The sequence below is a fragment of the Lepisma saccharinum genome, chromosome 28 (genome assembly GCF_977018435.1).
Source record: "Lepisma saccharinum chromosome 28, izLepSacc3.1, whole genome shotgun sequence".
Lineage (NCBI taxonomy): Eukaryota > Metazoa > Arthropoda > Insecta > Zygentoma > Lepismatidae > Lepisma > Lepisma saccharinum.
In genome coordinates this window covers 10,911,309-10,963,547 of record NC_139256.1, presented here as the reverse complement: position 1 = coordinate 10,963,547, position 52,239 = coordinate 10,911,309, and the positions used below count along the sequence as shown (strand labels likewise).

General features: G+C 37.9%; 1 protein-coding gene across 3 annotated transcripts; it reads right to left on the bottom strand.

Moving 5' to 3' along the window:
- Positions 1-15,458: 15,458 nt before the first annotated feature.
- Positions 15,459-51,964, bottom strand: LOC145980960 (zinc finger FYVE domain-containing protein 1-like). Of its 3 annotated transcripts, none has more exons than XM_083114048.1 (13): positions 51,783-51,964; positions 49,460-49,937; positions 44,658-44,936; positions 43,304-43,535; positions 41,777-41,988; positions 39,453-39,619; positions 36,715-36,852; positions 31,264-31,381; positions 29,512-29,682; positions 26,311-26,473; positions 24,725-24,850; positions 23,364-23,591; positions 15,459-19,338 (listed from the first exon to the last, which is right to left on the bottom strand). In XM_083114048.1, the coding sequence occupies exons 2-12, from the start codon at positions 49,775-49,777 to the stop codon at positions 23,368-23,370; spliced, it is 2,148 nt and encodes a 715-aa protein (XP_082970174.1). In that variant the 5' UTR covers positions 49,778-49,937; positions 51,783-51,964; the 3' UTR covers positions 15,459-19,338; positions 23,364-23,367. The 3 variants fall into 3 exon arrangements, with proteins under 3 accessions (XP_082970174.1, XP_082970176.1, XP_082970175.1); XM_083114050.1 differs by having other exon boundaries at positions 36,721-36,852; XM_083114049.1 differs by lacking the exon at positions 51,783-51,964 and adding an exon at positions 51,407-51,620.
- Between the last annotated feature and the right edge of the window lie 275 nt (positions 51,965-52,239).

Sequence of the window (52,239 nt, the reverse complement as noted above, 5' to 3'; positions counted from 1 at the left end):
TACAAAAGTTCCCAGCAACTACGGCGAGTTTATTTTCTATCTAATTGAACTATCTCACTTCGTTCCAATAAATTACTTAATATTAAGACTCGCATTTTATTCGTTAGCCCCTAGTTGTAATACACCTATGTGGTCGCAGAATAAATAGGTCGCACATTGGAAATGAATAAATTGTGTGTAGTTGTTTTGAATCTGCTATACGAAATCATCTTTATTTTATATGTAAATTAGTCTGAACCACAGAAAAGGAAAATAAAGGGGGAGGGGAAACAGAGAACTTTTGTGCCACGGAAGCTGGAATTCTTCTAATAGAGTGATTTTCGGTGGGTCCGGACGTAGAGGAGAACGGGGTTCGTTGTGACAAAATCAGAATATTTTCTTCTTTTGCTTAACATTTTCACAATCTAGCACTTCTGAATTACACAGTATAGACAAATTGTGTAACATCACTGTGCAGTAAAAATAATTTCAATGTTTAGATGCATCATTAATTACACCGTTAGGATAGAAAAGTTGCCTCGCCATCTGATTTTCTAATTACACAGGTCTGCAACCAAAAAAACTGCATAGGATATTTCAACTGTTTCTTATAGATTTTTGTATGCTGAATACGAAAAAATATTTAAAACATTCCATCACGTCAGAGTTTCTCGCAAAAGTTTTTTTTGTGGGTGTACAGCTTCGGAATCTTACACTAAACAAAAAATCGTGCAAGTTATTCTCGATTTGAAATTTCTTATATAAAAATGACTTCTAAAATAAAGATAAAGAGTAAAGAAAAGAGAAAATTGAGGACAGCGAGGGGGAGAGAGGGAAATAGTGGATTGGATATTGTGTGGGAAGGGGGATTTGGGCCAGCTCACAGAACCATCATGTCTTGACGTGATTCATTCGGTTCTTCGGAAAAGTTGTCGTTGAGGTGTGGATGACAAGAAGATTAAACAAGCCCTGACTTGTTCTATTCAGTAACTGTACGTACAGGTTATTTGTTTATCCATGATTACTAGTTCGGCATTCAAGCTTGCAGTACGATTCTTTCATCTTCTCGCAATATGGCTCCAAGAGACTGTGTTATTTCTCCGGATAGCTTTTGTTTTATTTGTGGCGAATACACTGTTAAAGAGCAACGAAGAAACATAAGTGACTTTGTGAAGAAATTTTAGTTTGCATACTTCAAACTGAAACTTGGGGATCAAGACAAGGCCTGGGCTCCCCACAAGGTGTGCAGGAGGGGCGAAGATCTCCGCTTGTGGCATAAGGATAATAAGCAATCTTTTCGTTTTGGCATCCCAATGATGTGGCGTGAACAGCAGAACCACAGTAATGACTGCTACTTTTGTTCGGTCAATGTTAAAGGTTTCAATAGACAAAGAAAAGAAATAACTTACCCAAACCTAAATTCAGCTATTCGTCCAGTCTTTCACTCCAGCGAAATACCAATACCACATCCACCCCCTAATTTGGATGATATCAGATTGGAATCAGAAGAAGATGCAATACCAGCACAGGAAGATTCTGGCACTGATTTTTCTATCGATGAGGGGCCTCTACTTTTTTTCTCAGAACGAGTTAAACGATCTTGTTAGTTAGAGATTTGGGCCTTTCAAAAGATGCTGCTGAATTGTTGGGATCAAAACTCAATAGAAACCTTCTATCATCTGGAACGTCTTTTTCGTGGTACAGGCATAGAGAGAGAATTCACATTGTTTTATTCTAAAGAGGGAAATCTCGTTTTCTGTAGTGATGTCCCTGGGCTCATGAGGAAATTTGACATAGAATACGAATCATCCCAATGGTGCTTATTTATAGACTCTTCCAAAACAAGCCTCAAAGCAGTCTTGCTGCATAATGGAAATGAATTCGCTTCAATTTCTGTTGGACACTCAGTGCATCTGGAAGAAAGTTATAAAGATTTGGCTCTAATTCTTGAGAAAATAAAGTACGAAGGCCATCGCTGGATGGTTTGTGGAGACTTCAAGGTACTAACCACGTTGTTGGGCCAACAGGCAGGATATACAAAGTATCCCCGCTTCCTGTGCTTGTGGGATAGTTGAGCCCGAGATCTTCATTGGAAAAAAACCGACTGGCCACTTCGAGATGCCCTAACTCCTGGTGTAAATAACGTCATAAGTAAAAGCCTGGTTCGACGTGAAAAAGTTATACTCCCACATCTCCACATCAAATTGGGACTTACGAAGCAGTTTGTGAAATCTCTACCAAGAGATGGGGAGTGTTTCAAATACCTGTGCTCCAAGTTCCCGAAACTGTCTAAAGCCAAGTTGAAAGAGGGAGTTTTTGTAGGACCTGACATACGTAAACTTTTGTCTGATTACTTGTTTCCAGACTCCATGAATGAAAGATAAGCATGGGATTCATTTAAAGATGTGGTGCATAAATGTTTTGGAAATAACGAAGATCCAGATTACAAAAACATTGTAGAACGAAGTCTGCATTTAAAGCTCAAGGTTGCAACATGAGCTTAAAAGGTTCATTTTTTACATTCCCACGTGGACTACTTTCCTGAAAACTTAGGAGCCGACAGTGAGGAGCAGGGGGAAAGATTCCATCAAGATGTTATGGAAATCGAGAGCTGTTACCAAGGAAAATGGGACGCGAATATGATGGCTGACTATTGCTGGATGCTTATGCAGGAAACTGGAATACAGAGAAACGAAAGTGCACCGCAGAAGTATGAAAGAGAAGAAAAAAATGTTTCACAGGTCAACACTGTGAATACTGAACATGTATCAATCAACTGTGTTTCATGGATGACAAATTTAATTGTGTTTTAGTTGATAATAAAATTATGTTGTTCTTTTTTTACCGAGAATTGTGGATTCAATTCTATTACTCTTGTTTTGCAAGAAAACGGTACGTGCTGGGAAAAAATGGAGGTCATATTCAGATTCAGCACACCAAAAAACATAAAATTCACTAAAAAGAACCCATGCGGCTGTTAATTTTTTTTTCAGATTTGTGTTATTAATCAAGTGATATCTCTACCACCCAGAGGTGTGGCGTGCATGTAGCCGGTGTTACCGCAGGTAACAGCAAAATGTAAATAATTAAAAAGTTATTTCAATAAAATGACAACATTGTTAAATACGTTAATGAACACCGTTGCCGTCAAGTAGATATTACCTAGGACATATTTTCTGCAGACGACCGAAACGAAGAGGGAGGCCGTTCCGCTCAAAGTAAGTGGTTCCGCTACCCTGAAGAGGCAGGTAACAATGGAGGAAAGAGCGGGGAAGGATTTCGGGGCATAGTGTGCTATGGGGTTATTCATATGCCTGTTAAGGGGGCCTGTTGCCGTTCAGACCTACCGGATCACCCAGTGTTGTCACATCGGATTGGCAGAAAAGAGCTAAATCCCGCCAAAAATAAGAATACCATTTCTGGTAAGCAACTAGAGGTAGACTGCAAAGCCAAGGCTGGATTGAACTACAACCGAGACCAGTTAGGTAATAGACCAAAATATAGTTCCTTGGTGTGATTCGTGATTTGGACAAATCTTGCTCCAAAATACTAAGTTGGCAACAGTAGTACGTACAATTAGGCTTCCCTTCAACAAAGGAGCTGAGTTCTGTCGTCTGCTCAGTGCTCACCACACAAACGTCAAACTGACCCGAGAAAAGTGTGGTTCTTCTTCTTCCCCTTCGAACCTCATTGCAAAGAAACGGAGACAGATGAAGAATTGACAAGGGTCTACCACAATTCATTGGATTTTCGTGGTAACTGTCTCATGAGTGGTAGTTCTTTCTAGGTGTGTTTGTGGCTAAATCACTGTGCTGATTGCAAAACAAGAACAAATATCTAGCTCGAAGATATATTTTCTTTACCGTGGGGAGGGGTGATAACGTCTAGCAGGCATAATTGTCATACTGACAGCCGGTAACACTTTTGAAAAAGTCATCCACGCCACTGCTACCACCACACCAGGAAAATTGTGTTGCAGGTCTAGTCTAATACAGGGTAAGTCAAAATGATGGACCCGATTTCAGACATTTATTCTGTGAAATATAATAAACAAATGTTATTGTGAGACATGTGCTAAGAAAGGTAAACTGTCAAAGTTTTTTTCAAACAAATCACAAGTGTTCTATGTGAGCACCTCGCGTAACACGGCACACATCAAGCCGATAGTCTATCTCCTGCCAAACCTTGTGTAGCATGTTGCAGTCAATATCAGCAATGGCTGCTGTGATGTGGGCAAACAGGTCATCCAATGTTGTTGGAAGTGGTGGTACGTAAAGATGGTCCTTGACAAAACCCCACATGAAGAAATCATATGGGGCAAGTCGAGGGAACGAGGTGGCCAATGAAGGAGAGGTCGATCCTCCGGAGATGAACGGCCTATCCAACGTTGTTCCAATGCCCCATTGAGACAGTCCCGAATGCTGGCATGGTAATGCGCAGGGGCACCTTCAATTGGAGAATGAAATCTGCGCTATCCTCTGCAAGCTGTGGAAGGAAGGAACCATAGTTCCAGCATATCAAGGAAAACAAGTCCTGTCACAGTACGTTCATGGAAGAAAAAGGGCCCACAAAATCTTTTCATGGGAAATGGCACAAAAGGCATTCACTTTGGGAGAATCGCGTTCGTGTTCCACAAATTCATGGGGGTTAGCAGTTCCCAAAATCCTCACGTTGTGTCTATTCACTTTCCCTGAAAGGTGAAAAGTTGCTTCATCACTGTAAATTAACCTCTCGGAGAACCCATCCGTTTCCATTAATGCAAGGAAATTAGCACAGAAGGACGTGCGCAAAGCATAATCAGTGTATTTTAAGGCTTGAACTAGTTGCAAGCGGTAGGGTTTCATTTGTAAATGTTTCCGCAGAACCCGCCAGACAGTTTTCTGTGGAAGTTGAAGTTCTCTCGCTGCCCGGTAGGTGGACTTCTGTGGACTCCGCACGAAACATGTGTGCACTCGTTCCACTCTCTCTTCCCCAGTCGATGGACGGCCAGTCGATTTTCGTATACAGATGCAGCCCGAATCTCGGAAATGTTCAAAGCCCTTACGAATGGCCTTCCCCATAGGAGGTTCTCTCCGATATTTGGTACGGAAATGCCATTACACACTAATCACAGACTTGTTCACATGATAATCAAGCACATAGAAAGATCTCTGCTCTGTTCTCCAGTCAACGCCATTTTCCTGCTCGCTGCTGACTCCTAGCGGTAGAAAGTGTAAACACTGCATGGAAACTAAACTTTGAAAGTTAACCTTTCGAAGCGCATGTCTCATAATAACATATGTTTATTAGATTTCACAGAATAAATTTCTGTAATCGGGTCCATCATTTTGACTTACCCTGTATAAAAATGTAATAATCGTTCACAACATAACAATAAATTACATAATGAATTGTGAAATTCAAGATGCTTTATGTATCATCATCAGAGTCACAATTACATAATGAATTATGAAATTCAAGATGCTTTATGTATCATCATCAGAGTCACAATTTTGAGGAATATCAACAGATTTTTCCCTCAGTACAAACAAGCATCACGTACCCACTGTTTACACTCAATTTACTGGGACCACTTCTCTCGAGACTAAGAATTGGAACTTTTCCCCTTTTCACATAAATATCTGTAATTTGGCAGCTGTCACAACCTACCCCTTACTTTTGACACAACTTGCTCCATATGTACTTTTTCACTTCTAACCCTTCAATCTCAACTTCAAGTTTCAATTTACTTCAATCAAAACCCCTCCCATACTGACTATAAATAATAGAAGTATCAGGATATATTACTCCTGTTTGAAGCTATATTGGAAACTGTAAAGAAATAATATTTACCACAGAAATTAGGTAAAAACACCACAAAAACAAAACATCAACCTAACTCTTCTCTGGGGAGAAGCACACAACTGGCAAATAATGGCACGTGCCAATGAACCACCAGTGTAAACAAACGAATATCACTAATAGTTTCCATAGAACAGTGCTTGTCACAACCAATCTCCGTTCTCCTTTACGCTATATAGTCCGTTTAGTATCTATCAATACCAGTGGCGTAGCGTTATAGTACGCCCATACGCCCGGCGTTCCCTGATTTAAAATTTCAAAAATACCTAAATGCTGTAAATATAAAGTAAATCTTGACTAATTTCATATATGTTTGACCTTCATGGCATTATAATAGCTATTTTTCGCGATCGCTTGCAACGCTCCACTGACAACTCTCGTTCCAGCCTTTTTTTTTCCAATGCTTTTCCTGCCTGTACGCCGGGCAGGTTCGGCGTAAAGAACTCTATATTCCTTGCTGCCTTTCTGGATGGAAAGCTTGGATCTCTACAGCACGTGCGTAAATGCTCTCTCGTACGCCAGCGTACGGAGCAGAGGTCTACCGTGATTGGTTCATGTGACCCTTCCTGCCTTCTGAAGCATACGACAGCGGTAGAATTCCTACCGGGTTCTTCGGACTCGTGCTATGTGATGCTACAATACGCAATATTGACTGACGTAACTTTAGCAAACTCAAATATACCATTTCTTAATGACCATTGCATTGTATAATATATCGCACGAACAACGATGTGTATTAAAAACTAAAAGATCAACACAGTTTTTGTCAAATAAGTTGTTGAAGTCCTCGTGGTAGAAGTTCAGACTGTGGCTGCTCTACCACTTAACCCGCAAAACTATTCATTTTTTATTATTATTATTTTTTCGTTGGGCATCTAACTGCTTAATATTGTGTTAATGGAAATGTTTAGCATTCATTTGAAAACTCTTAACATCGAATGGTCTGTGGACAAAATTATTTTTAAATGTTTATCACCATTCCAAGATGCAATAAACAGTGGTCTGAATTACTAATCGGCACTGTTACGTCAGTTGAGTGTACGATAGTTGGATCATCCACCCACCTCCGTGTCAGTGTTTTGCACAGCGCGCCACGACGACAGAGGTCCCTGGTTCGAATCCTGGCGTTAGCACGGGTGTTTTTTATGAGTGTCCCTTCATCAACTTCATAAATATCATCACTCATATTCATATTCGCGATTAACCAAAAGTGGTAGAAAAGCGAAGTAAAATAAACCAAACCAATCAGTAGTTGGATAGCCCACAACAATGACGTCTACTGTTGTGCAGAGGCACTTGTGATTCAGGTAAGTTTTCTAATGACTTGCGTCATACTGAAAAGCATAAAACACCAGAGTTCAAAACATTTGTGGCATAGTGAGGCACCTCATTTTCTAGCAAAAACATGCACGAATGATGTTTTATTGAAAACCTAGCTGACTTCAGGCAAATAAACAATACCTGTGGTGACTAATTCCATAAGTAAATTATTAAGCAAAAAAGGGCCGACCCTTCCTTCGGACTTGGCGTTCCCACCCTAGATGTCCATGCTACGCCACTGATCAATACAATAAAACGGAGATGGAATGTTTTTTTTTTTTTTTTTTCTCAGACTGAACTTTCATCACGGCTTTTGCTAGGCACGAATCCACGGGAAGGGTGATCACCCCTCCCAACTGCCAGGTTTTTCAGATATATTATTATGTCTAATATTTTTGAAGACTCAAATGTTTTATCTTTTATCACAAAGTTTAACACACTCGAGAATACTTTTAAAACTTTGATTTAAACCCACCCACTTAATGCTCATGGTAGACAAAATTCGAACTGGACTTGTAGTTTAAATTTGGATCTGAGCCACTGTGCAATATGCCTCTAAAGGGATCAAATCCTTTGAGAGAATAGGTTTTTTGTTTCTTTGTTTACTCCAGTCACAGGAGGAATTATAATATACAAAATAACCATCCATTCTAGCCATGTACCCCTATTTGGGAAAAACAATACTGTAATCTGTAGAACGTGTAAGTCACCTTGGTACATAAACAGCACAAGTGCAGATTAACCTACCCGATGGCATAGTGGTAATATTGTTGCCTTTTAATCAAGGGCTCCTGGGTTCATTACCCAGTGGAGGGATGGAGGTTTGGATCCCACAGTTAATGTATAAAATGGACTTAAAACCAAAACTCAAGCAAGTTTAGGTTAGAATTAATTATTGGTGATGCAAGCTATCAGACAGATTCGCCCCTCCCAACTGTAACTTCTGGATCCGCCACTGGCTTTTGCCCCCTCTTAATCAGAGGGTCTATGGTCCTGCTCAATTTTCATGGCTCCACACAGCACACAAAACAAACAAGGACGTATATAGAGGGAGTAAAGGGGGTCCGGATCTTCCTTTCCAAAAGGTTTACCAAGTCCAAAAAAGCAAGGAATTTTGTTTCATTTGAGATTGCCTACTCTCCCTCCCCAAAACAGTGTGACACTGTTCGCTATAATAATCACTAATCGCATAGTGAAGATCAAGGGTGACCGCATGATTTTTTTCTCAGAGGGTGCAGTCATAGAAACTCTTTATTATTATTATTGTTCATCTTTGTTATTATTATTATAATTATATTACTACTACTTGTTTTGTTTTTTAAAAAAACACACACATTTGTAGTTTCCATATCCTGTGTATCTATACACATTTGCATAACTGTAACAGTTGGGCTGAAAAGTTCGTAGGCTAACATAGTAAAAAATATTTTTTTGACAAAATTCGATTTTATTATTCAATATAGTTGCCTTCGAGGGCGATACAACGATTATAGCGGTCATACAATTTTTCGATGCCATTTTTATAGTACGATTTCTCTTTATCCTCAAAATAGGCCTCAGTTTCGGCGATTACCTCTTCATCAGTGCTAAATTTCTTTCCAGCGAGCATTCTTTTAAGGTCTGCAAACAGGAAAAAGTCACTGGGGGCCAGATCTGGAGAATATGGTGGATGGGGAAGCAATTTTATTACGGTTGAATATCGCTAAACATTGCTCCGAATCATCAAAACGTTGTTGCTTTTGATCGATTGTGAGCACGTGCGGCACCCATTTTGCACACAGCTTTCGCATGTTCAAATATTCATGCACAATATGTCCAATACGTTCCTTTGATATTTTTAAAGTCTCAGCTATCTCGATCAACTTCACTTTACGATCATTTAAAATTATTTTGTGGACTTTTTTGATGTTTTCGTCGGTAACAGCCTCTTTGGGGCGTCCACTGCGTGCATCGTCTTCGATGCTCATTTCGCCTCGTTTAAATTTAGCAAACCACTTCTCAACGGTTGGCTTTCCTGGTGCACAGTCCGAATAATGTTTATCAAGCCAAGCCTTGGCTTCAACAGTATTTTTTTTCGCCAAAAAGCAATGCTTTATTAACACACGAAATTCTTTTTTATCCATTTTTTCACAATAACAAAAGCTGCTTCACTCACAATGCTATATCTCACGAACTAATTATCCGGCAGCTGTGAAATTTATACACGTATCTTTTGAAGGTTAGTACTAAGTAAAAATCACATGGATTTAATTCTAGTAACGCCATCTATGAGTCAGCCTACGAACTTTTCAGCCCAACTGTTATACTTAAATTAATTCATGTAGGACAAGAAGCTGTTTTTTATAGTTAATCAGAGTAAAATAGACTAGGCATAAATGTAAGCTTAATGGATCTAATTGCCAACTTCGAAACAAGGATAAGACCGGAGAGTAATGCTTTTCAATGTTCAGACATTTTTGAGTAAGATTCAACTGTACTGTGGGAAATGAATTGTACCCCCAAGATGATTTCAAACACTTTACCTGTTGGGAAGACAAGGTGGAAAACAGGGCTCATTACAGCCATATACTGTATTTCAAATTTGAGGGAACAGTTTCAGAATCTTTTTCCAAGGAAACTGAGCTCCTGGCAGTTCATCATATTGCCTTTTATGGACAGTCATATTGGCGAATTTTCAACTTTTGTCATGCAACATTTTCTTCTTCTTTCTCTAACCTTATGCCATTACGTCGGGATGCCTCGACCCACTTTCTCCATTATTTCTTAGAATGCCTTCTCTTTTTCTTCCACCATGTCCTCATATGTCTTCCTTGGTCTGTCCCTGGGCCTTCTTCCTTCTGCTCTTGCCTCCCAAGAACTGCTTGGGTATAGTTTCTTCCTCCATTCTGGTTGTGTGCCCAAACAATTTAATTTGTCTTTTCAAGAGTTGGTTTTCAATTGATGTTTACTCCAGCTCTTCCCTTATTCTTTCATTTCTTAGACTATCTCTTCTTGTTTTTCCTACTATCCTTCGGTAGTGCTTCATTTCTAGTTGTTATCTTGCTAAATCCCTTTCCTTTTGTTGGTCAGCTTTCACTTCCATACAGTGGTATTGGTTCCATGCAGAGGCTTCTTGTGAACGCATGTGGTGCATGCGTCAATTGTGGGAAAAAGTACAGCTTGCTCTATGACGACATTAATGAGCGTTTCTACATTCTAACTTCTTCATATAGAAGAAGTATTTATTTTACATGAGAGCGCTGAACTAAGCTTATATTACATTTCTTGGATCTGAAGTGACGCATGCATCAATTGTGGGAAAATAATTATTACTTTCTTTCACTTCAGATCCAAGAAATGTAATATAAGCTTAGTTCAGCGCTCTCGTGTAAAATAAATACTTCTCATATATGTCATCGCAGAGCAAGCTGTCCTTTTTTCCCCACAATTGACGCATGGGCAGCATGCGTTCACGAGACGCCTCTGGTTCCATGACTGATTGATACATTTGTAGTTTGGCTCTAGTTCTTATTTCTAGTTTTCAAAATAGCATCTGGTTCAATTGATAGTATGCATTGTTTTCTTTTCGAACACAATTTGAGACTGGGGTCCTCCCCCATGGTGTAGTGGTAGCGTCTTTGCCTTGTAAACAAGGGATCCCGGGATCGATACCCTGTGGAGGCACAAGTGGTTCGGATCCCACTTTAAACTGTAGGTCCAGTCCCGATTAGCTTTACTGTGTATAAAGTGGACTTAAAACAGCAACTCAAACAATTTGAGACTGCAACATTTTCAAGTGGAAATGGAGCTCATGGTTTTCCAATAAATTCTCTCGTCGCAAGTTCAAGTGCAAGGAAAGGTATCCTGTTTTGGTTTGGGTTGGGTTGCACTGTGAGGGAATGTATTCGTCAGGTCTAATTGTGTGAGGTTTCTTTTTCGAAAAATAAAGGTGATTAAATGCAGGTTCTTTAAGAAATTACATCCTCTCTGTATGCAAAGTAAAGTGCTCCCCTGTGCTTTGCACCATGCAATGAAGGCGTATAGAGGGTGTGGCGTTATTGCCCACACTTTTTTGTTCACGGCTGAAGGTGAGGGTGATGTGTTCAGCCCATGTCCCTGGCTGCCTTTGCCCCCCAGTTTTATCCAGACACAGACTTAATATGATGCTGGGTGGATGCCAGAGCCGCTTGAACAGGTGGAAACAATCCCGGTTCTCCCTGCTGGAAATAGCTCAATGGCTCGAAGAGTTTGGAGACCTCTGGACTAGATGCAACTAACCATCTCATTTCATTGCATCTATTTTTGTTCATAGCTGGGATATATATAGACAGGGCAAAAAAAAACTGTTGGTAACTTTATTGTCACTGACATACTTTACACTGTTCATTATGCATAAGTTGGTGAACAATACAAAAGTGCTTCTAAATATACATCTTTTATCACAGTCAAGTTGTATACTTTATTATGTGACACTATTGTTTACCTATTCTCATATTTATATATGTCAATATGGTTGTATTTCAAACTTGAACATAAAATTCCCAACTGCTAAAACTATATTATTTTTACAATATTTTAAAAACACACTTTTATCTCTAAAAAAAATGACAGAAATTGTTCCCAACCATCCTACATTTTTTTAAAACTGTGTACACATGATAGTAATTACAAAATATATTATTTTTACAACATTTTGGCATTTTTATACTTAATCGTCGTTACTTAAAGCTCATTTCAAATGTATGTACATACTGCTGTGATTGTTCAAATAACTAAAAAATATAAGCTTAATTTTTGGGTGTTTATTGAGAACTACGAGGGGATATCAAAAAGTTTTAATTATCCCCCAGAATGTATTGAGTGATTTCGATGAAACTTTGCTTCTGTAGTCATTAGACCTTCTATGTGTTCTGTAGTGAAAATTATTAATGTGTGTTATTTATGTTCTTTATAAGTGGCGCTAGTTGTCAGTAAAGTGCAAAATGGAGAAGATCGAAGCTCGCAGCGTTATTAAATTTCTGCATTTGAAGGGTCACAACGCCCGCCAAATTCATGAAGAAATGAAAGTTGTGTATGGTGGTGATTGCCCATCCTATGACACTATTGTGAGGTGGAAGAGACATTTCCAAACAGGTCACATGTCTGTTACAGATGAACCTAGATCTGGACGCCCATCATCCACGGATGACGCCGCCACGGTGAAGAAAATCGAGGATCTGATACTGGAAGATCAACGCATAACTATCCAAAACATCATGCGACAAAGTGGACTCAGTTATGGTAGTGTTTGGAATATTATTCATAAGGAATTGCGTATGTCTAAGGTGTCGGCCCGCTGGGTTCCGCGTTTGCTCACTCCTCTTCAGAGACAAACGCGGCGTGACATGTCGAGTCAGATGTTGAACATTTTGGAACAAAACGAGGAAGATTTTTTTGCCCGTATGATAACTATGGATGAATGTTGGATCTACCTATATGATCCTGAGACAAAAGAGATGAGCAAACAATGGAAGCACCCCTCGTCCCCTCCCCGCAAAAAAGCAAAGATGCAAAAGTCTGCTGGGAAGGTCATGCTCTCAGTGTTTTGGGATTGTCATGGGGTCATCCTTACAGACTACCTTCGGAAGGGAGAAACTATCACTGGGACATACTACTGCTCACTTCTGAGGAAGTTACGAGATGCTGTGAAGGAAAAACGTCGCGGCATGCTCTCCAAAGGGATCCGTCTCCTTGCGGACAATGCACCCGCTCATTCATCGCAAGCAGCGGTTCTTGAAGCTCACCGTTGTGGCTATGAATTATTACCGCACCCACCCTATTCTCCCGATCTAGCACCAAGTGACTTTTTCCTTTTCCCACATATGAAGAATCCACTTCGGGGTCGCCATTTTGACAACACTAACGATGTCATATTGGAGGTGGAGCGCTGGTTTGCCATGCAATCAGAGTTCTACACTGATGGTCTTTGACAGATCAAAAAACGCTGGGAGAAATGTGTAACTCTGCATGGTGACTATGTAGAGAAGTCACAATAAAAGGATATAAAACTCAACTTTCTGTCTCAATTATTTCATGTGGATAATTAAAACTTTTTGATACCCCCTCGTATTATCTGATCTGTATCAGTTAACACAAGTACTTCTTTCAAGTACATACCTGATATGCACAAAGGCATTAATCTACAAAAGAAGTAACAATATTCATACAAGGAGATCCTATTGGCTGGTGGGATCACAAGCTAAAAACAGAACTTTCAAAAATGACAAATTTTTAATGACTTTAAAACTAAATTTTTGTTACGGTAAATAAAAGTAAACTCTTGTTATGGTAAATATGCTTACTGATGGTCCAGCATCAGTAGAAACTTCCAAAATACAAACAAACAAATAAAGCAATTGTATCTTCTAGAAAAAAATTCAAATTTCTTTCTTCTTTTGAAAATTTCAGACAGTTGTATTTCTAAACAGAAGTACAGCGTGTCCACAATGATACTCCAACATTTTGAAAGTCTATAACTTTTTCATTTCAGATTGTACAGCTGTGATTCCGGAAGAAGCAGAAGCAGAACTCAAAAAGTTTTGTGGTAACATTTTAGTGCACGCAAAAGCCGTAGTGGCGCTGCAACAATCGATTGTTTGAAAATGGAGATTCCAAACGAGCGTGCACAGGTTGTGTGGTGGTATGCAGAAACAAAATCAGTTATTCAAGTGCAACGAAACTTTCGTCGTGTGTACAATAAGGATCCTCCGACATTCAAGACTATAAAGAAGTGGTGTGATCAGTTTTTGGCGACCGGCAATGTTTTGAAAGGACATGGTGCTGGTAAACCCAGAATCCAGGAACAGGTTGTAGAAAATGTGAGGAGGTCATTCGAAAGGAGTTCACAGAAGTCAGTAAGACAAGCAGCGAGAGAACTTGGTATGAAACGGTCGACAGTTCACAAAGTTCGTTGCACTTGAATAACTGATTTTGGAATCTCCATTTTCAAACAATCGATTGTTGCAGCACCACTACGGCTATTGCATGCACTAAAACGTTACCACAAACTTTTTGAGTTTCTGCTTCTGCTGGAATCACAGCTGTACAATCTGAAATGAAAAAAGTTATAGACTTTCAAAATGTTGGAGTCTCATTGTGGACACGCTGTATTATATGGAGAGCTCAGGTTTAAAACATAAGTGACATTTTGGTCATTTCTGAGTTCATTAAGGAAAAAGGTTATTAGAAGTTATCAGGGCTGAGCCGATCAGCATCGGTTTACTTTCTTTCACTGATACCATCCGATACCAAAGATTTTCAGTGGCTAGAAGTTCGTTCACCCTTCCTTGTGACAGATTGGGAGACCAGCACAGAAAGTGCCATAGATTTTCCTAGAAACACTAGATAAAATCCCACCCTCCTGGGAAGCAGATGGCAAGATCAAAGGCTTGGGTAAGTGAAAGCTGAACCCAAACGAGACCATGAAGGCATGTAACTTCTCAGTTAACGGTGTGGGAAATAAACCACTCATTGCCAATTCTTGCATGAAGCTCGTGGTCGTAAGATAGGTGGGGGTGATTTTAAACCACCCGCCGTGCTAATGCCTGGTCAGTTGCGGAGTTCTTCGAAATGAGGGATGAAGGTTACTGTGAAATTAGCTTTGTTTTATCTACGTTCAAGCAGGAAGTGAATTCAGCAATTTCTTGTTCTCTTCCCTTCTGTGTCAGTCTTTTGTGTGACTGCCAGTATCGGCCAATGAGGGTTATTTATTTCCGCCGAGATTAGATTGGGAACATACGGCTTTGAATCACAGTACTAAGCAAGATTGAGTTTTTGTTTCAAGTCCATTTTATGAACAGATAGGCTAATCAGGACTGGACCTACATTTTAAAGTGGGACCTGTACCACTATGTGCCTTCACTGATTTTCGAACCTGGGATCTATTGATTACAAGGCGACGGCATTACCACTACACCATCAGTGAGGCCCCTCTAAGATTTATGTATGTACACATGTACATAAAATATTTATCAGGAACTTTATTTTTCATCAAATGGACGTACCATCATTCTTTTTGGTATTCAATAAATATTCAATTTTTTACTTCTTTGACATTCATTTCCTTGCCATGACAGTTGTTTTTACACAAATTTTAGCGGTCTTAACTACACGTAAGCTAGATGATGAATATTTGAGGTTTTATCTGATTTTATAGCATCTTCTTACTATTTATGTAATAACAATATTTTTTAGTCAAGAAACAAAGAACAAAATAGGATTAACGTTGGCTTTCCCCCGTTTCTAAGTCTGTGGTTACATACAACAATACTCCATGTGCATTGGAGAAATTAAGTATTAATTAATTTATGTATTGTTACGAATCGACCTGTAATTATATTCACGTATTAAGTAGAAACACTTTTATTATTATATTTCTGAGACACGTGGCTCGGACTGGCTCCCCAAATATATTTCTAGATACGTGCCTAGTGATGTGATGAGTTATTACGACTCTGTAACTAGTTATTGTTATTTTATACTGGAATTATACAAGTGTCGGCAAATGGTGGTATCGGCTCAGTTCTAGAAGTTATACTGTAGATAAATTGTTTTCGTGTTGTGTTTACGAATTTCAGAAGGCTTCACTGAGTCCAATGCAGATTGTATGACATGGCAATTTCATTCGAAAATTGAAGGATGACATATTTTACTTTGTAACTCAAAAATCACCAAAATGTCACTTACCATGTTTTATACCCGAGCCCTTCATATATTAAATAAAGGTAAAGTTCGCTGTGCATATAGCACCATGCCATAAAGCCACATTTAGGGGATGTGGTGGTAGGGCCTCACACATTCTCAATCTAGTCCATTTTGGAGGTGATGTGAACAGCACCAGGCTCCAGTTGCCTTTACCGCCAGGTACCCATTGATTTGAGTCTGGGTGAGCCCCAGAGGCACTTTATGCAGGGACAAGGTCAGAAAAATTCCAACCTTGGATCACTCACCCAGGGAATCAAACCCAGGTCTCTTGCATGGCAGTTAGAGGCCCTGCTGACTAGACCACAAGGGCAAATTAATCAATACTCTATCGGTAGCAGCCATTATAGTCATATTAGGTTATCAATTTATCAGTATCAATACCAATAATTTTACCAACCGGATATTTGCAAAAAAAGAGCTTGTGCAAAATTCTGCTGTTTTGTAATCCTTTACAAGTATAAAGGTATCTCATAAAATAAATTTCTAAATATGTTTATTTCTCTTATGTAGCAACTATTGGGGGTCACTTTGTTATATTTATTAATTAAGGAATAAATGAGCCATCCCAGTTCTTAATGGAACATTTACAATTTCATACCAGATAAGTAGAATATCGGTTATCAGTTATTATTACGAGTGGGGGCAAAAATTTCATACATATTTTACCAAACAATGCTTCCAACATACGTTTAAGTCCTAACAGGCCTTGTTAAAAATCCATTGCTTTCATAACCCTGTTCAACACTTTGAGGGAAAAATATATTTATGAATTTTGTGTTGCATTTTGGTAGGTTCAGTAATAATAATAATACTTATAAAAAAATCATTATTCTATTCACAGAAATATTTCCTTGATTTCTGAAGAATGACCTGGAAAGCAGGCTTTGAAACAAATGTGATCTCTCTCTATCATGATAGAACTAGTAAAAATCAGCCTGATGTGGATAAATTAGTCACACAGTATTATTATTTTGACAATAATTTTGTAAAATATATGATTCATTATTGAAAAACTGATGAATATAATTACAAAGAAATCACCCTTGAACATATTTCTTTTCATATATTCTTGAAGAATGGATAAATAATTATGATATATGCAAGAAAAATATTAAAAGGTTCTTTTACATGTATAAATGATATGACACAGTCTTTTTTGCAAATGAGAACATTGATGTTGAAATGTAAAACAAAACACAAATATAGGTACAAATTCAGCACAATATATATATATATATATATATATATATTTTGTTTTGGTAAAGTTACATAGAACATCAGGGGAGACAAAGGTCTTTCTACTGTTCCCCAGTGGGAGTAAAAAGCATGCTAAATGAATTGTCCAATTATGTTTTGAGTTTGAGCTTTAGTTTGGAGTCCACTTTATACTAATTGGGACTGACCCACAGTTTACAGTTTTACAGTGGGATCCAGACCACCATGTGCCTCCAACGGGTATCGAACCCATGACCTTTTGATTGCAAGATGATACCAATACCACTATACCATCAGGCAGGCCCTCTACTACAAAGAATATTGTACAATAGCACAGAATAATGCCATACATATTTGGTATCCTGAAATATCTGATGCCCTATCTGGCATAGTTGTAACTTGGCAGGGGTAAGTTACACCTATGTTGTCCCACCTCCCAATATATTAAATTTAAAAGTTCAGGTTACTTTCATTAAACTTTCTGGGCCCTGAGGAGCAAAGTAATGAGGAGTATTTTTCTTTTATGATTAAGCAAATGTAAAAATTATTTAGCAAATTTGTCCTGGATTATATTTTTATGGGATGAAAAACTTGTAGACCCTCTGCCCCAAAGTTAAATCCAAAACTTGTAGACCCTCTGCCCCAAAGTTAAATCCAAAACTTGTACACCCTCTGCCCCAAAGTTAAATCCAAAATTTGTAGACCCTCTGCCCCAAAGTTAAATCCAAAACTTGTACACCCTCTGCCCCAAAGTTAAATCCAAAACTTGTACACCCTCTGCCCCAAAGTTAAATCCAAAACTTGTAAACCCTCTGCCTCAAAGTTAAATCCAAAACTTGTAGACACTCTGTCCCAAAGTTAAATCCAAAACTTGAAGACCCTCTGCCTCAAAGTTAAATCCAAAACTTGCAGACACTCTGCCCCAAAGTTAAATCCAAAAGTTGTAGACACTCTGCCCCAAAGTTAAATCCAAAACTTGTAGACCCTCTGCCCCAAAGTTAAATCCCAAGTTTGATTCTGTCTGCCCCAAAGTCATGCCACAATTTTTAATCCCCCTGCCCACAAAGTTAGACATCAAGTTATGCCCATGCTTTCTGGCCATCAATAGAGGTGGATTTTATATTGCCAGATGCTAAACTTCCCTACAGTTTCTATCCAATTATTACAGTAGAACTTCGATATTATATTTTTCAGGCGACCGATGCAAAAAATAAAATAAAATGCAGGAAATTAATTTAGGAACCTTTGGCCCTACTGGTACTAGAAAGAAACTGTATAATGTGGCGAAATGTACTTATATATGCAACCAAAAAGTTCAAGTTCATGTTTTGTGCTATGTACAGTACACTGTAGTTCAGAATGAACAATACTGTATGCAAAATATACTTTACCACCAGTGTTTATACCCATATGCCTATATCCAAGACAATCAAGAAAATAAGTGGATTAACAAAAATGCATCTTGAATACCTGAAAACTCTGCCTTATATTTCATTGTTTTAAGAAAGAGATAATAACCCTGTGTTCTGAAAGAAAAGCCAACCAATGGACTAGGGCTCAATGGACCTCAACACCTTGCTAATGCTCCATCTTCACTGTATCACTTCTGATGTTCACGGAATAATTATCGTAATTTTTGTTTTCACCTATGACACTATGGCACTTACATAAATATCTGAGATTGCATTACTACACATTCCTTCGGTGCTTTGCAACAGCAATGGAGACTAAAATATATACATATAAAGAAACCACGTGAGCAAAGCAAAAATTACATGTTAACAATCAAGGACAATTACAGCAATTACGTGAGAATAAAAAAACAAACCAAAATAATACAAATACGTCACACCAGCTAACTTTATACAGGTAATTATACTGGTTAGTTGTTGTCAATTATACTGTAGCATCCCAGTGTCCCTATTTTTACAATTGATATGTAAATATAATTCCATCAAATTTATTTATACTAATCACATAATGTACAGGATGCCTTATATATTTATATATATACGAAACCTGTATATGTGCATATTATTACAAGTGTGCACTGTTTGAAATTTTTATTACATACCTATTTATAATCATACTCAACCCATGTTATCTGTATAATATTCCACTGCTTCTTATATGAATTTAGTACCAATACAGATTAATACTAACTATATGAATACAATAAAAACCAATTGTACATTGGAGACACTCCATACTGTGCATATACTTTTCTTGTGAATTTTTATATGAAAATCCAAAATGCAGCCCCTGAAATAAAGAAAAGAGAGAAGATAGTTAATAGGAGGAAACACTGCCTGATCAAGTTTTTCTGGCAGTTTCTCATCTGGAGTCATTACAGCAGGACATTGAGTTTCACAAGTTCATTTTACACAGTAAGATTAATCACGCCTGGATCTACTATTTGCCACGGATTTCAAATGTGTAAACTCCCATTGACAAGGTCATAACACACCTGCAACTCCTGCAATGTGGGGAGGGCAGTAAGAATGATAAGAAAGATCAATAGTTCACAAAAGTTTTCCTTTCGGCATTAAAATATATTTTCAACCAAACGTATTATATTTTTATGCCCCTACAACTGCAAACAGAAAATTTTAATCCCTAGAAGAGTAGAAAGTGAATTACAAGATTAGAAGAAAACCTTTTTTAGCTGAACAGTTCAAGGTTCAAGTAATTGATTACATTGATGTCCATCAGCTGAGAGATCGTTCTCTAACCTAATATTGATCGATGAGAAGCACAATGACAAGAATGAGATTGAGTGGACAGACGCTGTTAAGCATCAGATTTGAAAGCTAGACTTGTCTGAACTACGACAAGAATTTGCTTTCATCAAAAAACACAAAGGACTGGTAATGGGCATTTAACAATATCGTAAATTTTGTAGTAACAGTACATTTTCATATATACGAGGAGAGTCAAATGAAAAACCTTAAAAGTGTCATAAAATGTTTAATATTTAAGCTATTGTGATGAGATTTGGTGGTGCTGTTGCTTGTACTTTACTTTCTCTCCAATAGGTGGTAGAAGAGTTTTGGTGAACACTCGTCGTTGTAGGAGCAGTTTCAAGATGGCCACCCCCACTAACAACATGCACCAAGGAAGAATAGCGTTCTGTGATCAGATTTTTGACGAGTGAGAGTATTAAACCTATGGATATTCATCATAGAATGAAGACGCAGTATGGTGAAGCTTGTGTGTCACAGGAACAGGTATATGAGTGGAGTAGGAAATTCAGAAGTGGTGCGACATCTGTTGCAGATGCTCCTCGGCCAGGCCAAGCACATCGAGTTGCGACGCCGGTGAATATAGCAGCTCTTGAGGCCATTCTACGGGATAATCGCAGAGTGACTATGGATGAAATAGCTGCCATTACAGGTATTAGTCATGGTTCAGCACATAACATCATTCATGACGTGCTCCTGTTTCATAAAGTGTTGGCCAGGTGGGTACCATGTCATCTGACAGATGAGCTGAAAATGCGATGTATTGATGCGTGTGAGGAACTTTTGCGGTGCTCCAAACAACAGGGTAACGACTTTTTTAAGAGATGAACTGGAGATGAAAACATGGGTCCATCATTACATTCCCGAAACAAAGAAAACAAGCATGGAATGGCACCATGCATCTTCACCTAAACCCAAAAAGTTTCGCTCACGAGCATCTGCCGGTAAGGTCATGCTGACCCTTTTCTGGGACCAAAACGGTGTTCTTCTGGAGCACTACACACCTAGGGGACACACAGTAACTAGTGCTTCATATCGTGATCTGAAACCTGCAATAAGGTCAAAGCGATGGGGACTGCTGTTGTCAGGTGTCATTTTGCAGCATGACAATGCTAAGCCACATACTGCCCAAATGACTGTTGCGACAATTAACGACTTGCATTTTGAGTGCCTACCCATCCTCCTTACTCCCCAGATTTGGTCCCAAGTGATTACCACTTGTTTGGACCACTTAAAGAGGCCCTAGGAGGACAGACGTTCCGTTCTGATGACAAGGTCAAAGACGGAACCAACCAAAAGACTATTTTTTCTGGGGCATACAAGCACTTTGTAAACAATAGGAAACTTGCATTCAACGTGGAGGGGATTATGTAGGAAAATGATACCAACTTGTTTCACTTCCACTGAATACATATATTTTTACAGCACTTTTAAGGTTTTCATTTGACTCACCCTCATAATTATAATATATGATCTTTTAGTTTGTCTGTTGTCTTAACCTTTTGTACATGTTTTTACACTGATTTAAATTACACGATGTATTTTCATATTTATATATACATAATATAAATGTAGGCGTGAATTAATATTTTAGAAAGGAAAGCTTGTTAATGAAAGAATTGAAAAATGCGGGAGCATGCAGAGCATGTTACTGCCCATTGAAAATTATTTGTAACAGTTGTTAAGTCAACAAAATGCAAGTCAGCTCATGTGGCAAGGGTTGCATGAGTGATCTCCAAGAAAGTTGGAGCTTAGTGGTGCATGGGCTGTGCCCAATTTGGATCCCAATAATGAGCCAGCACCACAATGTGACCCAGCCACAAGGATGCATGAACCAGGTACTATGATGATCAGTATTGTCAGTGTTTGGCAGTCTCATGATCCAGGTCGAGCATGCTCCACCTTTCTCTTGTACAATCACAACCTGCAGGAGAACAACCCTTGAGGGCCAAAGCTTACCTACTGACTGCTGGCTTCACTCCCACAAGCCTCAGCATATATCGGACACCATCCAACCAGTTATGTGGTGACATGTGGTCAGCAAGGTGAAACCCGAGTCATTGTTGTAAGTTTTCCCTGGATCAGGTTACGCTACTCATTTATAGCTCCCCAATTTCCTCATGATGGTGGGTGATCACTGGCCCGATATGCTGGCCAAAATCTCAGGAGAAATGTTGTTATGTTTCCTTCCCAGGAGACTCAAGCCAGCATGAATCCCATAGCCCGAGCCCAACGCCTTACACCACACGGCCACAAAGTGGGACCCCTCTCTTGTATAAATTGTGAATAACAAGTTGGCGAGTGACCTAACATGATATGGTGGTTAGTGTGCTGGTTTTATCACTAGTATAGACAAAACAGCTAACTTGATACCAGGGTACTTTTATTACATGCAAATAATAATAATGCCTACATATTACTTCTGATCATATGTAGGTATGCTAAATATGAGGTACTTTAACCACATATTTGCTTACTGATACCTAAAAGGTTGTTTTATCTTCAACTCTAAGCAGATTACTGGGGGGGGGGGGATATAATCAAAATTAAAAGCTTTTTACTTTTTCTTTGGACAAAATTATATTTTAGGCAGATTTCCATTTCTCTCTCTGTTACAAGAGTTATGTTACTTACATGCATACATAAATATCAGCATTCTCTGTGCAAATGTACTCACAAGAAGGGTTATTCCTTTTGTAGTTTATGATTGCTACAATAATTTAAACATTGTTCTCAATGTAACATTTCATGAGAATACATGCTAACTTCATCAAATAATAATAATTTGTAGTTTGAATTACCTGATGACATTTTGGATTCGTAATGAAAATTGGAAAAAAAAACTTGTTGAAAAAATTGTTAGGTTCCAACATTATTGACAAGGTTCAATACATCAATGCTTTTTCTTATCCCATTGTTATAACTGTAACATTAATCAAACTACAAATAAATGTGTGATGAAGGGAGGATGTGTTCTTCCGAAATGTTACATCAACAAACATGTTTAAACGGTTGTAACAACCGTAAACTACAAGAGGAATTCTATCAAGACACTTAAATGTCAATGTAGTACATTCTGGACTGCATTTTGCAGACTAGTGAGGCTCTGGTGCCTGGACACACAGCAACTACAATCCTCTGTGGGATTTGTGTTGTGTCATCCGTATCTGTTGGAGATTCTCTCTTCATCCATCATCTCATCTTATCACCATTCGTCCTCATCTTCATGATTAGCCAAAAGTGGCAGAAAAGTGAAGCAAAATAAAGCATTTCAACGAAGAAGAATTCTACAATGTATGCAATACATACTTACAAGAAGAATCATAAGAAGAGACTGCAGTTAAGATGCAATGTGCAACATCTTAGGGAGATTTCACACCGAAGCAACAGGTGGAACATATCGCTTGAAGATTTCACCAGTCAAATGCAGGCTCATGCAGCCTGTCATACCTCTACGGTGTGCAATGTTATTAACTCGTTCCCAAGTGACATACATGTGTTGTGTGTTGCTTCGGTCTGAATTTTCCTTAATGGTGCTTTACTTACCTCTTCAGTCCTGCTTCAAACATTCATTGCAGACCCTGACTGGTGTATCCCATCCTCGGCGTGGCACCGCTTTCCTTCCCTTTGAGCAATCTTCGCACACTCCTCGTCCACAATCACGACAGTGATGCACCAGTACACGGGATCCGAATTTCACATTGCACACACAGCAATTTATGATTTCACTGTCTGGAACCCAGTACGTTGGGCGTGCTGTATCTTTAATCAAACCTAGAAGAAAATAAGCATGCAAAATTAAAAAAAAACTACTGCATGTAGCATATGGGAAGCCACCTTTTATTAAAATTCAAACAGTGCTAACACCAAAAAAAATTAAAAAGAACAAGAATTTAAAGAAAAACTTTCTCAATGAAAATATAAAGACACTACAGACAGACTATGAGCAAATTTGCTAGCTTCTGCAGGTCAGAAAAAGCACTTTCCTCATATTATTTCTGTATATCTGGGGCCCTGTATGTTCGGTGTGTAATGTCTGGACTTGGAATGATCAAAAGTTAAAAGTTTGTTGTTTTAAAATTAAAAGATCTTTTACCTGGACCAGACTAACAGTTTCAAGTGAAATCTGATTCACTGTGCCTCCACCAGAGCTCGAACCCAGGGCACTTTGATTACAGGTGACAGCATCACCATTATGCCATGTGGGAGGTTCTGATCAGATATTTTCCCAGTCCTAACATATTAATACATTTTCTCTTAAAATAGTTGGATATAAATACTGACTAACTGATTGACTTGGTTTATTTTATGTCACTTTTGCATCATCTTTAACTAGGTGCAATCAGACGTAAGTATTGATTCCATGATCCGTTACATAGCAATAAACAAGTTCACATTGCCAGCTGAATGTTTTTTTGTCATATCTCCACTTTTCATTGGAAATGAGTTGACGATGTTATTGTGTTAATATGACATGTTCCGAAGTGACAGACCTGGATGTCAAGTGGTGTGAATTATCAATATTAATATGAAAATGTTTGCGCAAATCTTGTAGTGTATTCAAAATCCACATAAGACAAACTTCAGTCAGTTCTCCTGAAAAGTTAGTGCAGATGGACGTATGACAACATAGTATTCAGCTGACAATATCGCAAGAAAACAGGAAATTAATAATTGTTAATGAAAAGTGAACTACATCACATTACAAACTTGTACAACACTAAAATGGAGAATTAAACATGAACTTTTTTACATCAGAGCATAAATCATGCAAATATGTTGACACAGAGAATTTGAACAAAGTGCTCCGCAAGGAGGCACATTAAATAATATTAACTAGTTAATATGGCAAATAAAACAATTCCCTGAGAACGTTAGAATTTACTTCTGTATTACTCCGTACTCACCACGAGGATATTCCAAAACTGAGGCCACAGAGCTTAATGTGTTCACAACAGCTTCCCCATATTTTCTAACTCGAACTTCTGCATCATCTATTTCTGATGCATCATCAGATGATCTGTCATTAGAAACTGCAACAAATGAGAGAACAAGAGAAATTACCGCATTCGTAGGAAGAACATAATTATTTATTTCGATTCTAATACAGAAAGGTAATACTTTTTCCTGCACTAAGTGTGGGACAACAACACACGAAGCACCACAGCCTAAGAATAAATAGCTTCAAGTCAGCAGTGTTTTGGAAGTATTCCATCCCTGTCATCTTAATGAAAGGAAAGCAGAGGAACGTAAAAACAAATGAATGTTTAAAACTGCTGGGCTGGAACTACAGTGCCTTTCACGGTCGAGGTGGCCGTGGAGCGGCAGCTAGCACACCGGAAAGTAAGAGCGCATCTGTCACATTGTAACTGTCAATAGAATTGTACGAGTATTTAATTACATAGCCAGCAGTTCCAGTTACGCGGATGTTGCATCCAGTTTGCCAGCAGACGTGCTCTTGCTTCCTGGTATGTTAACCACCGCTCCACAACAAGAAAAGTTGAGACTTTACATTCTCGTTCTGAGAGGCTTTGCGCATTTTAGTCGTGGGAAGGCTATATCTGGGACACTATATTAGAGGAACTAATCAATTTCTGAATCTATGTTATGCTAGGATAGGTTCTATCCGGCTTGTCAATTCAAGCACAAGAAGTTACTGTTCAGCATGTGGAATTTTCATACATATATATCTGAAACTTGCTTAACATAATTGAACATTACACCAATTTTTTTTAACTCTTACCATAAAATCCACTCCAATGCTGTTAAAGGGTATAAAACAAAGTGAAAATATTACATCTCAAGCATGAGTATCAAACTTTAATGTTTCCAAATTGCTTTCTTCCATGATGTTGCATATTTTCAACCAATCAAAGTTTGTTTAGGTCACTTTATGCTCAGATGGGCCCTACAGTTTAAAATAAGATCTGAACCACTATGCAATGTGCTTCCACTAGGAATTGAACCCTTATCCCTTGCGAATCAGGTAACATGGAAACATTATTCTAATTAACTACAATGTTGATAAGGGGTCCCGGGTACGATACCCGGTGAAGGCACATAGTGATTCGGATCCCACTTTAAACTGTAGATCCAGTCCCAAATAACTTTACTGTGCATAAAGTGGACTTAAAACACATCTCAATCAATACAATGATGATACTGGTCTTATCAACAACAATAAAATATGACATTCACAAGAATGGGATGATAAAAAACTTTAAATTTTATGAATGTAAGACTGGTTGGTTAAGCTAGTTTGTAAGTTCACTTGATGCATAGAAAGGCCAATCGGGACTGGACCTACAATTTAAAGTGGGATTATGTGCCCCACTGGGTATGAAACCTGGGACCTCTTGATTACAAGGTGGCAACGTTACCACTACACAATCCCAGAGACCGTACCAGCCTGAAGAATGAAATACTTTCATAAAAGAAGTATTAAATAACATATATCACACATATAACACACTTAAAATCTCATTGCAATTACCTTTATTATAACAAATATCACAGACACGAACTGGGGTATCCCATCCTCTATCTGGAACAGGCATGGATTTTGAAGAGCAGTTCTCGCAGAAGCCTTCACCACAGGCACGGCAATGGTGCTTGGATTCTGTAGATGGAAACCACATCCCGCACTTGAAGCACTTCTGGAAATTGAAACCAAATTTCATTAAATCATTCATGATTCAAGGGAGAAGAGCTGTAACTAAAATTGCCTGCCAAAATTAACACTTGAAATACAACACAAATAATTTTTCGCCAACAAAATTCCACAGGTCGGCTCCTCCACATGTAGTTTACAAAATATTTTTTAAAAAATCACCTTAAACTAATAGGAATGCATGATACATTCAAACAAGAAGTATGTTTTGCTTTTTGGCAACATTTCTGTACCAGTCATATACGTCTTATGCCACACATAGCATTTAGTTGACAATAATAGGCATGTATTATCATCATCACTGTTTAAAGTATTGACATATCTAAATAAATGTATTTTCATTAATTAGGGTGATGAGGATGATTGAATGAAACTGATAAACAAACTTTCACAAAGGAATGTTGGATATATCTAATTATTTATAGTTTAGTGCAAAATTCTGTCATTTAGTTATTATTTTATTGTTTATAAATATACACTGGTGTGCAAAACCTAAGGACGAGATAGATAAAGTAACATAAAATATTTCGTAGTCGGTGCAAATGAATGAAAGCCCGGCAGCATGTTGCCAGAGGTTGACTACACATGCACAGGGACCAAGAAGTTGCATGGCATGACGCCAGCGTGACCATTGCGCCGAATGCGTCAGCTCCAACAACACGAAGCAGTTGAATGAATGGGACGAGACAGTGTGTGTCAGTCAGAGGGCTGTTAAGGTGCATTGTGGTGGTGTTACTCACAACAACATGGCCCGGAGACAACATTTGGATGCGTTCACACGGGGAAGAATCATGGGAAAACTGGAAGAAGGACGAAGTGTGACGAGTGTGGCCCAGGAGTTTGGGATTGCCCACAGCATTGTTTCACGTGCATGGAGAGCGTTCCGAACCACAGGCACTGCTGTGCAAAGAGGAGGTGGTGGTCGACCACGGTCAACTACAGCAGCGGACGACCGCTACATTGTGCAACAGGCACGCAGGCACCAACGTCAAACAGCGGGTGGAATTGCAAACACATTTAACAGGACCGCGATTCGTCCAATCTCACGATCCACAGTGACACGTCGACTGCATGGGTGTGGTCTCTTTGCCCGACGGCCATTACGTTGTGTTCCGTTGACACCTGCGCATCGGCGGCACCGTTTGCGGTGGTGCCAAGAACATCAGGACTAGACTGAGGAGGAGTGGGGTCGCGTTCTCGTCTCAGACGAGAGCAGATTCAATTCGAGTAGTGATTCTGGACGTAAACTCGTCTGGCGAGAGGTGGGAACACGCAATGAACCTAGGAACATTTTCGAGCATGATCGTTTTGGTGGTGCAGGTGTTCTTGTGTGGGGAGGCATAGTGTTGCATGCACGTACCGACCTCTAAATTTTTGAACGCGGTACAGTCACCGGTCAACGTTATTGTGACACTGTTCTCCTTCCCCACGTACGTCTTTTCAGAGGTGCAGTCGGCCCCGAATTCATCTTTATGGATGATAATGCGCGACAGCATAGAACAGCGCAAGTGGCGGAGCTCTTGGAACGAGAGGATATTCGGCGTATGGACTGGCCTGCCCGTTCCCCCAACTTGAATCCCATCGAGCACGTGTGGGATGCAATGGGGAGACGTCTTGCAGCACGTCCATATGCACCAACAACCATCCAACAGTTGACAACAGCGCTGGTGGAGGCATGGATTACTATACCACAAGAACTCGTTACCAACCTTCTGAGCAGCATGGGAGCACGTTGCAGAGCATGCATCGCTGTCCGTGGTGATCACACACCCTTCTAAGGACCATTTCATTACTTCTGTAATGTCACGGGGCCATCATGAGTCGCAGTGCCTTCCGTGTAATTTCCGGTCTATGCGTAAAAATGTCATTTTCTGTTCTGATCATCACGTGTTTTTCTCTGTTCTTTCCTGTATCATACTGTAACATTACTTTGTATGTATGGTTCAAGTTTCACCGATCTATGCCGCTTGTAACTGACACAGCATGCGAAACTTACTTTCGTCCTTAGGTTTTGCACACCAGTGTATAACTCATATGCTCTGTTTTTGTAAAGGAAATGTTCAATGTATTGGTATAATTTTCCAATCAGTTCTAAATACTAAATAACAGAACGAAGAAAATATGGTGCTTGTGGAAAATGTTATTTATTTAATTAACATATTTAAAAATTAAATACTGACAAGAAATTTCCACATTTTTTTTAATTCTAAGGAGAAATTATAGCGTTTTCCCCTCTTGAAATGGTATTAATCATGCTACTTGTATTTCCAGCCAATAAAAAGAAAAAGTAAAGCTGCTACACAAATAAATATAACAATCTAATGATCTAGCATTCACAACGTTTATCTTAAATTTTTTCAGGCTGTGTTACAGTGTATCTACTTGGAGCACACATTGGTAGTACGAGTTGAAGACTCATGAATTTAATACCCAAAATTGTATTGGAAGATAATGTTATATTGAACAGGGTGGCCCATAAGTCATGATGGGGTTTGAACAGCTAATAACTTTCTTGATTATTATTTTTTTTTTCCTCAGAAATCATAGCCTACATTCAGGAGATTTATCATGGAAATATTCACAACTGCACGGCAAATCAAAATTGTGGAGTTTTATTTGGAAAACGCCCACAATAATAAAACTCATTCCAAACAAATTACGAAATATAATTTCCTGACCTGAAGGCTCCAGACTCTTTCTTCTTGTGTGAGGTTATTGGAAAGAGAGGGTGTGCGTTAACAAGCCTCAGACCATCCACCAACTGAAGGAGAATATTCGTACAGAAATTAGAGCACTACAGCCAGCTGTCATGGAACATGCCGTAGAAAGAGAACGTCTTTGCGAGACCAACAATTTGCATCATTTAAAGGACGTGATTTGCCATGTAAACAAATTTCCCAGCTTTAAACTTTGTTGTAACTAAAAATGGATAAAAATACTTAATAAACAAAAAAGTTATTAGCTGTTCAAACCCCATCGTCACTTATGGACCACCCCTGTCCAAATAAGTAAATATTGAAATACCTTAATTTCATGATTCGGACGCCAATACTTGGGAGCAATCTGGTCCGCCATCCACGATGAGAGCATACGGGTAGGCTGGGAGCCCACGCTGGCCACCGCTTCAGACAGAAGCGTGACTCCATCCAATACTTTCTGAGCTGCATTCTGTGTACCTTGAAGAACTGTGCTTGCCTGTAATGTATTACATAAAACCAGGTTGCAATAGTTCAATTGGAAGTCAGCGAGTTTCCTACAACCATGAATTGTCCGTGACCGTACAAGGTATACATCTATATGATATTACTTGAATTCACCAGATTAGTTATTAATGTAAGCTCAAAGTAGCTAGAAAAGTATTTTTTCCATGAATTTCATCACCAGCAAGCATTATAAATCTGCCATATTTAGGGATTTCACTCTGAAGTTGGCATCTCTGAGGGAGAGTCAAATGTAATCCTTAAAAGTCCGACAAGAAGCGTACGATATAGTTCAAATTTATATAAGGCATCAACTATTATTTACAAAACAACCTCACCGATGATGTGAACTTCAAAATGACACTTTTGTCATTTTAAGCCTCCTCCACACACACTTGCACCAGTAAAGAGCAGTGGTTTCTTGCCCTCTGGAAGCCTCAAACTTCTTGAAATTCTCCCATAAATAAAAATTCATTCTCTCTATTCATGCTTACCACACAAGCAAGTTCACAAACGAAGGAGGAAGTTCGACAATATCCTCAATTCGCAGGCAGATAGATGGGTGGAAACTCCTTCGCAGTGGCTCAAAAGTGACTACACATACACCTCGAAGATTATTGTTCTTGAGGTATACATACAGGCACTAACTCAAACTTGAAATTATATGTAGATCAGCAAAATGCAGCAAACTTGTGAAACCCTACATGAGGAAATCTACTAGACAAAAAAAAAAAGACAAATTAAGGTTTTTCATCTGACTCTCCCTTGTATGTTCAGTGGAAGTGCCACACCCACCCTCTTCGAATTCCTGTTTGATGATGACAGATGTGTTGTCTGACAAGTACGATACCTTCAGTCGCAAAACAAACCTTTTTCCCGCCTCTCAACATGAACCCTTTTCAGTCTTCACTCATGATGAGGATGGACTTCGGACATCCATTATTGTCAGGGACCAACATGTATTTCTTTTGCAGCATGCTGCTAGGTGCACTGTTGTCGCCTGTTCATTTGCAGTTGACAGCTGCTCTTCAGAGCTAGCTGCTGCAATAGTTCATGTGGGAAGTGCAAAATGGCATACATTTCTTTGGTTCTGTCTTAAAAGAGTGAGCTACATGCTTGGCAAATCTAGTGGTCGCATGTTCATTTTCATCTAGGCACCTAGCAGCATGTGACAAAACAACACACACTGGAAACAAGCCAAACAATAACACAAGTTCTCAGGAGGATGGTGGCAGTGGCAACCAAAATTAACAGATGTTCGAAAAATCTGTTTCACAGATAAATACTTTACTCTGGTACATTAATTTGCCACCATTTTCTCATTCAGTAAAACGTGAAGAAACTACATACTTAGAAACATATTTAAAAGGAGATTTACATGACAATTTTGAAACATTAACAAGCTTTACAACTGGCAGAAGAGCTAATTTCCGAAGATAATTATGTAGAACTACACATTTTCAAGCCTTAGTAAAAACTGAAGTTATTCTTTAAATTTGTTGAAGCTACATTATCTGCATAAAAATCACCATACAGCAAGCTCTTAACAATCAAAATCTGAAATCTCCACACTTACCCCTGGCCACACGTGGCGGATCTCAGTTCGTACAGCTGCATCTTCGGGATCTTTGTTCCCGTACCAATACTGTCGACTCCTGTATATCACTCCGCAATGTGGACACTCCAGAACGTACCTGAAAATGCATAGTGTCAAAATGTGCAAGCTGGGCTTCTGCAGACACAATGGTAAAAGATGTTGAACAGAATAATATATTAAAATAGTATTACTACTACAATACCCTCAACTTTCTCCAAACAACCTGTATTGTATGACAAAAACACATTCCTGTAGGACTGCAATTGTTCATAATGAGATAGACCGATTATTTGTCTGCTCTTCCTCAACTAAAATATACGTAATTACTAACTTTTCTTGACAGCGTGAATTGATCATCCACTAATACAGTTTAACATGTAAAAATATTTCTACTTATAAATAACAGCTTTTGTCATGTGAAGATAATTTATGTAAGTTATGATTATTTTGCCCTAGTTTATGATGCTTCATTTTTTTTAGCTTGCAGTCCTTGTAGCAAAATTGTTTGACCGTTTAACATGTGTAACCATTGAGGCCGCAACAGCAGCTTTGTGAATAAGATGGTGAAATTAAATGATTTGTCTGCTTCTCTTGTATTTTTGTCATCATGAGAAACATACTAAAACTTCTTGAGATCAACATCACCAATATCCCTCAAATTTTGGAACAAAACTAGACACTATTATAAAAGGTATTGATATATATGTAAACAACCTATTTACAATGATGACTATAAATTCCAACACACTTTACAAATGAAGCATAAAAACACATAAATCATTATAAACACCCACTCACTCCTCCTCTCTCTTCACGTGCTCCTGGGTTTAATCACGGGAACTACAAAAGGAAACAAAAAAACTCAAGGACAGAAACAACAAGTAGAAAAAACAAAGTAATTAAGGAAAAGAAAACAGGGCAAGTCAACAAAAATTTACATTTGCAATTGTATTTAATTTGGAGAGAAAACTTTTTTTTTTTATTCGTCACAAATTGCTGCGATTCTGCTGAAATCACTAACCAAGTATTATACACTTAAAGTAATTTTAAACCGCGTTTACCGCAACCATCATGAATAACAACAACAGGTAAAACAAAAACTGCATACGGGTATCTAAAATTACATAAAAACAAAATTCCTGGACTTTTCCACTTTTGCAGTCCAAGAATCAACATTTTCCAGACCAAATATCTGGGGCAATTAGTGTACATGAACATGTTGAGAAGAAGGTCACTATATTTTAGTGAAACATCCACACTTAGAATCCTACATAAGCAAGTTTTAGATTACCTTCACATGTAAAGGCCATGTTGTGAAGAGACATGGAATAGGAATTGAATCTTGGGCAAAGAGTGTTTCTACGTAATAAATGAAATGTATTGACTAATGATTAACAACAAACTCTTTTTGTCTGTGATCCCATAGCAATTGTCGTGGAAATAAAAGAGTAAAATTGAGCAATATATTACTCAATCTAACTAACCAAACAAATCTATCCCCACCTACCCAAATGACAACAAGAAAGTAGTCATTTCCAATAGAGACTTGGGCCTCCCTGATGGGACACCATCGCTTTGTAATCAAGCGGTCCCAGGTCATATACCTAGTGGAAGCACATAAGGGTCTGGATCCCATATTATACCATAGGTCCAGTCTTCATTAGCTTATCTGTGCATGAAGTGGACTTAAAACTTCAATGTACACCAATAGCCACTTACTATAGTAGGTTTCTAAATGATGAAAGAGTTCAAGACATTACCCATTTTCCTAGAAATATTTAATACACAATTTCTGCTGTAACTAACTGCAAAATCAGTATAACTGAATATAGTTGGTCCACAACAAACTTAAATTTCTTGCTTGTCCCTTGCCTTTATTTTGCTTGTTTGTTAAAAAACCTATATTTACTGTAGTGCTACAAAAATGTTGAGCCCCCCCAAAAGTAAATTTTCATGACATTTCCATAAAAAGTAAATTCCCTGCCATTTCCAGGCTGTGAACACCCTGTATGCAGATATCCTGAAACATGCTATTACATAAAAGCAACACTGCTTTCTTTTCATCTTAAATCACAAATTTCATAATTTTTGCACATTTAGTTTTTTCACTCAAATGACTGTTTCATCCACATGAATTGTCGTAAGAAAATCAACAAAGGAATTAATATGAAAATGTGGATCACACAAGTTGGTTAATGAATAACAACATACAAAGGTAAAGTGCTCCCCTGTGCACAGCACCATGCCATAAAGGCATATAGGGGGTGTGGGGGTAACGCCCCACACTTTCTTGATCCGGTCGTGAGTGGGGGTGATGTGATCAGCATCACGCCCCTGACTGCCTTTACCCCCCAAGGGTTTCCAACATACAGGAGATTCAATTTATACGTTGTCTTATATTTGTTTTTTTTCCACATCCACAAGTCTGAAAAAAAAATATAATCACAGATTATACATATTGTTTAAAAAATGAAACGTGGCACATATTCCCTTTCACGGTCGAGTACCTACGTAGTTAACTAATAATATTACATGGTGGGCCAGTTAGGAAGAGGGAACATAAGCATTATGGAATATTGAACAGAAAACATCAAGAATGTGTTCAAGGTAAGAACTTTTCTTTCTTACAAATATGTGAAGATGTGATGTTAATTCTCCAAGTTATTATTGGTATATTTCAATTGCCAAATTGCATTTGGCAACATCCTGCATACACTACTGTATTTAAACTCTTCCTTTTTACAAGCAGTGGATACCTCCTTTATGATACAAACCTCAAATGATTCTTCCCCTGGAGTAATTCAAGAACACTAAAATGGCACTTTTAACAAAGTCAACCAATGGCTCTATGTGTTTCTCAAACGTTTTGTATCTTCAATTGTCATAATGTATGCTTCTCTATCATAAAATCAAAGAGCAGATGATGTCATATCAACAACAGGACCATCATGTAAACAGTTAATGCAAAAAGTTCCAGGACTATTGTTAATGTAGACACATTGCTAAACTTCTTAGTATGAACCTCCTATGAAAATTTCATTGTATTGGCTCATCTGGAAGTGAGCAATAATTGGTAAAACTTTCCATCTTTTCTTTTGTCAAAATTGTCAAAATGAAATAAAAGAGTTGCAATCAAATTTTGTTTAAAATGTGGGAAAGTGAAAATTCTCAATTCTGCAAATCACTTTCAGAGAAGACTGTTTAAGCCATAGCAAGTTGTTCCAAGTGGTATGCAAGTTTTAAAAATGGTCGCGAGTCATTGGAAGAGGCACTCCTCCCCTCTCCACAAGCATGACAGGAGAATGGCAAGTATGTTCGTGCTGCATTGTCAGCTGTGTATCAAAGAACTTCAGTATCAGTGTTTATAGTATTGACATTACTGTCCATTATGTGCTCGGCAAACAAAAACTGTGTGACAAGTTTGTTTCACACTCGTTAACACTGGAGAAAAAACAAATGTGTGGTGTGAAAGCATCACAAAATATTGTTGAATGGGCTGATGACAACCTGAACTTCTTTCAGAACATTGTCACAGATGATGAGTCGTCGTGTTTCTAGTACGACCCATCGAGCAAATGCCAAACAACCAAACTGAATGGCCCAGAGAAGTGCAGAATGATAAAAGTAAGGACCACAAAATCGAAAGTGAAAACAATGCTTATCACATATTTTTTTTGATTCAAGGAGAAACCCTGGACAGGCTGTGACTGGACCATTCTACGCAGAGGTGCTTGATCGACTTTCGAAAAGACTTGGCTGGTTAGGCCAAAAATATCAGGAGAATGGTTAGGAGAATTGGAGATCATCCAAAATATGGACATTTTGAACTCAATGCCAAAGGATTATTACACACGCCTTCGAGAGGTTGTACACGTCTCATACGTGTATAGAGAGGGAAGGAATGTATGTTGATTGTTAATGTTTAGCAGACAGAGCCTTGCGTGCCTGGAAAGCCTCAGAGAATGAGACTTCGGAATAACTTCTGGAATTTCGCTTCTAGTGTCGGCCCTAAGGATGCTGGATGGACCAAAGTTGGAGGGAAGCCCAATAAAAGACCACTCTTTGAGGATATGTAATGCCCTTGCCAAAGGAAATTACTGCATTCAGAAGTTTTCTATAATTACGGAAAATTTCGAGCTTTGGGCCTTTGCCCACATGCCACCTCTTTGGACACTTAATTGCAGCACGTTGCTTAAAATGTTGGCTTTTACTCATTCTTACATGTCAAATTGAAATTTTTACAAAAAGATGCAGTGGTTTAGAAGTTATAGCCCTTTATCTTCAATTTATCCCGCACTAACAAAATGGAAACAAAGGACTTTTTCAAATGGTACTTGTTAATAATAGTAACAATGGATATATTATTTTGTAATTCGAGTATGCAATATCTTTAGAGGTGTAGTAATGAAGAAATAAGACAGAACAGAAATATCGTGTATAGTTTTCTAGAAATGGCATGTTAATTCTGCCATGTGGTCCAGGCAAATTTCAAACTTAGGTACTTTGACCCCAAGTCCCCCCTGGACCCTTACTTGTCACACATTTCTTAAAGTGTTGCACTTTTGTCATTCTTATACGTAAAATTCAATTTTTTCAAAAAGATGCATTGGTTTAAGAGTTATAGCCATTTATATCAATCTATTTCATGATATTGCAGGGATAATAAATGGAAACAAAGGATGTTATCAAATGGCACTTGTTAATAATATGCAGTAAAAAAAGGTAAAGTGCTACCCTGTGCATAGCACCATGCCATGAAGGCGTATAGGGGGTGTAGGGGTAACGCCCCACACTTTCTTGATCCGGTCGTGAGTGGGGGTGATGTGATCATCATCATGCCCCTGACCGCCTTTACCCCAGGGTTTCCCCCAGGTACCCATGTTATTCGACACTGGGTGGGCGACGGGGCCGCTTCCAACGTTACAAAAGTTCCCGGATTTGAACCGACCGGGGATCGAACACGGGACCTTTAGCATGGTAGTCAGATGCGTTACCGACTGAGCCACCGCAGCCTCTCAATAATAATATGCAGTAACAATGGATATATTGTTTTGTATTGAATATGTCACACCTACTTACGTAGACAAAACAACAAAAAAAGAACTGAAATATCTTGTGTAGTTTTCAAGAAAGGTACATTAACTGCTGCTTTGCGCTGCTGGCTGATACATCGACCGTCCCTCCTCAATGGAAGTACCTGCAGTGGTCAAAATTTGAACCATCCTCCCGCTAACAGTTAAATAATAAAATTGAATTTATCTGAAAAATTGTGTTCTTAGTAACACTTGTCAAAGAACTTTCTTAATGCACTGTGTAAGTGTGGCACATTAAAATTCTCCCATTCACAATAAAACATTCAAAAAAGGTACACACACAGATTACAATTATAAATACAGATTACAATTATAAATACAAGTAACTGATAATTACCCTGACCATGCATATTTAGCCAATCCAAACCAGGTGGTGTCTGTTGATGCAGAAGTTTTGGGCACAACCACAACCTCCTGCCCGTTGCTGTGGCACAACTTACAAATGTAAACACAGTTCTCAAACTGGTGCTGATACCTGGCCAAGGGGAGAAAGGTAAAAAAAAAGTCCTGTTGGTATGTTTTTTTCTAATTAAACACACACACATTGCAAAAAAACATGAACACACAAAAAATCAAACTAGCTACATGAAATCACTAACATGCAGAGGATACATGCACGACCAAATCCTTCTTAGCTCTGCATACAAGTTGTTTAAAGTCCATTCCAGGCAAGAGAAGGTTGGGATCTAGGACCATGCACCTCCTCCTTCACTTACAAACTTGTTAGTCAAAATTTTGTGAAGAGCATTTTTTGTACATCTTTAGATTGCGAATATACAATACAATACAATACAAATCCCGATTCATAAGTTGCCAATTGCATCAGTCTGTTACGTTCAAATTTGTATGGTGCTGGCTGAAGAAATTTTGCTATACAAGAAGGAAGACTACTACTTGTAAATTTTTTGTAAAGTGATTTAACCCATCCGCTTACCATTTAAATGCCAATTTTTTTGCCATGAAATACCATTTAAATTTGGCTATCTCCCGTGAAGGTTGCACAGCAAGACAAGATGTCAAATATTGTTTAAACTATCCAAGCAATTTACGTGAAAATTTTATATATTGAAGTGGAAGTATAGTAATAAGTACGCACATATGCAGTTTACTTGAAAGGTAATTAGAAACTCACCTAATAAATTTGATCACACACATCGTTGCATTCCATTTCCATTCCTCAACCTTTTATATTTTTCCTGCCACAGCCACCTCTTCCTCACTTTCACTACATTCTTCAATTTCACTAACATAAAATGAACCCCCTTGTTCATCTCCCCTTCCTAAATCCACATTTTCCTTTTCATCGCTATTGAAAAGCAACTTTTCAATCGCAGAATCATCTACAACATTCTTATGCAACATGTTTGCAAGAAGTAACAAATGAAGGTTTGTTTACATGAGAAATTACTGAACAAAACACGCTTGAAATGGTATGAAAAACTTAGCAGCACAAACATACACGTCATAGATTTGAAAGATCATACAACCTCTGCCATCTATTGAATGAAAAAGGAACTACGTGATGAAAATCGGGAACCCGTCGATTCGACGACTAGGTACGGGAAGCGAACATCCAGTCAGGCCGTCGATTCGACCACTAGGTAAGCGGATGGGTTAACTGAATAAAAAAAACAACAACTTGTCTTTCAGTTGAAAGTTCTCTCGATGCAGAAATATCCTAATGGTGACTTTTCAATGAACTTGCACAAGACAATATCAAAGGAACTGGCAATGTTACAGTGTTCAGGTTATCAGCATACAAATTACTAGAGGCACATATTTTTGGTAAACAAAAAAGCAAAATTTCAGTACAAAAACAGGAGTCGATTTTGGGTTCAAAAGTGGTAAATAAAATAAAATTTCGGTGTTACAGCGGTGAATAATCACATCAAAAGTGCTATATAAAATGACATTTTGGTTTTAAAATTGTGAATATAATCCTAAATTTGATTTAAAACTGTACTTATTCCACAAAATAAACTTATCCCTTCTAATAGCACATTTATGTAGTTACCAGGGTATTAAGTTTAATCCTGTGTAAAGGGATCCATTTTTGCTTCTCAAATATTTACAGCAGAATTAATCAATTCTCTGTGTATTGCATAACTCACAGGATACTTCAGAAAGAGTTGTGTCGGTATATAAACGGTAAATTTCGTGTTTAAGAGTATATTTCGCATTATGTCGTGACAAAACGGGGTAGAAAAATGCACCTCTCACCTTTCAGAAACATGAAAAATGAACATTACAGCATGTTATTTCATATTTCGCGTTTTCGTCAAAAACGAAATTTGCATGCCTCTACAAATTACCCATTTGAACAAGAGCAACATTTGAAAAATAAAAGCCTTCAATAAAGCAAACGGGCACTGGACAAATTTTAGAAGTTAATAATAATAAAAAAGCTACACATTTTCTTTACAGACAACCAGCACATCTCCATCTGCTTCGTTTTTAAACTTTTTATTTTTGTAAATTAATTCATTTTATCCTACAATTTAATGAATTTCCAATTTCTTTATCCACTCATGAGGAAGAAAACAGGTTGTTTTAGAACATTGGAGAGAGAGTGTTTTAGTTATCTAGTCTATCTGGTTCATTAAATGTTATTTATCGCATTGATGGCAATTTGCAAAAATATATATATTATTTTATGGCCAACCAACATTTAAATATAGAATAATGTTGACAGGGGGAAGAGGGTGCCCCACACTATTCACCTTACCACTCACCCAACAAAGAAGTAAAATTAGATATCATCATAGCAGAACCAGAGGAACAGGAACATAACTCCGAAAATGCAGTTTTTTGTTGTTTAACATATCTCCTCTTAAAAGCTCTGTTTGGAGTGAGATCAACATACCTGCATCTCTTTTCAGCGGTACTCAATTATCTCCAATTCACTGATTTTCTTTTAGTCAGACATATTCCTAAGAATACATTATTTCCTCTCTCCTGTAAATTTGAAGTTATGTCTATCTGGTTCTCGCACGATAAAAACATGGTGTACGAAATTTGGATAATATTGCCATATCATTTTATGTTTTTCTGGCATTATTACCAAGGGGAACTCACCTGCATCGTGAAGAGCATGTATGTGGCTCATTTTCCTGCATGTGGCCCATGCTGTTGTCGCACCTGGCTTCACAGGAGAGACACTTGACAGGGCAGGTGAAATACTGATCTGGGAATAGATCTGGAGGGGTGTCCTGTATCTCCCCGGAAAATTTGTCATTTAAAACCTGGAAAACAAATTAGACCACTTCAAATGGACATGAAATGGCAAATAAATAAATATTAGGGATGGGACAGATTAATCAGTACTCTATCAGTATTGGCCGATATATCGGTGTTGATTGATTGATTTATTTTATTTTACATCGCATTTTGTGCCTCTTGGATAATTTGCGAAGATGTGGATGAGTGATGAAATGATGAAATTGATGAATGGACATTCACAAACAACCATGCCTGAGCGGGATTCGAACTCGGGATCCCTGGTGTCGCACTGCGATGTGCTAACCACTCAGCCACAGGGTCCGGCAGGTATATCGGTGTATTGGTAAAATTACCGATTATTTTACAGATATATTGATAAATATCTCATAATTTAGTGCAAAATTCTGCCATTTTGTTGTGATTTTTATGGATAATCTCCATACCCTACTATATGAAAAAGTAAATGTCTAAATATGCAATTGTTTTTTCACTGCAGTCACCTTGAAACAGACATTTATTAAGGAGGTCAATGGACCTTTCTGGTTCTTCAAGGACTATTTCTAATTTTATATCAGATCGGCAAATTTTATATCGGTACTTTATCGGTATTGGCCCATCCCTAATAAATATATATTACACAAACAATAATTATTTTAAATATTCCTGTTCCTCTTATTCATAGTTTTTTTTAAAAAATCTAATATTAAAGTTAATTTTCCTGTAGTTTATGGTTATTACAAGCATAACAAAACAGTTTTTCAATGTGATGTTTCAGGAGAACACACGCTCCCTTCGTCAGAAGAATGCGTACATACAAGAAAAACTAATATTTGAGGCTGATCGGATGTAAGGAACACACCAACGTGACAACCATGGGAAAATTCCTTGCCATCCTAACTTTGACAAAACTTCTGTAAAGATTCCAACTGGATAGAAATCTGAACTGGGATATGAACTTAGGTACAATACACGAAAACAAAGTCATAAGCTCATAACAACTAGGCTACCACAGACTGTCTGCAACTGAACCAAGTTGAATTCAATTGACTTTATTGCTGGGCGAGGTTCAGTTGTTGCTGGTCTACCATCTAACCCCAAAAGTATAAGATAAAAAATACAATCATGATTACAAAGAAATTAAATGACAGAAAAGTACAATAAAATACAATAAGAATAAAATCATAGACAATAGAACAATTTGAGCAATGCATAAGAATATAAAAGTAAAATTAAGTTGAAAGCGATTTAAAAATAATTTCTGGCAACTCACAGTATTTTTCATTATTCATGTGTTACCTTCTCATCATTGATCAGTGATTCATGGGGCAAATCACGAAAACGTTCGAGGTTTTGTTGTTTCGTGAGATTCAGTAGTGCATTCCAAACCTTGTGATAATCGAATATATACAAACTTTACGATGCCAGGGGTCCCAGGTTCAAATTCCAGCCTGAGCACATGCAATATTTTTGCAGTGATGAGAGAACACAAGATTCTTCCAAAACTTGCATCCATGGATAGTCTCTCCTTACATTTTCGTATTCAACATTCAATTTTCCTTTCTAATGATCCAACTTTTGCCAGATGTGTAAATTCTTGGTACTTTTTGTTAATTATCTCTCACAAAATTTGACGAAAATGTATATCCAACACACCATATTAAAGAACAAAGAATGATCCCAATTTTGCAAGATTTGTAACCTTTTGATATTTTTGTTACACATATTTTTTCAAGAGGGTAAGTTCAATGTATCTCTTGTAAAACTTAACAAAAATGTGATAAGTCTTGGGGAAAAAAAAACTATTTCCCTTATCCCTCTCCCCTCAACACACACACATGCTCACAAATAAATTTTACCTGGACATTGTGCATCCCTTCCCTCCCTTACAGAGAGAGAGAAACAGGAAAAAAGAGGGTTCAAAAGCAATGAAAAAGGAGGAAGGTTGGGGTGAGAAATTATAAGGGGGGGGGGTCAGATGTGAACCACTATGTGCCTCCACGAATTTCACTTTTGCTATGAATTATGGCAAGGTTAATATTATGTATATACACACTTTAGATAACTCCGGATTCACTATACTGTTCACAATATAAAAGCTTGATAGAGCAAATAGCACAAACATATGTTAACTAAGCCTTCTACACCGAAACGTATCCCTGTAAATTTTATAATAAACATACCTTTAACGTCTGATAAACAACATTTGGATTTCGAGCTGAGCGAACAGTTGTGTTCTTCAATTCATTCTGCACTGCCGCTCGTATCCCTGAGAAATCAGTTGGTAAGCACATTGTCTGTATCCCAACATATTTTAATGAGCTGAAAGCTTCCATCTTCAAATTCAGTTTGGTAAATTGGTTCCGGAGTATGTCCTCTGCACTCTCAGTCAATGCTGAAAAGATAAAAAAGCATTGGGCCATTCATGATGTACTTTTATGCATGTTTCACGGACACTTACTTTCCTGCTGACACACAGAATATAAGAAATGAAAGTAGGCAATTATAAATTATTCTTACAATGAAGTGGTTATTCCTTTTCTTATATCTAGGGACCTTGACTTATTTTATTTATTGTCATTTTTCAGCATTATTTTCCCCAAAATTTGCACTTTTACTTTAGCATGTTCTTATCAAATATTCCAAAACTTAATATTTCCATTTACACATAGTTTCATGTAGCTATCGTAATTATTCCATGTATATCACACTATAGTTTTTTGTTGGGGGGAGGGAGGGGAGTAAAATTTGAAAAACATGCATGTTATACACTTGTAAATATGGTACATTATATCTATTTTTTAAACCTAAAACACAAGAATCGTTTCGGATAATATTTCTTGCTTATGCACAAAATATGTTGAAAGTCATGAAAAAATCCACAATGTGTGTTGTTTCGCGGCGAAAAATCTGTTCAGAACATGTCACTGCACATTCATAAAATGTGTATGTCTGAAGTGAGCATCAATCACACTGATCCATTCATATTAAAAATTATTAAATACACAAAAGCAATATACAGGGTGAGCATAAAGCCTCTCCACATTGGAGTTTAGGTGTTCATTGGCATTTGACTAACATGTTTCCAAAGAGCTAGAATTGGCGAGATGGCCCAACATCATGACCTCCACGTTCTCCAGATATTACATCTCTTAAGACTTTTTCCTGTGGGGGATACACTGAGGACAAAGTGTACAATTCAGCAGTTCCAGATGTTGAAACATTGAAAGCGAGAATAACGTAAGTGTTACCAACAGTGACTGACGAGATGTCAAACACATGGGAAGAAATTGAGAATTGTTTAGACATCCTCCATGCAGCAAATGGCACACATGTTGATGTTTATGAAAAAAGCAACAAACTTGTTATTTTGGGTGAATTTCGAAAAACCTAACCTAATAGGGTGCCATTTCCAAAAAGAACCGTAAGTCTCTACCTGGTGTACTTTTTGTGTGATAAATGTTTGAAATCAGGGTAATACTTTATGCTCATCTGGTATGTTAATGTTTTTTATCTTTTTAGATAAAACATCAAAAAACATAGTTCACTTATGTGGCATTTGATTTCTTACGTGAGAATTAATGAAGCAAGTTGCAACAAAGAGTAACTGTTGCATGTCAAACAAGCATATAGACAATCTATTTAACTGCAGGAAAAAAATCGAAATTTACATATGCAGGTAAAATTAATGCAAATACAAGAAAACTTACATGATTGCAATGGTTTTGTGTGTCTTGTCTCATGGAAAATTATTACGGCAGGTCCTAGAAGAGAGAGTGGCTCGTTAACCTCTGTAACCTCTCTTTTTCTCCCAACAGTTTGCAACGCCAGTTGAAAGTGATGAGTGTACACGCGAGATGCTCCCCCGAGGAAAGTGTACATATCACTGTGCAGTCGTTCAGCTCTGGTCCTATATATTATTACGTCAGAAACTGCCAAAACCTGAAAAGCAAAATATAGTTGTTATTGAAAGAGAAATGTACTTCGGTCATGCCACAAATATCATTCAACATCCACATGCTTTTTATTTTAGGACAGGAGGAACACCTATGTCCCATTGGGAAGATGTTCTGCTGAGGTATGGAACTTATTACTATGCAACATTCACATAATATATCACCATTTAATTCGTCTTTTTGTTCGAGTTTGATTTTCTGAAGTGCACTTTATGCACAGAAAGGCTAGTCGGGACTGAACTTACAGTTTAAAGTGGGACCCGAAACACTATGTGCTTCCACAAGGTATCAAACCCGTAACCCTTTCATTATAAGGTAAAAATGCTACCACAACAACATCAGGGAGGTCCCCAGTTTGTTTGTGTCTCATTTTATTTGCAGTGGAACTTCACTTTTACATTTAACCATCTGTGGTGTACTACAGAGGCTGTTCAGCGTATATTTGACCAAACGCGATTCCTTCCCCTCGTGCTCAGAATGAACTCGCCCAACCTTGGTCGTGCACGTTTGTAAGTGTAGTGTGTGAGCTGTAAAAGAGTGGTTGTATTTTCTCACTGGGCCGAAAATCCTGCCCAAACTGAGCCACTTTTAGGAGGAGTACGTTGTATAACTTTCCAAGTGTTTGCGTTTTCTTGCTTGGCCGAAAATGCTGCCAAAACTGAGTCGCTTTTGGGAAGATTATATTGTAGCCCTTTATGATGCAAAGTTCAGTGTCAATGATCAGGAAGTAGTGTAAGAGCAAGGATTGTGACGTTCATTTCACTTTATTCAAGAATGTGATCGGCAAGTATAAGGATTGCATGGCCCCAGCATTCGGTTCTCCAACAAAGGGGACGAGAACACGGCCGTGCACACAAGCCACCACCAGTATGCAGGTGCAAGGTGCAGTTAACAGTTTCCAAAGACATCTGCATTTTTGGTTGTCACAGCAACGTACGATAACAAGGAACATGGAAGAACTGTTACTGGAAATGAGTGTGGTTTTAAAGTTTGAACTTTCAAGCAACTACTAGACAATCAAACATATCACAGTCATAATCTATTAAAAACATTAGAAAGCACGTAAAAACAAATATGAAATGTTTACATACAAGAGGAAAGCACTCACCTTAAGAAGCAGCCTTGTCCTTTGTTTTTCATGATTTGTCGATCCTAGCAAACCTTCTGTATCTAAACAAATTACTCGTAGGTGAGGATCAAAGGCAGTCCAAACGCCAAGGGTACACGAGTCCTGTGCGGCAGAAGTCGTGAACACTTCATCGCCGTTGAAGAAGGTATGGTTGAGTGTGTGGGACTTGCCATCACCAGTACTCCCGAACACCGAAACCACTTTCACTCTGGTTGAACCTTGGCATCCCAACCTACTAAGAAACTGCTCTGCAGAAACCTAACAAAAATAAATTAAACTGAATGTGTTGTAACTGGACACATCGAAAGACAATAAAACTACATCTAGGCCATGCTGAAAAAAAGGAGTGCATTTCTAATTGATATTTGCAGATATCCTGCATGTAGGTTTACACATAAAAAAAAAACTTCAAGCCTTAGACTAAACCTCTTGATTTTTAAAAAAAATCTGGCTTAAAAATTAATTTTTTTAACTATTGTTACCCAAATCTCAAACTTTATTACATAATTTTCATAATTAGGATGAATTTTTGAGCAAACCTTCTCAATATCACACAAAGTGTACTTCATGAATTTTGTTTCAGGTCTCTAGCTCTAATAGTTTTTGAGATATTAAGGTTTCTGTAAACTGCTATATGAGCCCCCCCCCCCCCAAAAAAACCATGCGCCATTTTTGTAAATGGAGAACCAATGACAGGAAAATATTTTGAACATTGTTTCATATCTTAGAAATGTGTACAAAATTATGAACTAATTTTTTTTTTTTTAAAATGGTCATGGAACCACCATTGGATGATTTGGTATGGAATGACCCTCTAGTGGTTCCAGCACACATTGCTAAGTGAAATCACAAGCACGATTCAGTCAAATTAAAGACACGTGTACACAAAGTGTATAAACATCAGAAAGGAATGATAGTATAAACATAGTGCTCACACTAAGGTAATGTAACGACATTTGGAGTCATTTGATGTAATATTTGTGTCAAGTCAAATTTTGGGCAGTCAGAATTTTGTGGCGCTGTTATCAAACAAAAACATTTAAATTTAAATGGATAATGCTACTTTTATTTTGTTCCTTTCAAAGCACTTTTTCGTTTTAATTTCTGTACACAAAAAGGTAAAAAAGATTTTCAAAGGTGTTTATTTCTTTTCTTATCAGAGCTGTTCTTGTAAATACCATAGGCAAGCAACACACTCTTCTATAGAAGGGAAATTTGTTTAATAAAAGTTTGCTACGACTGAACTTTAATGAAATGTGATAAGTACTGAATATCAAGGTGATCAAAGCTGTAATTCTCATGCTCTGAGTAATCAATCTATTAGGGCTGAGCTGAAACCAATTCCTACCGATACCGATACTTGTATAATTTCAGTTTAAAATAACAAAGACTAGCTGCTGAGTCCTAAAAACTCAATAACTTCCATTAGGAAAAGGAGAGAGAAGGAAATGAGGGAAAGAGGATTGATTGATTGAATTGGTGGTTTTAAGTCAACTTTATGCACAATAAGGCTAATCGGGACTGGACCTTCAGTTTAAAGTGGAATCCGAACCACTATGTACCTCCACCATGTACCAAACCTGGAACCTCTTGATTACAAGGCGATGACGCACCCACTGCGCCATCGGGGAGGCCCTGGGGGGAAGAGGAGCTCGCGGCATTGCGTACAAAGCAAATATGGCTGTAATAGGTTAGAAGGTCAATATACCGTATTTACGCATGTATAGTGCGCGTGCGTGTATAATGCACACTCTGGTTTTGGATGGGTAAAAATGACAAAAAATTATATCTCGTATACAAATGCGCAGTACAATACAGTTTCAAGAAATTGCTTTCTTAGTTGTAGGTCGTAAATCTGTTGCTACGCTGATCAAGAGTGAATGACATCATACCTATTCAATTGCTCATTCCTTCTTTTTCAAGATATATACTTTCTCTTTCCGTGACTAATGTAACATTTATACGAGGCACATTCAGGACCTTCCAAATAGCAGTTAGCAGCACAAGATTTCTTCCATTAAGGAATTTATACACTCCATGTATGTCATATTATTTGGCCAGTATTTTTATTATCTTTCTCCTTACGTTTTCTTTCATCCAAAGTACCATAAAAATCAGAATGTTTCTTCATTTTTTGATGAACTTATTTCAACCGCATTTCACATTAGTGTCGTTATCTTGTATGGAATACTGTTTCCATATTCAGAAACTGCAGGATTCAAGCTTTACGATATATAACATGATAGGGTTCCGTAAAAATGAAAAATCAATGCAAGTGTCCCAAAATCATGTAATGACCCTGTACGGTGCAAAAATTTTGGAAAAAAATGCACATTATACATGTGTAAATACGGTACTCTTTTTCTTTTCAATTAAAGGAACGTAGTTTATATACAGCTTTGCTAAGAAATGCTCTTTGTTATCATAGACATTCTGGTGACATTATTGAGAATAGCAAGAATTTAGTGCAGTTGCAAATGCTGCATTAGAAGGGCGAACTCATTATGAGGGTTGTCACTGCCTCCGTGGTCAACTCCAATACTTTCTCCCCAGAGCTCAAGTGGCGCGAGACCTATTGCATGAAAATAATGCTTGTTTTGAAAACATCCACATTCTTACCCCATGAGTTTGCAAGCAAGAATTGAGAATGAGTAGTTTCTTTAATTTCCACACAGCGTTGACCACCAGGCAGTTACATGCCTTTAATGTATGTTTGGTTGCAGCCCTTTCACTTTAGTCTGGCATTTGATCTTGTCATCTGCTTCCCAGAAAGGTGTATTGTTTTCGGGAATGTGCGGCGCCCCAACCTGTCACAAGGAAGGGTAAATGAACCTTTTAAAAGGACAAATCTTGAAACATTAGTTTTTTCCCCTTAGCCACTCAAAATCTTTGGTATCGGATGGTATCCGCGGAGAAAATTCAACCGATACACACACATCGGCATTGGCTCAGCTCTAATATTTATATTATTGTTTATTTTGACAAAAACAAGCCACTGCCTACTAACCCCACCACTAACAGCCCATTGCACAGCTTATATTTCCCCAAACAAACTGTATGAGCTTTGCAGTAAAGAAATGAATATGAGTTAAATGGCCCAAACATAAGAATGCTCATAATCAACAGTGCTAAGACAATAATACACCTGTCTCAGTAGTGGCCATAATTTGCTTCTTTTCACAGGATTCTTGTCCATGGTACAGTTCGACCGACATTGTTTGATTGTTCTTTAAGTCGATGTTGCTCTTACTGCGTTCATTAGCCTTTAATTCTTCTTAGTAAAAGTGACAATTTCAAAATGTTAAAATGAGTGCATCTAAATTGTGTTTATAAATTATACAGGTACTATTAATTTTGTTGACTACGCAATTCTGGATACATACAAAAAACATGTCACATGACAGCCTGGTTATGTATTTTGTGCATCTAAGTCTGAAATTTGGGTGTAACTTACACAGAAAACATTAGTGCAAAATGCATACAATGCAGAAGGGGCATTCAAGGTGGTTTTGGACATAATATTCATAATGAACTGATTTCATAGAAGTAGGGGAGACCGGGGTAATTAGAACAGGAAACAGCCTGTAGAAGTTCCACTGTAAATTACTCAGAAAGTTACTGATGGATTTTTTAAAAATTTCTACCATTTAAAAGGACATCTTTTGTATATTTTTGAAAAAAATAATGACCATACCTGCATTGCAAATACTCGTCCAAAAAAAAAAAAATTGTCATGACACCATAAAATTGTTCCAATTACCCCATTTGGGGTTAATGGAACACAAGTTAGAAATTTCAACTGAATAACTATAGATTGCTGTTGGGGTAATAACAACATCATATATAAATGTCCCATTTACCCTGCAAATTTGAACACAATAGCTCTACTTCTTCTGGAGTTATCAATGCTTGTTTAAATAAAATCCCAAGTTAACGTCTTTTTTCATAAAGTTCAATTTCCCAGCTGTGAAGCAAACATGTGTGAATGAAAATCAGTGTTCTATGATTTATTTGAAAGGTTACAGGCCATTCTACAATGTAGTAAAGAAAAAACTTCTAATAGTTACATGTACAATCTAGTATACCCAAGCGAAATCAAGCAAATTACGCAATGTTCTAATAACCCCTTTGCAGAAATTTTTGGGGTAATAAGAACTTTGCTTATAAAAACCAGGCAAATTGCCCATAGACAACCAAACTCACATGAAAAGATGTGTGCCTTTATGTTTTATTATAGGGGTGAAGAAAATTTTGCAAGGTTTCTTTCATTCACATCCAGTATATGCAGAAGCAGAGAAACACCAAGTAGCATCACATCATTTTTTGCAGGTGTATAATAAAAGTCAAATAAAACTTACTTTTGTGTAGTTATTCCAATAACAAATTTTCTGCATGTAGGTTTAGTGTAGGTACATGGGTATTAAATGTTATTACACCAGTCTTTTCATTTTAAATTATTCTACATTAACATGTTCCAATAACCCCATGTTCTAATTACCCTGGTCTCCCCTACTTTATGTTATGCGTGTGATGCTTAAAAAATGTAGCAAAATTTGACTTCATTTGTCTGTGAAGTATGTAGGCTACAGATGCTAATAATTCTTGTTGGTGAAATATGCAAATTATATGCATTCACAATTTAAACTCTAAGGCAATTAAAAATAATTTTCAGATTAATTCTTTGTTATTTACATGGAATAGGGCCACTTTACGTGGAATGCCCCAGAAGAGGATGATCTTATCATGAACAAGAGTATTGTGGGTTCATTCATGCAAATTACCTTCAAATGCTCCTTCCCGTCAAGCAGCAGAAGAGACTTGCCATTGAAATCATCCGACATGGCACCCAACTTCAGCGATGTAAGTCTAGATGTCACAGTTACATCCGGTAGGGAGTTTAGAGACCTGTTACTCTCCTGGTCAGAATCCCTTGATGGCTTCTCCTGCACCCTCTCAAGCTGAGGCACGCTCTCCAACGATTTCATGACAGCCGAAGAACCCTGCTGCATAAAGTGGTCATCTGCCATGTGCCTGCTCATGTCTCCTCCATGGCTTGGGAAAATATCAAATTGCCGTGAGTCACTCAGTTGGAAGACCATGTAGCACACAAGTATTGCACGTTTGACAAAGGGGACCACCCCATTCTCATAAAAGAACAAGTAAAAAAAAGTTCTTTTCCTGGGTACGACGTATTAGTCCATTACTGCATTCTGAGCATATAAACTATGACTGCTGGACTGAAACTTGCACAACATTTACCTGTAAGTATACAAAGTGTCCAAATAATGTTTGTTAATGCTACATGACTAAAGTAAATACGAATACATAAAATGAACAGCCACCAGAGTAAAAAGCAAAAATAATCTTCAGCTGGAAATTACATGAATGTTTACTTTCGTAAATACACTCAGTGTTCAAAGTGATGGGAATGCTGGGAGGAGGGGGTAACCTCCTGCCCCTCCAAGCTAGAAAAATGTATGCAAAGCATCCCCCCATCTAACCAGTTGCATGTCCACGATTTTTTTTAAGGAAGGGGGAGAGGGGTAAGTATACTTTTTAGTAGTCAACCCTCATTTTGCCATCTTTTCCTACCTTTGACATTATTTTTTTAATTCTCGGCCAAAGAGAGGGTTATACCCACCCCACCCCCTTGGGCACTCTACTGCAGCTAACTCATTGTCACCATGTTAAACATAAAAGCATCCCCACAATTAGAATCATGAATCAAGCAAACTTCCACATCTAGGAATTTCCATTTCAAAATGCTGTACACACAATATTCAATTCCACATCAACCAGAAATATGAAACAACTATACCTGACTGGGAAGTAACATGCTACCTCTCCCCCCGCTAGATATAAAGCAAAGCTCATGCAAAAGGCTCCTGAGAAACACTGCTCATGGCTTGCCATTTGTATTGCCACCCCTCGAGTATTCTTAGGTGAGCTCAGCAGAACCCCAAACAGGATGTTGACCTTTTTCTTAATTAAAAACAAGACCATGGCCACAAACTCCTGGACCAGGTAGCAAACACAAAAACAACTGTCAAAAATATATAACAACACATATGAATAAAAAGTGTATGCACACAGTATTACTTGAAAACTACACATCAAAACATAAAAGAATGCATGTACGTTACTAGTAACAATCATAACAATTAAAATGTATTCATAAATATGCATGTCATAAATCCAAGTAATTTTGTGTATATGTGTAGGACTGCATTCTGATTGTAGTGCAGTTATTAATGAGAAAAGCATGAGGAAGACATAATAAGCAATCTTGATTTGTATTTCATGGAACATGTTTTTTGTTCGTTTGTTGACATTGGCAACAAAAACTAACATGTTGCTGTTGTTGGTGTTCTTTTGAACTGAAAAAGAAGGTAAACACATACGTGAGGGCATCGAAAGTGCAGAAATACAAAGGCAACAAACAACTGCTTGCTGGGAAACATGTACTGTACATGTTAACATAGGGCAGAAAATCATTTTGCACAAAGGCAGGAGCAAGTAATCAGTATGCCCTTTTCATATGTATGTCTAGACATGCAGAGATTTTGCAATCTTTTAGAACAGGTGCATGTATAAGAAAAAACGCAGAACACTGCAGTGTTATATTAAAGAACATGAATTACAAATAGTACATACGTAAAATATTACTAGGAAGATTTTGCATTGTCCTATATTAGGAAACAAAGAAAATATTTTAAATTTATTCTTACCAACTCTGGCCTGCTCCGAGATCAACCTTCTTTAACAGTAAAACGCATTTCCTTTGCAAGCGCAACATAGCCAAGGTCAAGCATTATCAATATTGTGGAATAAAGCCAGACATACTTATCTGAAAATCAACTATCCAAATAACATTTTTTACTACAGATCTGTAGGTGAAAACACAATGCACAATGTTCGAGAAATGTTGCAACATAAAACGTAACATACACTCGCTGACGATCTATTCGTTGATATTCACTATCGTCAGTAAATAAACATTACGCACGTGCATGTCCTCTTTTTCCCCAAACACGAAGCTTATTGTGCCAATGACAATATGGACATTCATCTAATTCTGAATCCAAACAGAACTTTGTGACTTACCGTAAATCTGTACTATTGTTCATCCAGCTCAATAATTTTACAAGAATGTCGAACTTCCTGCGGTTGTCATGCAAAATAAAATTTTACATAATACAAAGTCACGAGACACTTTGCTTGTCACGGACTTTTCATCTTCTGCCAACGACGTGTAGAATGGTAGATGAATCACGGGCTTCGGGCGTTGTGGTTGGCCGGTTGGGCATACAGAAGGAACTAAGTTCATAGAGAAATAGCATCTTCAGCTTTTCGCATAAATTTGCTTGAAAAATTTATTGCCATTATCATGAGTATGTCACAACGCATGAACACAAGTCCTCGAGTTATCTAACAAAGAAATATTTTCCGAAATATCTGTGGCGTGGTATTCGTGCAGTGAAGACTAGTATTATATAATTTATAGAGCATATTATTAACATTTTTTTCATCTTTTGCAAACTTGATTTGAAGCATTCACGAA

Coding starts and splice junctions, on each gene's coding strand:
- LOC145980960 (XM_083114048.1), bottom strand. CDS start 49,777: ATGGTCTTCCAACTGAGTGACTCACGGCAATTTGATATTTTCCCAAGC. Junction 29,683..31,263: donor TCCGCCACGTGTGGCCAGGG/GTAAGTGTGGAG, acceptor AATACATTACAG/GCAAGCACAGTTCTTCAAGG. Junction 23,592..24,724: donor AGTTTTGGAATATCCTCGTG/GTGAGTACGGAG, acceptor ATTTTCTTCTAG/GTTTGATTAAAGATACAGCA.